Source organism: Schistocerca americana, chromosome 6, assembly GCF_021461395.2.
Source record: "Schistocerca americana isolate TAMUIC-IGC-003095 chromosome 6, iqSchAmer2.1, whole genome shotgun sequence".
NCBI lineage: Eukaryota > Metazoa > Arthropoda > Insecta > Orthoptera > Acrididae > Schistocerca > Schistocerca americana.
In genome coordinates this window covers 335,552,547-335,624,635 of record NC_060124.1, presented here as the reverse complement: position 1 = coordinate 335,624,635, position 72,089 = coordinate 335,552,547, and the positions used below count along the sequence as shown (strand labels likewise).

The 72,089-nt window shown below is 40.2% G+C and overlaps 1 protein-coding gene across 1 annotated transcript; it reads left to right on the top strand.

The window, feature by feature from the left end:
* The first annotated feature begins 12,567 nt into the window (after positions 1-12,567).
* Positions 12,568-44,344, top strand: LOC124619327 (odorant receptor Or2-like). The gene is made up of 5 exons (XM_047145635.1): positions 12,568-12,646; positions 22,881-22,980; positions 25,304-25,408; positions 26,941-27,102; positions 44,261-44,344. The coding sequence occupies exons 2-5, from the start codon at positions 22,915-22,917 to the stop codon at positions 44,315-44,317; spliced, it is 390 nt and encodes a 129-aa protein (XP_047001591.1). The 5' UTR covers positions 12,568-12,646; positions 22,881-22,914; the 3' UTR covers positions 44,318-44,344.
* The last annotated feature ends 27,745 nt before the right edge of the window (positions 44,345-72,089 follow it).

Here is a 72,089-nt window from a genome sequence, read left to right as displayed (position 1 = left end):
AATGGAATTCGTTATAGCACACTGAACCGCTAAACAAACTGATATAGGCACGCATATTCAAATACAGAAATATGTAAAGAAAAGCAGAATACCGCGCTGTGGTCGGCAACGCCTGCACAAGACAACAAGTGTCTGGCGCAGTTGTTACTATTGCTACAATGGCGGGTTAGCAAGATTTCAGGGAGTATGCACGTGTTGTTATAGTCGGCCTACGAACCACGGAACACAGCATCGCCGAGGTAGCGATGATATCGGGATCTTCCTGTAAGATCATTTCACGAGTCTAGCTTGAAAATCAGGATCCCGGTAAAACATCAAATCTCCGACATTTCTGCCGCTGGAAACTGATTCTGCAAGAACGGAACCAACGAAGAGAATCGTTCAATGTGCCAGAAGTGCAACCCTTCCGCAAACTGCTGCACACTTCAATGCTGCGCCATCAACAAGTCTCAGAGTGCGAACCATTCAATGAAACATCATTGATAAGGTCTTTCAGAGCCAAAGTCCCACTTGTGTACCCTTGATGACTGCATGACATAAAGCTTTAGGCCTCGTCTAGGCCCACCAACACTGACATTGGGTTGTTGATGACTAGAAACATGGTGTCTGGCAGGACGAGTCTCGTTTGAAATTGTATCGAGCGAAAGGACGTGTACGGGTATGGAGACAACCTCATGAGTCCATGGACCCTGCATGTCAGCAGGGACTGTTCAAGCTGTGAAGGCTCTGTAATGGTGTAGGGCGTGTGCAGTTGGAGTGGTATGGGAACCCTGATACGTCTATATACGACTCTGATAGGTGACACGTACGTAGGCATCCTTTCTGATCACCTGAATCCAGTCATGTCCAATGTTCATTCCCATGGACTTGGGCAATGTCAGCAGGATAATGCGACACCTCACACTCAAGAATTGCCACACAGTGTCTCCAGAAACAGTCTTCTTACTTTAAATACTTCCGCTGGCCACCAGATTGAACAGACATGAACCTTACTGTGCGTATCTGGGATGCCTTGTAACGTGCTGTTCAGAAGAGATCTCCACCCCCACCTACTCTTCAGGATGTATGGTCAGCCTTGCAGGATTCATGGTGTCAATTCACTCCAGCACTACTTCAGACATTAGCCGAGTCTATGCCACATCGTGTTGCGGCACTTCTGCGTTCTTGAGAGGGTCCTACACTATATTACGCAGGTCTACCAGTTTGTTTGGCTCTTATGACTGTTACGATGTTAGGTCAGAAAGTGAATAATTTTAAAGACTTTAGGGATGAATTTCTGCCATCATATTCGATTGCAAACCAACGTCGACAGCAACAGTCCAGATATACGTACCGATGTAGCAAGCATAAATCGAAGAGATGATCATAAGATGGTAACGAAAGTGTAATTCAGTAGGTAAGGAGAGATGATAGTCTCGTAATCAAAGAAAATAAGAATAAAGTTGTAGGGGAACGAGCGGAAAGAAGGTTTACTTTAGAGTGAGGTATTGGTAATAGGAACGACAGGAGAAAGACTAATTGAGTTCCGTAATAAATTTCAGCCAGAAATTTTGTTCAAGAATCACAAGGGGAGGAGGTATAGGTGCAACAGACGTGAAGGTATTCACAGTTGCGAGTATGGAAAACTATCAGCTGCAGAATAGAATGACGACAACTAAAATTTGTGCCGGATTAGGACTCGAAACCAGATTTCTCGCTTGTCTCGAGCGATTGCCTTACCAATAGGCTAACTGTGCACGTTTCATTGTCAGATCCAAACTTCCATATGTCGTCAGTCAGGTATCTACAGTTTATACTATTATATCCATTATGAAGAGGGGAGAAAGTCTTAATTGAAACTCGCTTGTACAGTATCAGCTGATACATACCCGTGTTGTAACGAAGTACGATGCAATATACCTTCAGAGGTGCACGTATGTTCAAAGGAACATTACATTCTACTTGTGAACAACACGGACACAGCGATATCGTACTCAAGATGACAGCATGAATAACCGAGACTAGTTAACAAATTTTAAGGTTGTGCAGACAATTTTATAAGTTTTTCAATTTATAGATGATCCGATAGCTGACGTCGGAAGCCCCATGAGTCTGTTCGTCGATGATGCTGTTGTTTATAGGGAAGAAGAAACTCGGAGAATTGAAAGTAAATGCTGGAAGGTTTGCCGATATTTGGTGCAGTGATTGGTTGTTGATTGTAAGCTCAAATGTAATGTGCTGCGCATAGATAAGTAGATAGACCCGTTATTGTATGATTACACGATTTGCTAACGGTCGCTGAAACCAATCAAATGCATGAAATACCTGGGAAGTGGGGTATGGACCGACTTAAAGCTGAGAAACCATATGAAACCAATTATTGGCAAAACAGACGACAACAGTGAATTATTGGAACAATAATCAGAAAATGTAGTCCGATTAAGAAGCAATTGTCTTGCGAAATATTCGTTAAATTGACAACTGAGCATGTCTCGTCTGATTGGGACCCTTACTAGACAGGACTGAGAGAGAAGATCCAAAAAAGAGCAGTGCGTTTAGCTACAGATTCGTTTAGTAAGTGCGAAAGAGATGCTCACCCAGCTCCAGTAGCACACGCTAGAAGTGAGGTATTGTACTTCACTATGAGGTTTACTGTTAAAATTCCAAATGCGCACATTCGTAGAAGAGTCAAGCAGTACATTGTTTCCTCCCACGTACAATTCGTGGAAAGTCCAGGTTCGACCTCACACAGGTGACTTACCAACAATCGTTCCTCCACGAGACGTTTCCCTACTCAAAGAGGAGGGGAAATACACCTTAATGTGGCTTGCGTTGAGCTGATGTAGACGAGACGTGCTTATGTCCGTCTCGTTTAAACACGCGCCCTAGTTACGCCTTGGCTTCCCGCCGGCGCTTTTCCGTGTGGCGTCGTCGTCTGTTCTCCTCGTCTCAAGCCCCGCCCTCTAGGTCGGTGGAGTGGAGTGACTGAGTCGTGAAGCGTGGCAGTACGCCATCGACTCCGGTAGTGCTTTTTTGTATTACTTGCGGTGGTTTGTGTGGTGTCGGCCGGCTCATTCCACCGTGAAGATCTATGGCATAGCGTGCCTGACTTGGAGATGCCTTTAGCTCCGATTATTCATGTTCTTGTCGGAAGAGAATTGAAATAAGGAGCTGTGATGTTGCTGTTCCGGAGAATAGTGGGAGTCGCCGAGGACGATTGCTCCGGGAATGTTTTGAGCACTGAGGGCGGCAGGTTTCCCTCCGGGACCGAAGTTGAGTATATGCCGCTATTGCCGTTGTGCTTTTGACTTGCTATTGCCTTGTATTATGGTGGGGTTTGCGACTTCCTTTATGTTGCTGCCGCCGACATTGTGTGTTTTCCGTCCACCGGTTTAGCCCGCCGGTTCTGAACCTATGAAGGAAAAGGTTGAATTTTAGTTCTTCACTGCGTTTGCGGAGTTTGACTTTCAGCGTGTAGGTTGTTCTTGTACTGCTGGGGTGGTTCCTCTGTTAGGCGTCGACGTGAGCGTGAATTGTTTGGTTAAAATTTGCAGTAGGCACTCCGGGCATGGTCGATGCTGTACAACCAGGATAGTAGAACATGTTGAGTCAAAGGGTGTGAATGTGAACTGTTGCTCTGTCATGTCACACTAGGAGACTGTCTAATTAGGTAATGATGCATCGGTGGCTATCTATTGATTCTTGTGACCAATATGGTTGTCAGTTCCGAGCCTACGTGTTCTATTTATGTGAGAGAAAGAAAAGAAATTTGTCAAGTACGTGGCTGTGCACACATTAAAAGTTGTTGGTGCATGTGTTTATCTTAAAGATTGTTTTAATACCGTATCTTATTATCAGCCTCCTTTTAGACCGAAAATTTTACAGGATTAGAGAATTTAATTTGTATGTTTGCCTATACGAACCACGTCGATTGAGCTGGTGGCTTTTACGCCAGTTTGTGAAATGTGGCAGCTTTACGCTGCGGTCTAATGATTTGTAATTGAAGGACATCATTTAATTCCTCTTTGGGGCTCGCCTTGTATTTGTCCTGTTTCGTACCACCTCAAGATTGTAAATTATGATATTGGGGCACGATGACTGATTGGTAGCCTTGCAGCTGCTTGTATTTCATACTCAGCAACTGTGGTTAAACTTTTGTAATTTGATGGCCATGTTGGTGTGCGATTGTTTGCATTTTTATGTTTAGATTTTACGCAAGTATATGCATGTATTATGGTTCCTTTGATTTAAGCTGGATAGTATCAATTGATTTATTTAAGATTGCTAAGTTTTAGGGAATTGGTTCGCTGTATGATAGTTCTTAATGCTTAATGTGGATTCTAAATGTACTGTGGCCCTTAAGGCTCAACTACTGATAAATTTGTTGATTTGTGTTCTATTTTTGAGAAATTGCCTAACCGTAACCATCAGCCAGCCCTCCACGCTGAGCTGTTTATTAAGTACCTTCATGAATTGGCCCTTCAGGCCCCCCTTATGGAAGCTCTACAGCCCTTAAGGCTTTGAAATCCGGTTTTAATACTTAACCTCCCTTGTTATTGTACTGGGGCACTTAAGGCCGGCTTACTGATAAATTCCTGGCCATTACTTACTTATTGCAGAATTTGACTAATTTCATTTATTACCTTGCCCTTAAGGTCGAGTTGTTAATAAGCACTTATTTTCCAGTTGATATTTTTAAGATTTTATTTTCTTGTTAATTCTGCCCTTCAGGCCCCTTACTTGGAAGTTGCACAGCCCTTCGGGCCGAACACGTTATATGTATTCTTGCTAAATTGGCCCTTCAGGCTTTCTTTGCGATTGCAGCCCTTAAGGCATACGCAGTACTATGTTGCGTGGTACACTGTTATATTGTTGATGAACTAGTTTCTTAAGGTTTGATTCTCCCTTTATTCATTATCTTGGCAGATTGTATATTGTATTTCAGCTAGTTTTAATAAATGCATTAGAAGTAAGGTGTTGTTACTTCTACCAGCACTTGGCCCTGCTTCCTCCCCGATCCTGGTGGCTTCTTATTTCCTTAATTGTTAGAATTTTTACCCGTTAGCCACTATTATCAGTTTCAGTAGATATAGATTAAATTCACAACTGATGTAACACGCTGCTTATGAAATTTAATGATGGCACTTTCGGGATATGGTTCAAATGGCTCTGAGCACTATGGGACTTAACATCTGAGGTCATCAGTCCCCTAGAACTTAGAACTACTGAAACCTAACTAACCTAAGGACATCACACACACACACACACACACCCATGCCCGAGGCAGGATTCGAAACTGCGACCGTAGCAGTCGCGCGGTTCCGGACTGAGCGCCTAGAACCGCTACACTAGCGCCGCCGGATTTTGGATTATGATTTATAATTGTCTCCAAATCATGTAGACCATGTAAGGAAACCAAAGCCTTTTTCTGCAGTGCCATTGTTGTAAACAACGTCACCTGATTCACACTGGGGGATTAGAAAAAATTAAAACTTCGAACACTAGGAAACATACGATATATTATTGTTATCAGAGCGTTGAACTATTATAATGTTCTCGAGTTTCCAGATGGATGAGTTCGTCAAAACATCGCTGCATTTCGAAGAACTCAGCCAACTGGAACCATGTGAAGTTCATATACAGTAGAACCCCTCTAATCCGACCTTGGGTGGTCCGTCACTCCGGTTAGTCCGACCATGCTGAGGCTCACGACCCTGTGCCGACTTGTCACTGACTGGACGCCTGTCGGGCCATTGTTGAGGTGTCTATCACTGTGCATATTGTTATACTGTACGTTATTGTGCAGTTTTATCCTTTGTTGGGATTTAAAAACGTCGTTGTTTGCTTTATTCCGTGTTCTCTACAGTACTTATTACTGTAGATTCATTGTGTGTACAGTTGTCTGTTTTTCAACATGTCTGGATTCAAACGTAAACACGTAACTCTTTCACTAAATGAAAGTTAGCAGTGCTACAAAGACTGGACGAAGGAGAATCGCTCCAAAAAAATTGCAAAGGAAATGAATGTAGTTGTTACGACAATGAAGGATTGGAAGAAGAATCGGAAAGACATTGAATCCTATACAGTTACAATTGGTAATGAAAACACTCTGAAGAGTTGCAAATCATTAAAAAAGCCTAAACTTGATAACTCATTGTGGATGTGGTTTTGTCAGGACAGAAGGAAAGGAACTCCAATACCCGGGCCAATTCTCAAAGAAATAGCGGAAGTTTTGCACAAAAAACTGGAAGCCGAAAGTAAATTTGCTGCCAGGGAAGACTCGATTGATCGTTGGAAAACTCCTCATGGTGTCCGATTTGTTTCTATTTCCGGTGAAAAACTATCTGCCGATGCCGCAGCCGCTAAGGGGTTTTCTGTTAAGTTTCAAGAAATTGTTGAAGAAAGTGAACTGTTACTCTGCCAAGTGTATAACATCGACGAGACAGGGCTGAACTTTAAAATGTTCCAACAAAAACGCTCGCAGCTTCAAATGAATCCGTGGTAGGAACGAAACTTATAAAAGATAGAATAACAGTCATTCCTTGTAGCAAGCACTCCTTGTTCGTCACTGGCAAATCTAAGAAGCCAACGGCATTCAAAAATATAAACTTGTATTCCTTACCGGTTTCTTACCGCAATCAAAAATCCGCTTGGATGGACTGCAACAGTTTTAAATCCTGGTTTTTCGACGAGTTTGTGCCATTGGTCGAAAAAAGAGTTGAAGCAAAAAAATCTGCCTGTTCGTGCCCTACTGCTGTTGGATAACGCACCATCACATCCATCTGAGGAAGATTTGGTGAAAAGGGACATAAAAGCTCTCTTTTTGCCTCCTGATGTATCAGTTCAATCTTGGAAAAATCTGAAGGAGGCCATAACCTGTTTGAGGCCATGAAATCCCTTATCATCAAAGATGCTATCTACACAATCGCTGCAGCATGGGATTAACTGAAACCTGACACACAGCGGTAATCGTGGCGTAAGCTTTGGCCACAAGTTATGGCTGCAAATGAGCATACCGAAGATGAGCAAAACAACGACGCACTTGAAATCGTTAAAGATCTACAAACTCTGGAGCCGAACGTCCCTTCCAATGAAGTTGAAGAGTGGATCAACGAATGTGACAAAGACTGTGCCACTTTTGAAGAGCTCAATGACGACCAGATTGTTCCCGCTGTTGGCCAGGAAACTGTGAATTCGAGGAATCGGACGGCGAAGACGAACCCCCCATCCGGATTTCACACAACAATGCAAAAAACGCTTTTGACATCGCCCTTCAACACATCGAGCAGAATCCAACTTCAACTCCAATGGACGTTTTGTGGATGAAAAAAGGAGGGACACTGTAGCTAAATCTAGAATAACATCTGCTAAACAAAAATGTATCACTGACTTCTTTTCAAGTAATTTCTTTTCGTTTTTACTGTAAAAACAATGCATACAGTACAATCATTTCTTAGTTTATGCATACAGTAGTTTATTTCTACGTAAAAAATTTATTTTTTATATACAGTACTATAAATGTTTTTTAGTTTACAGTATACATCGTTCATACGTTGTACAGCACACTACTGTAATTTGTTTGTCGTTTTTCCTTTTAAATCCAATACATATTATAGTGTGTGCAGAAGTTTTTTAGTTGATATATTGTTTAACACTGCCTAAAAAACATCTTTTCATATTACTGTAGACGTCTTTTAGTTCTTAAATCGTTTAATTTTTAGTACTAAATGTCTTTTTATATTTTTTGCAATAAATATTAGATATTTCGGATAATCCGATCTTTTTCTCGTTCCGACCATGGTCCCAGTCCCGAAGGTGACGGATTAGAGGGTTTCTACTGTACCTTGGAACACCTAAATCACTACGTCTGATGCACAGAGTGAAAACACTGACGTCGTGATGCTGCTGACTTCATCGTGGAAGCCGTTAGCCGCAGCTGCAGACGAGGTCAGCGGCCTGGACTACCTGCTTAAGATTCTGCACTGGTCGGGCACAATGCGCCACCCGCACGCTGGTCCCTGGGCCCGCCGCGTCCACTACACGATCAACGCGTTCTCGACGGTGGCGCTGCTGCTCTTCGTTTGCTCGCAGGCTGTTCTCCTTTGGCGCGACGGAGCGACAGACATCGAGCGGTTCACCCTCTCACTGAGCGTCCTGAATACGGCGAGCGTCGTAATGATCCGCCTCAGGCACATAGCAGCACGGGAGGCAGATTTCCACAGGCTTGCTATGCAGGTAAGTAGCTTCGGTAGGGCGTATTTGTCAACTGCTCTTCAGTCTTCCCGATACATAGAAATACATCCAGAAAGACTGCGGTTTACAATATTCCTACGCAGTTTTTCGCCGTGAAATTCTTGAATCAGCGTTTCACTGAACGCTTGCCATTTCAGATTTGTATGCAGTCTCAACAATTCAACGACTTCCTCCAACGTCGTTGTCAGGAATTATCTGCTGGTCATGGGGTATCTTATTCAGTTGGCTGAAGTAGACAATGGAAACCTCAAGAAGGCACCTAATTTCCATATGCTACAAAAGTCGATATAGATCTCTGTAATGGAAGAACAAAGTTATCGAAGTTAACTTTAAACGTTAACATTTTAGGTTAGGCTTTACCGTGACTGTTATTGACATTTTGTTTACATAATATGACAGTAGACATGTGATGTGTTACGACAGTGAAAGGAACCTGTGACCACTGGAGACAGTGCGACAAGTTCCTGCAAAACATCGTAACAAAACACACACACAAATGTCATATTAACAAATGTAAATCTACCTGATGATGGAGGTTTAAACCCTTGAAACGCGTCGTGGAGATAAATAAACAGTGACTGATAACAGTGAAATTGTTGCTTCATTTAATTAGCGACGTTGCTTTCGACAGAAGGCGGATGATTCACTTTACGCTTCTGTTGCCTTTCAGAGCTAAGCTTCCGTTGGGGTTCTGTGATAACACAATCATAGAAGGTAGATGCATGGCCAATGAGCCAAAACATTATTGCCAATTGCTTAATAGTATATTTGCCCGTCTTTGGAATGAAATACATCACTGGTTCTGCGTATCAGGTTCAAATTCAAACGGCTCTAAGCACTGTGGGACTTAACATCTGAGGTCATCAGTCCCCTGACTTAGAACTATTTAACCCTAACTAACTTAAGGACATCACACAAATCCATGACCGAAAGAGGTTTCGAACCTGTGACCGTGGCAGCAGCGAGGTTCCGGACTGAAGCGCCTAGAATCGGTCGGTCACAGCGGCCGGCTGTGCATCAGGGACCCCACAGTTTCTTGGTGAGGTTGTGGAGGTATGCGGCATTAGATATCTTTCCATATATCGTGTAATTCGCGTAAATAGCCGGCCGCTGATCAGGGTACGCGCTGATAGTACTAAATATGGGTTCCATAGGATTTACATAAGAAGAGTTTGGCCGCCGAAACATCAACGTGAGTTCAATAAAATGATCTTCAAACCCAATGGCACGGTTCTGCCTATGAGACACAGACAGCTATACTACTGAAAGATGACATCGCTGTTGGGGATGACATTTAGTTATGATGGGATGCAGTTGGTTCGCGGCTATCAGCGTGCTGCAGCTTTCTAGCGCCGTTTAACTCACTGACGGCGGTTGTGGAGACGACCAGCGACCTAGTTTAGCGCAAAATTGATTCAGCCGAAGAGCCGACACGTGTCCTTTGACTGACTGTCCAATCCTCATGATCCCCTACCCACAGCAATCGTAACTGACGATGTCGTTGGTATGCTGTGGAGCTCCATGTTCAACATTGTACGATGAACGGTGTGCACCAAAACACTTGTGCGTGCACCAACGTTGTGCTCTTTCTGCAGATATGCAACACATCACCATTCATCCTACTTTATAGAGCAGAGCACCACAGAAACCGCTCTCGCTGTGAAGAGTCGCGGACTTATAACCATTTACCGCCTAGTGCTAGTTTCATTGTCCGTCTACCTCTTTCGGTAGATGCTCACTACAGTATCACATGAACATTCGACCAGTTTCCCCGTTTTCGAGACACTCGTTCACAGTCTCTGTATAATAACAATCAGCCCTCTGTCAAAGTCGCTTACCACGATGGACTTCCCCATTTGTAGCACATATCTTCTCTAGGGTGATCCCCCATCCTTGTCTGCTGAGGTTATGTACTTTCTTTTTGCCGCACCACGTGCCCTCAACGCCACCAGGTCACAGTGGGTGGTAGTCATAATGTTTGGTTGATCAGTGTATAACTGTTCGATGAAAGACGTAGTGAACCAAATATTACATTAGCCAGCTCTAAGAAACAAAAAAACAGAGATGTTCAATCATCAGACGATTTTCAGCAAAGAGCGTTTTTTTCTTTCTCGGAATTGCAAGAATTGATATAGACAATCATGGTCAGAAACAATACTGAAAACATTTTCCGATCATCCAAGAGAATTGAAGATATGGTGTGTCAAGCAGAAGACAGCCTAGGTCTCAGTGTTCATGAAATTTGTAAATTTCCTTGTGACTGTGAAAGAGGCTACATTGGTCACTCCACTAAATCTATTTCGGAGCGCCTACATCTAATATCGAGAGCACACTGAAAACCAAGCCGTTATGGAACACGGTCTCAGAAATAAAGATACAATTATGTTTGATGAAGAGGACATATTACGTCGTGCATTAACGAACTGGATTTCTCTGGCATCAAAGAAGCCGTTGAGATCAGGACATATAGCAACAACTTTAACCAGTCTCAGTAGAATATCGAAGTGGTAGCTTGACGTTCAAAGGGAACAGAGAAATAACCTGAGACATCGAACATCTGAGGAAACCATCATGACTGCCAACGTTCTTCCAGCATTGATAATGATATAATCTTTGGCCCATAATGGTAGTTACGTGACTTCTTGAAGTCTCCGTGATACTTTTCAGCCAATAAATTATGTAACATAGCGACAGTGAAGGCATTGAAGTGAAGTGATCAAATAGGATTGATGCCTGTGAGGCCCTACCTGGGGAAGATCCGCCGTCGAGCTGGAAATGACTTTAGTTGATCCACATTCGGCAACTTGAGTGTCGATGATGATGAAAAGATGAGGACAGCACGGCACGCAGTTCCCGAGCGGATAAAGTCTCAAATGCGGCAGGGAGTCGAACTTGGAGACCATTACATGGCAGTCAGATATGCTGACCACTCCTACGGAGGCCGAGATGGAAGGCGTTGAAAGCTAGATATTGCATCTGAATCAGATGCGGCCAGAACAGCGAGAAGCATTTATTCAACATTGCTACATTCTTAAAGTAAGTAATGAAAAGTTATTTCCCCACACTAGAGGGATTAGTGTAATTGATACGAATGAAAGTGAGTCACTGAAGTATGATGAAACTGTTAGCCGACCGATGTCAGAAATGAAAGAAATGATAATGACACAATATACTAAAAATAAATAACCTTCGTAACATATCATACCACTAATGATACCAGGGTTTCAAATGAGCCTCCATCTGTCGGAAAATTAAATTAACTCCTCATTGCCACATCTCAAGACTTTTGACGCTGAGGTCATTGGTCCCAAGGCTTACATACTACTTAATATGGCTTATACTAAAGATTATACCAACTTACGCTAAGGACAACATACACCACCCATGCCAAGCCGCCCAAGACCGCCCATCTTCCCAGCGCGGCTCAAGGCTACATTGTTTTGCATATTTCATGAAGTAAGCACCATGATATCCTATGTTAGCTTCATAGCTAGCAAAACTGTGGATGAAAATCGGATCGCTATCCATTTCCCCCATAGTAGACATAGTAGACCTACGGCAGGAAGAATACAGTTCCAGATCCGATATGGTTTTTGAGCACAGCCGAACTTCTTGCGATTCCAAGCGCAGCCTATCGCTGTCTACCATCAACAGGCTAGGCGCGGCCATAGACTGAGGTGAAGGACACACAACAGGGTTTTATTCACAGTAATGTATCTCTCATTGTTGGCTGAACGTAGAAACGGTGCTCTGCTGTATTAGCGTAAACACTCAGCTGTAACTAAGACGACATGGTGCAGTGAACAAACTGAAATAAATTGTGACTGTTATTGTAAGCTGTTGTTTCAATTTACACTGAGCAGGTTTCATTAACCAGTACTGTAGCACCTCGCCCATAGCGTGTACGTGTGCAGAGGGTATGTGGTTGTTTGCAGGAGCGTCGCGACTTCGGCGAGTTCCTCAGCGCCGACGACTTTCGGCTGCTTCACCTCAGACGCCGCTCCATACGGCGGGTCGTTTCCGCCTACCTGTTGTCGGGTGTCTTGATAGCCATCGTGTACACCGCTACACCCATCAGCGCTGAAGGGCTGCCGTATATCCTGGCGCTGCCGTACGATGCGACGCAGCCTCTCGCCTTCGCGGCCACGTGGCTCTACTGCGCCTACATTGTCTTCAGCGTGTGTACCGCGACCATGGCTGCCGACTCCTTCAACATCAGCCTGATGGTTCAGCTGCGCAACCAACTCGATTTGCTGAGCAGAAACCTTCGGAGCCTAAGCGACAGTGTCTCACACACGAAATCTTCTTCGTTCAAAACACACTCTCTCCAAAATATACACACTTCAGAAGATTTAAGCCACGACATACACTATCGGTTGCGAAAGAGCGTCCTTCATCATCAAGCTATCATAAGGTATGTATATATAAATATTTAACACAGCAAACCACAAGGTGTGTTGAGAACACATACAGATTATGGGTTTAGTTTTTGACAAATAGTTTTTATTCTGCAATTTCGGCGTATCGTCATTACTACCATGACTGTTCGATGTTTTGTTACGGCATACAGGGTGAATCACCTAAATCTTGCATCGCAAATATTGCAGAAATTGAAAGTGATATTGATGTGCGGTTTTCACAGAATGGATTGGTAGCTAACCAACAGATTGTAAGCCGGCCTCGGTGGCCGAGCGGTTCTAGGAGCTACAGTCTGGAACCGCCAGACAGCTACGGTCTCAGTTTCGAATCCTGCCTCGGGCATGGATGTTTGTGATGTCCTTAGGTTAGTTAGGTTTAAGTAGTTCTATGTTCTAGAGGACTGATGACCTCAGAAGTTATGTCCCATAGTGCTCAGAGCCATTTGAACCATTTTTGAACAGATTGTAACAAACGTAGAAAGATTTTTGTGCAAACATACACAGTTTTAAGTGTAACAACGCTTATTGGCATTAACGAACTAACAGTAGGATAAATTAGAATCCGGTGGTGCTTGTTGAAGGATTCTGGTGCTAGTCTTTTACAAACATTTGCTACACCTACACTTGTACAGTACCAGTGGTAGCACACAATACGGAACAACACAGGTGCATACAGTAGTTATATGGATTCTGCCCAGTAACGAGACAATTTACCATCACAGGGTGTGTTCAAAATGACCACCGGCAGCGGCAGTCCACGCATCCAGTCTGGTATGGAACGACTGCCGCACAGGTGTTAGCATTTCAGCGGAGATTTCGGGACAGGCTGCTGTAATACGCCATTGCATATCATAGAGTGTAGTTGGCATGTCCTTGTAGACAGTGGCTTTCAGCTTTCCCTGCGGAAAAAAAGCCTACAGGCGTCAAATCTGGGGAACATCCTGGCCAAGGTTCACGAACTCTGCGCCCAATCCAGAGATTTGGAAACAATTCGTGAAGACATGCCTTACAGCCACTATGATGGTACCACAGGTTCCTCCAAGTCTGCAGAGAAACGTCTTCTAGCACCTGTAGAAGAGGATCTGTTAGAAAGCTGCGATACTTGGGCACATACGGTGTTCCGTCTATTAAAAACGGGAATATGAGCCGATAAATCACTATCTCATACCACGAGTTTGCACTCCATGGACGCTGACATTCCACTTGCCGATGGCAAGGGGCATTGCCAGCAGACCAATAGTGCATGTTTTGGCGGTTTACCTGCCCATGACTGGTGAATGAGGCCTCATCACTGAACAACATACCTCATATATCTCGATTATTCTGTCTTAATGGCCACGTATATAAGTTAACACGAGTCTCATAATAGTTTCCATGCAGCTCTTAAAAGAGATGTATAGGGAGGTACCCTATGTCAATGAAGAATGCTTAGGACCCTTGCTTGATTCATACCACTTCCTCGTACGATTGCTCGGGATTTAACGTGTGGATCAACTGTGGCAGAAGCAAGAACATTATTAGAATTATTATAGGCTGTGGCTAAGCCATGTCTCCGCAATATCCTTCCTTCGAGGAGTGCTAGTTCTGCAACGTTCTCAGGAGAGCTTCTGTGAAGTTTGGAAGGTAGGAGACGAAGTACTAGCGGAATTAAAGCTGTGAGGACGGGGCGTGAGTAATGCTTAGGTAGCTCAGTTTGTAGAGCACTTCCCCGCGAAAGGCAAAGGTCCCGAGTTCGAGTCTCGGTCAGGCACACAGTTTTAATCTACCAGGAAGTTTCAAGAACATTATTATTTCTCCCTGTCCCCTTGTCACTTCTTTTTTCTGTTATGTTGTCTAGGTGCTACACTACCACTTTAACTTCACTGGACGAAGAGGCTGATAAATAAGTGCAGACAATGTTGATGTCTATTGGGATACCTTGCTGCATATACCGTACAAGAACGCACTGCATTCTTTCTACATTCGCCATACACAATCAGCATGTCGGTTTTCTCAACACTGGAAAATAAATAGCATCATCCACTCACGACCTACTGCTTGGACTGTCACACACACTAACTAATTAGCAGTCGCTGTGCTATCTGTAAGCAAGCATAACAATTTAGTACCTAGGAACTACACAGGATGAGTGGCACAATAAAGTGTTGGTGTCGAAACTTTTCACATTGCGATATCTTGTAAACGACTTGCACTAGAATCCTGCATCAAACAACAATGACATTCTAATTTACCCTACTTTTAGTTTGTCAGAGTCAGCAGACATTGAGGCACTTAAATTTGGATGTTTGCACAAAAAATACACGTAATTTTTATTATTACAATCTCTTTATTGGAGGGAGTAGGAGCCTCTAATTACTAATTCATTCAGTGAAACCGCATATGAAGAGCACTTTCCATTTCCGCAAGAGGACAAGAATCGAGACTGAAGAAGTTGTTCTGACTACGACACATTTCAATCCACACGGTAGCATGAGAAGTTCCGCCAAGGAATGTGTGATCACACAGATAAGTGTCTTGCGCATCTTGCGTCGACATAAATTCCAAATTTACATCTGCCCCACCACTCGGATGACGTGATTCTCAACGTCAAATAGAGTTCCGTCTGTTTGTCACTTAGCGCCTGGGAGACCAAACTGTTTCTTGAACGTCTGTTCTTAACGTACGAAGCACCGTTGACGAACTACGCTAGTGTAAATTTATGTAACGGTCAGTACTTTGCATGCGCCAAGTCGTCAGTATATCCGAGTTAAGGGTTTAGTATATTTAAAATGTATTGCGTCTAAAAATTTCGACTAGCACCCATTGATACATTTGTTCGACAGCAGGTTCTTTACCTTTAAGAAGCATTCAGGTGCTGTTGTTATTGTGGTCCTCACTCCTGAGAATGGTTTGATGCAGCCCTCCATGCTACCCTAACATGCGCAAGCATCTTCATCTCCAAGTAACTACTACAACCTACATCCTTCTGAATCTGCTTAGTTTATTCATCTCTTTCGTCTCCCTCTACGATTTTTACCCTCCACGCTGCCCTCCTCCCCCCCCCCCCCCCCTCCAACACAAAATTGGAGATCCCTTGATACCTCTGAACATGTCCTACCAACCGATCCCTTCTTCTAGTCAAGTTGTACCAGAAATTCCTCTTATCCCCAGTTCTATCAGTACCTCCTCATTAGTTACGTGATCCTCCCATCTAATCTTCAGCATTGTTCAGTAGAACCACATTTTAAAATCTTCTATTCTCTTCTTCTATAAACTAGTTATCGTCCATATTTCACTTCCGTACATGGCTTCACTCCATACAGAAACTTTCAAAAACGACTTTCTGACACTTAAATATATACTTGATGTTTCTCTTCTTCAGAAAAGCTTTCCTCTCCGTTGGCAGTGTACATTTTATATCCCTTCTACTTCGGCCATCACAAGTTATTTTGCTCCCCAAATAGCAAAACTCATCTACTTCTTTAAGTGTCTCATTTCCTAATTTAATTCCCTCCTTCACGTATCTGAAGACAAAAACAGGTTGGATACTATTTCGTTTTTCAAATCTACTCGAAGTCTGTACGAGTTTGTTGAAGGGATACCTCATGAGTATTTTAGTACAAGCGACCCACTGTCTTATAGCAGTGTAGTAATGTAATTTTTTTTACCTCAGTCGCCTTGGTTTCTTTGAAAATGAGATCACATAAGTAAAAAAGTGTGTAATATGCAGTAACCAATATGTATACCACACACCGCATAACACAGAGTAACGCAGCAACCTTCAGACGAAACTTTGCACTGCGATGAAGTTGGCGTCGCTGCGTGGACAGATAAGAATAGCGTTTTTATGTCGCTCTTCCACTGCATTCACACACCAAAATACTCTGAAGGTATCCCTGAACAACCCCCGAAAATTTGTCTGTGGATACGGGGTCCATCCTTTATGTTACGTCTTGAACAATATCGCTATTGGTTGTTGTCCCAATTTATAACAATAGAAGCAGCAACTGTGGTCGCAGGCACAATTTCAGGCATTTCGTTAGTGATCACATTCGCTGCTTTCACTGAATAATATTACCATGATGAAACACTAAGCTACACGAGCAAGAAACAATAAACTTCCTCTCTGTTTACGTGATTTCGGAGTTTGACGTATAACAGCTGACAAGAGGGAGTCCACAGGGAGGGGTCGACTTTTTTGCGACCTCTTTTGCGAGTAATCGACGAATAAGCATTGCGCATGGTGCTCTAGACCGAAAATGTCAAATTCACAGCTCGCGGGCCGCATGCGGCTCTTAAAGGTCACCTCTGTGGCTCGCCCCGGGAATATAACGATATTCTCTGAATTAGACTGTTAATATATATATGTATAACGTGTCACCTTACGTGCACGTGCTTAATACACTACTAGCCGTGAATATTTTGGCAGACGATTGTTACGTGGCATAGTACGAGTGTAAAATGAGACACCATTCAACTATTTTACTGACTTCTTGTGATATCGTTACACAAGGCGTACGAAATGTACCCCTCGCATACTAAATTGTGGGTTTCTGAACATAACACCTTCCATCAAAAATGCATTGCCCTGTGTAAAATGACAGTAGAGTTATTTGCCAAAACAAAGTCGCCATACTCTACATACAGACGATAATTCAACGAAATAAATTTCCATCTTCACTGCAAATTAAATCATTAATACTGCTTTCGTAATACAAACATCTGCTTGGGTGGTGACCTTATTACAAATTCTGTTATTAATAGAACTCGTAAGGCCATGTCCGCTATGGCAATAACTCACAAAACATAGTTATACGAGCTGTTCGGAAAATCCCGTTGCAAAGAGGGTTGTGAGTGCATAATATTTTGAATAGGAACTCATGCCCGGAAACATACTGTATCCGTTCTACGAGGGTTTAAATCATGATGTGTAACGCATTCGCATGTACTGAAGGAAAGAGTTGCTTGTCCTGGAGTGCCATAACGCACACAAGATGACGTTTTTAACAACGTTGGTGGTCGCTATGACCAATGCGCTGGTTTGTTTTGTTTGTTTTGTAATAAGTAAACACATAATGGATATTTCGATACATTTCTTTTCGAATTGTTACCTAATAACTGCACTGTGTCACACCTGATTCAATTCCTCAAGCAGAAGTGGATCAGTTGAAAATCTGATTTTAAACCTCCATCGGATGGGAACAGTACTTCTCTCGACATGGTTTCTTACTGAAAATAATATTTAATCACTCCCCTCCACAAGTCGCAGATGTTTGTTTGGGAATTTACACACACACTCTATATCATAAAATTGCAAGGTGGCTTCAGTTAACACTGTGATAAAAATTGTTTTCTCTAACAAGAATGTAAGCACAACTTACTTTTCATTTTTAATTTTTGGTCATCAGTCTTCTGACTGATTTGGTACGACCCGCCACGAATTCGTCTCCTGTGCTAACATCTCAGAGTAGCACTTGCAATCTACGTCCTCAATTATTTGCTGAATGGAGTCTCTGTCTTGCTCTACAGTTTTCGCCCTTTACAGCTCCCTCTAGTACCACGGAAATCATTCCCTCATGTCTTAACAGATGTCCTATAATCCTGTTCCTTCTCCTTATTAGTGTTTTCCACATGTTCCTGTCTTCTCCGATTCCGCGCAGAACCTCCCCATTCCTTACTTTATCAGTCCACCTAATTTTCATTATCCGTCTGTAGCACCACATATCAAATGCTTCAGTTCTCTTCTGTTCCGGTTTTCCCACAGCTCATGTTTCACTACCATACAATGCTGTACTCCAAACGTACATTCTCTGAATTTTCTTCCTCAAATTATTTTTTTATATTAGTAAATTTCTCTTGGCCAGGAATGCCCTTCTTGCCATTGCTAGTCTGCTTTTGATGTCCTCCTTGCTTCGTCCGTCATTGGTTATTTTGCTGCCTAGGTAGTAGAATTCCTCAGATTCATCTACTTTGTGACCATCAATCCTGATGTTAAGTTTATCGCTATTCTCATTTCTACTACTTCTCATTACCTTCGTCTTTCTTCGATTTACTCTCAGTCCATACTCTGTACTCATTAGACTGTTAATTCTGGTCAGCAGATCATGTAATTCTCCTTCACGTTCGCTCAAGATAGCAATCAATGATACCCTTTCACCTTGAATTTTATTTCAATTCCTGAACCTTTCTTTTGTTTCCATCATTAAGTCCTCGATGTACAGATTGAAGAGTAAGGGCAAAAGACTATATCCTTGTCTTACACCCATTTTAATACGAGCACTTCGTTCTTGGTCGTCCGCTCTTATTATTCCCTCTTGGCTGTAGTCCATATTATATATGACCCGTCTCTCCCTATAGCTTACCCCTACTTTTTTTCAGAATGTCAAATATCTTGCACCATTTTACATTTCCGAAAGCTTTTTCAAGATCGACAAATCCTATGAACATGTCTTCATTTATCATTAGTCTTGCTTGCATTATTAACCGCAACGTCAGAATTGTCTCTCTCGTGCCTTTACCTTTCCTAAAGCTACACTGATCATCATCTAGCGCAGCCTCATTTTTCTTTTCCATTGTTGTGTATATTATTCTTGTGAGCAACTTGGATGCATGAGATGTTAAGCTGATTGTACGATAATTCTCACACTTTTTAGCTCTTGCAGTCTTCGAAATTGTGTGGACGATGCTTTTCCGAAAGTTAGATGGTATGTCGCCAGACTTATACATCCTACACAGCAACTTGAACAGTTGTTTCGTTGCCACTTTCCCCAATTGTTTTAGAAATACTGATGGAATGTTATCTATCCCTTCTGCCTCATTTGATCTTAATCACAGAAAATTCCTCCCCCCGTGTTTTCACGGATGTGTAGAGACGTGCTCTGACTCGTTTTACGGGCGGGATCCCTTTACAGCTGTGGATTGAGTGCCATCTCCGGCTGAAACACATGAAGTCTCGCACACGGCCGCCCTCACGCCGCCGCTGTGTTGGAGCCGCTCCCGCCGATCTACTGTAGATCTGCCGACCACACAACTTCCACGTGCCGCTAATCCGTCGCTGCACGTGTAGGGACCCGTAAGTTGTCCGATGCAGAAGCCGCCCCCACACGTCACGCTTCACGGCACATGCCATCACTAGATCGACAGCTTGGCAACTTGATTCAGCTCATGGTTCATAAAGTCTCTCAATCTTTCATCGATATGGTGCGAGCACATATACTTTCTACAGACATAACACTTTGTTTCTTCCAATATTTTCTTTGAATTGTATCCTTACTAACCGTCGCTCCAATCTCAAAAAATTATCTCAACCTTTCCTTCGCAAATATAGCTTATAATCATTTTCATGAAATCGGTTTGAGAACTACAGTTCAAATGTAATTTTCCCTCATAATATTCGCTGTTAGTTGCAAATAACAATAACAGTAGTCGCGTCGGAATCTTTATAATCAGTATCAATATACAGCAGTGCACAACAAAATACAAAATTCACAGATATATCCAATCATGCATTGTTCGATTTAGTCTAACACAATGAATCGATTTAAATGGCTCAGAGACCTGTAAAAGATTCCTCCCACCTTAAATAATCACTGTCTAATAACTATCTTTCAGAATTTACCGGTAATTTCCCTTACGCAATGTTCATTTCCAGAACATTTCCTGCTATACTGATTACACGCAGATTACTGGCAGTTTCCCCAATTAGGGGCGCAAAATGTAATGTTCTTATCCAAGGGATGCGAAAAGTAAACCTCGTGTAATACACAGTGGTTTTCTAAATGTAAAACTATCCACCAAAAAGAGATTCCATATTCAAAATACACACTGTATTCTCAGTGTAATATGCATGCCTAGTTCTGGCATGCCTGGACGCAATTTGACTACCTGTTGTAAAGATGACGCGTTGTCTTTGTTCCGAATGGTTCCTTCCGCTCTTTCTCCGCAGACTCTAACGTTCATCCAATAAACAGTGCACAACGAAATGGCTAATGGGGAAGTCTCAAGGTTACTAAAATCAGAATCGCAGAATAATAGTAAGTCGCCTGATTTTCTTGGATTCATATAATCCCAAACGAGCAAATCGATATCTAGAGCCAGTCTAACAATGTTCATAGCAAAGTTCTCGACTATTAATGAACATTTTTCGATTACCCTTAAAAGTCACAGAAAATGCTTCACACGATCTTAAAGTTAACGTATGATCGCACTTGTACGTTTTACAAGGCTACTTTCAATAATGTGTTTCCTTCTTATGCGAAATTACACATCACACACGGATTCACGCTTTATCGCTTCGGAAACCAATGGTAGACGCCTTGTGAGTTCTCTTAAGTGATTGGCGCCTGCCCGCTCACGTCTTACTTCTCATTGGTTGATTCTGTCCACCAGTGATATCAATATCAACTGAAATTTACCATTGCTTTCTGATTCTGAATTTACCATTCTCGAAATTATTGTTAAACTTGTCAGTGCAGCAACGTTAGCTGCATATTTGCGGACGCTTATTATTGTTTACACAGCAAACCTAAATAACGAACGATACGCCTCTGAGCGCCAACCTTTGTAACTGAGTCACCAATGTCTCTGTAGGTTTCAGCACGACACGGCTTCCACTACCCCATCGTCCGCATGCTCTGAGACCACTTTTGGCGTCGTGGGATGGGCAGTTCTTGTCAGAAGCATATGACTGTGAAGTACACTGTATCTCCCTACAAAATTTCAGATATTTTATCAGATACTCTTGTTTGTCGCTAATTATCAGCTGATCTAACTAAAAGAATATAGTATCATTTTAAGCAAGCCAAGGAATGTAGTAAACGAAAAAGTTTCATCTGAACTGCTAATGTGCTCTACAGGTGTATCTCAGGGGTGAATTTGCTTCCTCTCTTGTTCTTAGCATATAGATAGATAATCGACCATCGCAGAGCCAAGAGGAAAATGGAAGTGTTGAATTCAAGCTCACTTCATCTTGAAACTGGTTTATGTAAATGATGTTTCCTTGAAAATTATTAAAAGTTTTTGCAAGTGAACAAACTCACACAGTCTATGCATATCTTTACGGCACAAAGTCTGAGCAAACGATTAGAAATAACGCAGGAGAGAACTAGAATGAATGAAACAAAATATAAATTCTTTCTTGTTGGCTTCAATAAGGAACTGAAATGCATGTTAAACGTCATACGTGGTCTTACACTTTCTAGTTCTGTAACTGTTGTATTACGGAAAATATCAGAATTTGGAGATTAAAACATGAAGAAGTTGCACTTAAACAGCGCACAATTCAGCCTCAACATGGCACAGAAATACACAATGCAATAAATCATAAAAGCCGTTGACTCAGAGATGTGAGGAATCTAATGGACGATGAAGTTCAAATAGAAACCAAAACTATACCTACTTGGTAATCCCTTCTGCTGCATTGAGCAATTTCTGAATATATGGTCCTTCAATTACCATGTATGTACGAGAGAGCGAGAATGCGTGATACAGAGGGAAGTAGAAGGAGAGAGGGAGATGGAGAGAGAAAGAGAGTGTGTAGAGAAACATGAAACGCATGTTAAAAAAATAGTTTAGTTTTTATTTAAAAAGTACTCACGAAAGCTAACTGATTTGTTCCGCATCGTATCAAGAGAAAGCAATTAACTATCTAGCACACACACACACACACACACACACACTGTTTTACAGAACTTATGTACTACTGCAACACTTGCTGATTCCGTAGTAGGTGCTTGACTTTCCCCTGGTTATCAATATCTGGTCCTTTGTTTGAGATACTTATTACTAGATGCCTGTCGCCGTATATCGCATTCGTCTGTAAGCAGCGATTTTCATACACTGGAGACACGCTACGACGTAGGAAAAAAATTTTGAACTTTCATCGGCCTGACGTTCTATGTGAGATCCATCAGCTTAATAGTCTTGTTACAAGTAGTCCCATCTGTCTTTTTAGTGTAAAAGCATATGCCGGAGACAGGCGTCTTTATTCGCGAGGTTTTTGAACAATTTATTTATTTTCGGTGTTCTCGTGTGGTGATTTCGAGCTATGATTTTGTACTCTCAATGGAAGAAATGTATTTTATCCTGAATATCAGTTTCATTAGAACATGTTTATTCACTGTCAATGCCTACACGACGTATGGTCTCTTAATCATTTTCTGTTAAAGATTAAGTTTGTGTTGATGTCTTGTACAGTCTTTATTAATAAGAATATGCCTGTAGGATGAATCGTTGTTCTTCACATGTTGGCAGGAACTTTGAGCTGCTGGAGCAGTGTTTAGGCGGGATGCTACTGGGACAAAGCCTCTCCGTCGGGGTGTGCTTCTGCTTTCAGCTTTTTCAGACTGCCAAGGTAAATTATGAACCTAACAGTTCAGTTGATAGAGAATTCCATCGTCTGGAGTCATCCATTTTCCGTTAACGCCTTTTATGTACTTTGACAATATCGTTATCGAGGGATCAGCAAGCCTAAGCTTCCTTTTCGCAACCGAGAACTGCTGTCCTTTATCAAATGTTGTATTCACCTGGTCGAATGGGGCCGAAGAAACAGAGTTTCTTCTTGGATTGAATCGGGGCTGTATGCAGGTGTATTTGCATCACATACTGTGACTTCACATGCCATCATCTTTGGCGAACTAGATCCTCATATGATATTTGTAGACTTTGTGGCTGCTTTTGTATACAATGATACCTAACCGCTCATAATAACCCAACCACCTGGATAACGAGAAATGTTATGACATATCCAGACTATCAATGTTGAGAGTGTAGAAGCGTCCCAGCACGTACTGCATAAGCATTGTCGGGAAGGAGTTTCAAATTTAAATACACTATCTTACACATTTTTAGAAGGTTAGCGGGCATATTATATAGAAACTACTAGATTTTTAAGGAAATTAAGAGTCTGAATGCAGAGTGAAATAGAAAAAATGGATGGAAGGTACCATGTGAGCGTATTCTTTCGCTCTCCTGTACTATGATTTCAGGAGATCCGTATTGAATTCGTGCTGACCTATTCTGTCTTTAGCCCTATCTTGTGTATCTAGCCCAGTCTTGGTGTTATCACTGCTACATCTGCATACCAAATATGGGAAGAAAATTCGTGAATGTCTTTGTCAGCAAATTGCGTATAATTTGCTATGTATATTTTTGTAACCTAATTGTTTGTGTGCTGTATTTTGAATTAAATTTTTGTGGGTTAATTATTTGTTTGTTGCATTTCTGAAGACACAATTGGGCGGTTGATGGCATTTTAAATATGGCCTTGTGAAATGGTCAGAAAAAAAGACTCAGGACAGGTAGAACAAGGCACGAAAGGATCCTACACCCTCCATGTACCTATTCTGCCTCCTTGGAAAAGGGAATGGAAGGCGGGAAACAGAGAAAAACTGATTTATTTATATAACCAGAGTCCGTGTAAGTCCATTTGAAAGAAATATTTGATTCGCCATTGTACATTTTGGACCAAAATTACATCACCCAAGGTTCAGTTGATTATCGAAAGCCTTACATTATGATGTCAAAATCATTGAAAAATTGTTTGTAGGAGGTTGTAGCACATTGCTGATTGTAATTTGAGAAATTTGCAGGAGAATATTTGCAAATTTAATTAAAACTTAAAATGAACGTGAGAACTTTTCTACTTTATTTTGTACCGTAATGATGTAAGTACCATATGTTGTTTCCGCTAGTAGGCTATATGAACATACATAGTTTTCAGAGATGACACTGCTAGTGTCAAGGAAACGGGCGAGGTGGTAGATATACATCTTTAACTGCGTATGTGATATTCCTCTTCCTCTTTTTACTTGGGGAAACCTGTACAACTGAACATAAGCTAACCTGCTTTACTGCTTCCTGCTGCTACCACTGAGCCCGAATTTCACTTTTCTGCATAGGCCAGTGTAAATGACATCTGCTGGGGTTTGGGATTTTTTCATGGATTTATACATTGCGAATTTCTTCTTTATATATTTACTCCGAGATATGTAGGCTTTTCGCTAGGTTACTCCTGCTTACTGCACAAACACTTTTAGTACGAACTGTGACTTGTGCCAGACATAAATTGTTGTTTCCCGGCAAAATTTTATATGTCTAAAAGAAATTCACTAATTTTTTCCTCAGAGTGTCCATTATTTCCAATACACCAACTCCAACAGATGCTGTACAGTTTTCTCCTAAATATATATTTTTAATCTCACATACTTACATTTTAAGTAATCACCATAAAATAACACTGAGGTAAAACAGTGACCGGAAACACAACTCTGTTACATTTAAACTCGTTGAGCTCAACTGTTCATGATTCAATTAATTAAGATAGCACAACCTGCGCTGTAACAGTAAACGATTTTTCATTAATAACAACTCATTAGAAGAGTATTTGTTGACGTTTGCTCTTTACAAGAATAAAAGTGACGAAGCTTTAGGTCTCATTTTCATCTCGTCGTACGACATTAATATCTGACATTGTTGTTGATTCCGTACTCAAGAGACGGACATTGGGATATTGCTGCAGAGATCGTACACTAAAAAATGTTCCGAGCTGTACCAAAGTAACAAGTAAGTACGTGTCATACGGTTGACTGATTAATGCCTGTGGAGAGTGGGGTTGTGTTTGTGTTGTTGTAGATGAAGAGAATCGAGCGGTTAGTGATGAGCTTTATTTCTTTCAGAGGTCTAATGGTGTGCAAGAAGTCGGTAAGAGCAGCAGCTACCTGGTCTTCGAACTCTCAGTACTCTTCGTATACTGCTGGTACGGGGACGATCTCATTTCGGAGGTATGTACAAGTTATGATCAATGATAAAGACGGAAGCGGATTAATGAAGCAGAAATACTTTCTGTTTAGTATTACACATTACTTTTGTTTTTGATCATAATCTGGCATAATTCCTTCAGCCACTTTTTGATGATTGGGCCAGATGTGTGGCGATATAGACTAGTACTTGTCTAGCGAAAAGGGATAAATTGATTCCTTTTATCGTCATATGATCCATTTTCGAGGAACGCCACCAAGTGGGGCAATCGGCTTAATGTTTCTACTGACAAACACATTTCTGTTAAGCACCTTCTCAACAGGAATCAAAGAAAACGATGGTGAGGCTTATTAGCTGCCAGGAACTCCTACATTACACTGGTAACTGGGGATCCTGAAAAATAATCTCAGTGCTGTTTAAAAAAAAAAAAAAAAAAAAAAAAAAAGCTGTTTACCGGTTTCATCTAAGTCGCGAAATAGGCTAGTGAGCCAAAAACATGCAGTTTGCTGCAACTTTGACTCGTGAGAATCTGTTGCCGACTTTCGAAGTCCATATTTTCCAATCCTAGTTGACACATTTAAGACTATTAGCATTCCTTGTCTGTGTAATTATGACTCCCAATTTGGAAAATTGATCCTAAATTGGATTTTTATTTTCTGGGACGATGCATCAATTGTTTGACAACTATCGATAATGATTCCTTTACCTGTACACAGGTTGAAGAATTATATAACATCATAGGAATTAACATATACAATGCCAAAAAATACTTAGTACACCTTTTTACGGAATATGAATTGACACAAGATTTATTGACACAGTAGTGCATTTGGAACGTATGAAATGATTACATTTACAGTTCAACGGCACAAGGTACGAGAAGTAATTTAGGAAAGTGTAGACTGTCTGTAAAGCAAACTACACGCAGGCAACAGCCTAAAGTACTGCACCAAAATTGAAACACTAATGAAGTAGCAAATAGAACAGATTTCGAACGAATAAACAGACCCAATGGTAGGATTCATGGATGACTGTAGTCTATCCTAAAGTATTACACAGACATTAAGGAACTTCAATGGAAATATCTGATAAATGGAAGGTGACTTTGTTCTTCTGATATCCTGTTTAGTAAACCTAGTAAACATGTGTTCGAGGATGACGACGTGGCAACTTTATAAACATTATAGTATGTTGGGTTATAGACAGTTAGAATTTACGGTTCATACCAAGGGACACATTCCATCTTCGCTTCCTTTGTGAATGTAATAGGACGGAATGCTTATTTTGTTGAGAAGTTGTTTCAGGATTCCACCATGCTAAAACAAGTGCTGTTCTGAAACGGAGCAATATGTTATCTTTTGGTACACGGTAACATTAAACTGTCGTCAGTGAACTTTTCATCGTTCATCTATAATTTCACCTGTCGTTTAATACAGAAGCAGCATTTTGTTTAAAACAGTAATTTCATAGCCATTAGTAGCAGGCAAAAAAGTTATAGTGTCGGAAAAAAGGTGTTGTCTGTTGATCTACTGGTGTTACTTTTCATTTCTTTCAGAGCGAAAAAGTGGCATTCTCGGCTTACGACGCGGTGACTTCACTGCAGGAATGCCCGACGTCAACCAAACGGTCGCTGTTGCTTCTGATGCTCAGAGCTCAACGGCCGCTACGAATCACTGCTGGTGGCTTCTTCTCTCTCTCCAGAGAGTCCTTCATATCAGTAAGTATTTCCTCAGGTTCAGCCATTAGATCTTACATGAATAAAGATGATATCTGTTCTTTCGGACTTGTCCGAAAGGACAGAAATCATCTTCATATAGGTAAGGCTTAACGGCCAATCATCTTCTTCAGTGCGGAGGCACTCACATTGGTAAAACTCTTACGGGAATCGGTAGATTGAGTGAAGAGCACAGTGGGCAGGGGCACTACAATTGTAGTTTGTAGACAGTAAGTTGGAAGTGTGGGTCTCACGGGGAGCGTGCCAGAGATAAGTCCCTACAGTCGCAATGTCCTCAGTGTCCTCGATGGCTCAGTCGGACAGAGCGTCTGCAATGTAAACAGGAGATACCAGGTTCGAGTCCCGGTCGGGGAACACATTTTCAACTGCTCGCGTTGATGTATATCAACGCATATAAGCCTCTAATCGTCTGGATTTCATTGTAATTTCATAAGGTCTTATAGTCGTCATTGAAGGTGTTAGCTGAATGGCCAGAAGTGAGCAACGGTCCAACTGTGCACTGATGTTGCAAATGCAGGGCTGGCTGGTTCCTCCGCTGACACCGATTCCGTCAATAATAAACATGATACAGGGAGAAAAGACTTCATGATGGCAATACGTCTTGGGTCCATCCTTCGCTGCTATTGCAGCTATCAAACTTCTGATGTGCTAGGATTCCCTTAGTTTATCCCCTTCACTTTGTCTTGTTTATGTTAAATGGTTGAGGTACCACCACCACGAAAAGCAAAATTATCCCGTAACTGTTTAATGCAGATTTCTTGAAATAAAACTGTCTAGTGACGAACTCTAAATCGATGGATTGAATGGAATTATAATTTAACTAGTAACTGTAGCTTATAATCCTATAAAACATGAGCTTCATATTTCGTCGCACAGATGATGAGAGAAGATGGCTCTGAACGTTCCAATCTATTTCTTCCCTTAGCGTTTCTAATTTATTCATTTTGTACACAAGACATGAAATCAGTGTTCAGAATATTAAGAGACAGGTTAATATATCTGTAGCATCTTGTTGAAGAACACACTTCTTTTGAAACAACTGTTGAGTGTTCATATGAGATTTGAAGCTGTTTTCTGCACTGAAATGCACACCCAGACCCTCAACATGGCCAGTTAATAACGCATTCTCACTATCTTTTGGAGGCCCAAAATCTCGGCTGGAGTCGGATTGTCTTTTATTAGTCGGTATTTGACGCGTCACCTAGCACGACTGCGTGATCTGAGAAAGCCGCCGTCTTTCAAGCACTGGATGTAGTGAGATGACAAGTATTGCCTTTAGACTTCGGTGTTCCATAGCCTAAAAATTGTGGACTATGGGTAACTTTCGAAAAGCTACCCTGAGCTATGCGCACAGTTGAATGATCTGTTTCTTTTAAGAAGAAACTGAAACACTACCCTTTGTCACCCTCATAACGGTCCCCAAAAAATAACGCGTGAGGCCAGTTTTCCCAGTTTTTATACTGTAGGCGCTATAGCACATGTTCCTGCATTCTCGCAGTTATGCTTAATGCTTTCTTCATTTCCCAACCAGGCACGTCACTTTCTTTTTTTCTTTCTTCTTAATATTTTGTTTTATCCTCTTTCTCTCCCTTCCATCGATTCTCTCACGTCCATTACTGCTGGCCATCTTATTTTAAAACTACCTCCCTGTAACTTGTCTCTGTTGGTTCAGTCAGGTACGACTGTAGTAAAGTGTACTTAAATTTCATTTCTCTGCGCTACAGCTACTAGGAAACGTTTTATAATGCTGCATTCTTGACGTAACTTACCCTTATCATCATTAATATAAATCAAAATATGTATAGTGCCTGGATAAATGTGAGGAAGAGCCTGATGGCCCTAATCTTGCGCGGTTAAGTATATCAGCAGATTAGTCGAATAAATAAATATTTACTGTGCATCACCTTTACTCGTTGAGCGTGGTCAGCACCTACCTCATGTAAGGTTACCGCTGAAAATTGAGATGGTTAAATGTCCTATGGCAGGGACACGTGCATTAGTCTCAGCCATTAAGGAAATTTCAGGGAAAATGCATCCGAGGAATCCATTACTGTTCTTTAACAACCATACAAGAAATACTTAGAAAGGGCAGAGAAAATGCATAAATGTTCCAGGCTATACTGGAGGTACAGTTGCTATCAGTTCAAACAGTGGGGAGACGAGACGCGAGAAGTTAAACTCCTACATCGGAGACATTTTCGAGAAACCATGGGGTTTTATTGGCTAGGATATCTGATGTCCATCTCCTCCAATGATGGTGAGGACGGTTGGCCACTCCCACGAGACAGACTTGCTGAAGTATCGCTGAAGTACGTAAAGTGTGGTCGTCTCTGTTCCTGTGTCGTCGCGAGCGAGGCTTCTCTGCCTTCTCTGGTGTAAATAACAGTAGCAGTTGTTGCCTTCACGTAGTTGGCTGGGGTTGGGGTGAGCGTTGCTGCTTCTGAATTGCTGGAGCTGGGGTGCCCCTAGGCTCAACGGCCCTCCTTCGGTATAATCATGCATAGGATACATGCTGAGCTAAGAATCTGCACGAGGTTGAATTAGCAACAACGTGGTTAAAACAGGCCTGATAGGAATGTTACGATATACCTAAAGGTGACCATCAGAGGTGCCCCACGTAGGGTAACTGCAGTCTACAGTGGTGCTGGCGGGATGAAAAACACAGTCAGTTCTAAGGAGGAAATTGTACCCTGTGGCTGCATATACCCAGCGTCAACTACTGCTTCTTATTTCGCCCCTTAGTTTCTCCTGCGTTAACACAGGGAGTTCCTGTAGGTCACATTTCCCACTTGGGGAGAAAGAAGTATATATATTTTTGGTTGTTTCATAAAACATTGTTTTATAATAATGTTCATTATCAAAGTTTTTGTGGTGAAAGGGTACAACTCGTCATTCATTGTTACAAGAGTGACAAAACTGGCATTCTGTACTTGCCAGCCGGCCGAAGTGGCCGTGCGGTTCTAGGCGCTGCAGTCTGGAACCGCGAGACCGCTACGGTCGCAGGTTCGAATCCTGTCTCGGGCATGGATGTGTGTGATGTCCTTAGGTTAGTTAGGTTTAACTAGTTCTAAGTTCTAGGGGACTAATGACCTGAGAAGTTGAGTCCCATAGTGCTCAGAGCCATTTGAGCCATTTTTTTTTTTGTAGTTGCCAAAAATACATTTACTACTTATACTTCAGGTAAAAGCCTTTTATTGTTCGTTACACCTATTTTTCTTTGTCTCCTATTCCTCTTCCTCTTTACTTTCATCGATTTCAAGATCACTTTATTAAATGACAATGTTAAAGTGTCTGAGTATGTGTAGAGACTATAATAACAGTTAATTAAGCACTCAATTTAAATTGGTACGTATTAATCAAAAATAGACGCACACAAACTCCTAATGCATATATATGTGGAGTCCAGATTACTGTATTTTCTCCATCTATCTCTTATTGTTAAAGGGAGTCCTTAATTATAGGTTTACTTCAATTTTTATTGCATTTTTTCTTCTCTCTCTTTTAGTGGCAGACTTTAGTTCCAGACCACTTTCCCCTCTACAAGCACGTACAGCATCACTCGTATCTGATTATTTGATTTTGAGGGGGATGGGGTGCCTCGCTCTCATGTGATTTTGTACATGAGATCACCTATACTGAATACATGTCCTCTCGTAGTTTCTGCATTTTTCACTATAGTGGTCCCAATACAAACACTGGTGTCCAAAATTAAAGCAACGAACCGCCATTTTACCGTCTTGTGTCTAATTAACCGTATATTCATACAAACTGTCAACGGATTTCCGTACAATCGTGAGCTCTCCGATCAGCGGGTAACCACATAATCTACATCTACATCTACATCTATACTCCGCGAGCCGCCTTACGGTGTGTGGCGGAGGGTACTTATTGTACCACTATCTGATCCCCCCTTCCCTGTTCCATTCACGAATTGTGCGTGGGAAGAACGACTGCTTGTAAGTCTCCGTATTTGCTCTAATTTCTCGGATCTTTTCGTTGTGATCATTACGCGAGATATATGTGGGCGGTAGTAATATGTTGCCCATCTCTTCCCGGAATGTGCTCTCTCGTAATTTCGATAATAAACCTCTCCGTATTGCGTAACGCCTTTCTTGAAGTGTCCGCCACTGGAGCTTGTTCAGCATCTCCGTAACGCTCTCGCGCTGACTAAATGTCCCCATGACGAATCGCGCTGCTTTTCGCTGGATCATGTCTATCTCTTCTATTAATCCAACCTGGTAAGGGTCCCATACTGATGAGCAATACTCAAGAATCGGACGAACAAGCGTTTTGTAAGCTACTTCTTTCGTCGATGAGTCACATTTTCTTAGAATTCTTCCTATGAATCTCAACCTGGCGCCTGCTTTTCCCACTATTTGTTTTATGTGATCATTCCACTTCAGATCGCTCCGGATAGTAACTCCTAAGTATTTTACGGTCGTTACCGCTTCCAATGATTTGCCACCTATGGCATAATCCTACTGGAATGGATTTCTGCCCCTATGTATGCGCATTATATTACATTTATCTACGTTTAGGGAAAGCTGCCAGCTGTCGCACCATGCATTAATCCTCTGCAGGTCCTTCTGGAGTACGTACGAGTCTTCTGATGTTGCTACTTTCTTGTAGACAACCGTGTCATCTGCAAATAGCCTCACGGAGCTACCGATGTTGTCAACTAAGTCATTTATGTATATTGTAAACAATAAAGGTCCTATCACGCTTCCCTGCGGTACTCCAGAAATTACCTCTACATCTGCAGATTTTGAACCGTTAAGAATGACATGTTGTGTTCTTTCTTCTAGGAATTCCTGAATCCAATCACAAACCTGGGCCGATATTCCGTAAGCTCGTATTTTTTTCACTAAACGTAAGTGCGGAACCTTATCAAATGCCTTCCTGAAGTCCAGGAATACGGCATCAATCTGCTCGCCAGTGTCTACGGCACTGTGAATTTCTTGGGCAAATAGGGCGAGCTGAGTTTCACATGATCTCTGTTTGCGGAATCCATGCTGGTTATGATGAAGGAGATTTGTATTATCTAAGAACGTCATAATACGAGAACACAAAACATGTTCCATTATTCTACAACAGATTGACGTAAGCGAAATAGGCCTATAATTATTCGCATCTGATTTATGACCCTTCTTGAAAATGGGAACGACCTGCGCTTTCTTCCAGTCGCTAGGTACTTTACGTTCTTCCAGCGATCTACGATAAATTGCTGATAGAAAGGGGGCAAGTTCTTTAGCATAATCACTGTAGAATCTTAAGGGTATCTCGTCTGGTCCGGATGCTTTTCCGCTACTAAGTGATAGCAGTTGTTTTTCAATTCCGATATCGTTTATTTCAATATTTTCCATTTTGGCGTCCGTGCGACGGCTGAAGTCAGGGACCGTGTTACGATTTTCCGCAGTGAAACAGTTTCGGAACACTGAATTCAGTATTTCTGCCTTTCTTCGGTCGTCCTCTGTTTCGGTGCCATCGTGGTCAACGAGTGACTGAATAGGGGATTTAGATCCGCTTACCGATTTTACATATGACCAAAACTTTTTAGGGTTCTTGTTTAGATTATTTGCCAATGTTTTATGTTCGAATTCGTTGAATGCTTCTCTCATTGCTCTCTTTACGCTCTTTTTCGCTTCGTTCAGCTTTTCCTTATCAGCTATGATTCGACTACTCTTAAACCTATGATGAAGCTTTCTTTGTTTCCGTAGTACCTTTCGTACATGATTGTTATACCACGGTGGATCTTTCCCCTCGCTTTGGACCTTAGTCGGTACGAACTTATCTAAGGTGTACTGGACGATGTTTCTGAATTTTTTCCATTTTTGTTCCACATCCTCTTCCTCAGAAATGAACGTTTGATGGTGGTCACTCAGATATTCTGCGATTTGTGCCCTATCACTCTTGTTAAGCAAATATATTTTCCTTCCTTTCTTGGCATTTCTTATTACACTTGTAGTCATTGATGCAACCACTGACTTATGATCACTGATACCCTTTTCTACATTCACGGAGTCGAAAAGTTCCGGTCTATTTGTTGCTATGAGGTCTAAAACGTTAGCTTCACGAGTTGGTTCTCTAACTATCTGCTCGAAGTAATTCTCGGACAAGGCAGTCAGGATAATGTCACAAGAGTCTCTGTCCCTGGCTCCAGTTCTGATTGTGTGACTATCCCATTCTATACCTGGTAGATTGAAGTCTCCCCCTATTACAATAGTATGATCACGAAACTTCTTCACGACGTTCTGCAGGTTCTCTCTGAGGCGCTCAACTACTACGGTTGCTGATGCAGGTGGTCTATAGAAGCATCCGACTATCATATCTGACCCACCTTTGATACTTAACTTAACCCAGATTATTTCACATTCGCATTCGCTAATAACTTCACTGGATATTATTGAATTCTTTACTGCTATAAATACTCCTCCACCATAATGATGACGTCTGGGCATCTATCAAATGGGATAGTTTTTGCCGGGTAGTTTCACATGCACAATCGCAGTGTATACAGTCATCGAACGCGCAGTATGGAACAAAGAAGACACAGACCAGACTCTCTGAGGTGGAGGGCGATAATAAGAATGGAAGCAGGACAACCGCAAACTGATGAGGCCTGATGGCTTAACGTGAATCGTTCTATTGTTTCTCGCATGTGGCAACAATTTATAGAGACGGAAGCAATACCCCAAAGACCATGGCATGACCGACCATGTGTGATACCGGAGAGAGAAGACCGTTATTCGGATGTAAGGGCAAGACAGCACCGCCTTAGTACTGCACGGCATTAGGCATCTGATCTCGCAGCATCCACTGGACTTGCTGCATTGTGACAATCGGTGTACAGAAGGCTTCGGCAGAGTGACCTGCTGGGTGTGTATTTCTGATGTCTTCGCAGAAGGAACATACCACCTGGGTGGTCGAACAGTGAGCCGACTCTTATTTCTCATATGAATGCCAGTTTCGTCTCGATAGTGATTCTCGACGTATTTGGATCTGGAGGGAACGTGGAATATGATTTCGGAACCTAAACTTTATGGAAAGAGACCTGTATCGAGGAGAATCCCTTATGTTGTTGGCAAGGACGATGTTGACCACATGAACTGTTCCTCATGGAACTGTATGGGAGAATCTGCAAGGTTTAACTACTATGAGGTATCGTGACAAGGTCTTGGGACCTCATGTGCGAGATGGTGCGGGCCCAGACTTCGTATGATAATGTTCAACCTCAGAGCGAGAGCGATTGATGTTTTCACGGAAACGGAAGATATTACACGCATGGCGTCGCCTGATTGCTCTCCCGCTTTGAATCCCATAGAGCACGTCTGGGGCACACTTGGGAGACAGGTTGGATCATCTCAGCATTCACCAAGCACTCTCCAAGACCTGCGAGCAACTCTCCAGCAATAAAGGGCGTTGTTGTCTCAACATGAGACTGGCGATATCATCCACAGTGTGACTCATCACTGTCAGGGCTGAATTGCTGCCACAGGTAGCCACACTCCACACTGAGCACGCTAACCAGTTGTAGGAATGTGTATGCAAATCTGTTAAGAACATTTTTGTCTGCCGTGAAGCATATTGCAGATGTATTCTTTACACTGTTTCTACTTTACTATCACCTGTTTATACCCTTTTATGGCAGAGCAAACACAACATTGCAGAATTTACGTCACTTTTATTTTTTACACCAGTGTGTTTATGTCACAATAGTTGTCTGCCATGTGCCTCAAAAGAAATCTAAAACAGCCTAAATAGCACAATATTTACATAAACAGAACACAAAAAATGCAAGAAATAAAACTCCAATGCAGACAGCAAAAGAATAGGGTAAGAAGGGAAAGTCTGTAGTGCTATTCCCTCATCAATTTCACTAAGTATATGTCGTATTACCTTCACATCATCTCTATTGCAATAGGCTCTATTGGAAAAGGCACTTTAAGCTTGCAAATATGTTCTCCTTCTTGTGTATGTCCACATTTAAGTCAGGCATATCTTCACTCGTTTGTTTCAACTTAGTTATTTCTTCTGATTGAATGAAAATCTGGGTTACATAGCTGTTGATTTTTTTTTTTTTTTTAAACTTCAGTTAACCTGTACCTTGGATTAATATGCCTCCCCGTTTGCTATCATTGCCTAAAACGCTAAGACCTTTACCAATATGTGCTACAAGTAGCCATTCGTTATTACTTCTCAGAGTTTTATCGCTACACCATTTTAAGTTTAATATGCATTTCTTTATCAGCTGAAAATGCTGCCATGAATTGCTCTCATCCGGTACATTACTCCCCTTACCACTGCATACTATTTCGTTCTCCTGCTTTGCTCCTATCCCGCTATAGTGATATGAGTAAACATATAATTTTAACAGTAGCATGTCGAGAATACTGCCATTACCTAAACTGCGCCTTCCACAAGACACTCTTTGCTACTGCACTATTCGAGGGTGTCATTGCCTTATACGCCCAGCTGTTGTGCGATGAAAGGCAGCCATGTCGTTTAACAAAGACCTTATTCCGCCACCATTTTCCGACATGCTCAATGATAACCATATCTGGTTGACTGACTCTCTGTAATTCTTCTACGTAAAAGGTACCTGCTGTTTCACTGCCACCACGCTAAAACAATTCATGCTAATGGACTATCTGATTGTGATCCAAAATTAATTGAAATTTGGCAACCCAGAGGCAGGTTTCTACCAAGCAGTGAGGCCTATTAATGCAATATTATGTTCTTTTCATGCAGCGTCCAGTACACTGCTACCCTTATTGCTACGTTCTGTGTCTTAAGATTAAACTAAAATGTGTGATGTGGGACGACATATATGTAAAAGGGCATGCTAGTATCTAATTAAATTCGTTCCTTAGTAAATTTGTGTTATTATTTCAGAGTTGCTTTCCTAAACAGTTATCTAAATGATCCAGTAAAAAGACAAGTCAGTCACGGATAACTAATTGAATTAAAATCTCATGTAGGAGGAACACGGAAATTTATGTAAGGGCCATAGTAAGTGAAGACCGGTCATTACTTGCAAACTATAACATATACTGTAGTATCTTAAGTAAAGCCATTATACAGTCCAGAGGTATGCATGGACTAACTGAAATAAATAATGGAGATAATAAGATTAAAACCGTATCACACATTGTCAAATGGGAAATAGGGCAGGAGACTGTACAAGTTTCCACAACAATTAAACTTTATGACCATGTTGTGATTGATAGATCACAAGTTGAAAATGCTTTTAACAACACTTTCCAAATGAAGCAGCATGCACAGGAATAGATGGCTCAGTTGAAGAAGCAAGAAAATATATTATGACCTTATTCCACAAAAACTTGAAGCAAATAGAGGTAGCATCAACATCCTTCACACAATGCGCTTACAAAAAGTGTAAGAAACAAAAGCTCTTGTTGGGGTTGATGCAACTGCAGGCAGAATTTTGAAAAGTATTCCAAGTTAACAACCAATGTCCTTAGTTATATAATCAATGCTTTACTGGCACAGGGAATTTTTCCAGACAAGTTAAAATGTGCAATCCTTAAACCACTTCATAAGGAAGGTGACAATACAGACTTAAACAATTACCATCCCATTGCATGACTGACATTTTTTCCCAAAATGTTTGAAAAGGTAATGTACACGACAGTAGTCACACACTTACGTGTAAATAAAGTACTTAGCATATCACAGAAAGAATCCCTGAAATGTTTCTCAACTGAGAGTGCTATTAATCCATTCACCCTTCGAATAGTGCTAGTCTTAAATAATAATCTATCTCCACCTGTTAAGCCTTATGATCTGTCTAAGGCCTTCAATTGGATATATTATGACACTCTCTTAGAGAAAGTCAAGTTTCGTCATATTGATGGCTTTTTAAATAGTTGGTTTGAATCATACTTGAGAAAGAGAATGGAAAAGTTTGTCTTGAATGATTTAGACAATATTTTAAAAGAAGAACATTTTAATGGCTGGGGTGAAATCATGAAATCATAAATCAGTGTTCAATTTTGGGGTCCACTGTTACTTCTTATATACATTTTGCAGATGATATTAGTGTTATAATAAATCCCATTAGAGAGGAAACAAGGGAAGACTTTGTAAATTATATTTTTCTGATAATTATTGAGTGGTTCTCTGAAAATAGATTCTCCCTAAATTTTGAATAGATACACTACATTCAAAGGTATACAAAAAATAGAATAATAGGAACAATTGATCTAGCATGTGAGCAGTATCAGTTAGTAGGTGGGACTACTTCAACGTCTCAGGTGTACATAGTGATGAAAATTTCAAGTGGAAGAAGTATATGACTGAGCTTCGCAAAGAATGAAGTTCTTCTACTTTTGCTCTTTGTATAAACGTTTCAATGTGCTGAAACTTTTTGCATTTTTCTACTTAATAATATCTTACAGAATAACTTTCTTGGGTACCTCACAACTTCGAAACAAAGTACTGAGTGCATAAAAGCGAACACTAAGTATAATACGTGGTGTTCACCCATGGAGGTTATGTGGGTAGCTCCTCAAGGAGCCATGCAATCTAACTACATTGTTTTAGATATTGCTAATACAGCAAGTTTTAAATCTAATTTAAAATTATTTCTCCTGGACAGTTTCTTGTATTCCACTGGCGAATTTCTGCTTAACAACTGAGGCAGTAAAAGGAAAAAGTGTTCTTCAATGTTAACACTAATCATGTATACAACCTTTAAACAGCTTCGTTTCACATCATTTCGATGTAAGAGTCTCTCGAATGATCTATGGAATATGTAACTAAGTAACTAACCTTCATCCTACATGATGTAAATTGTAGACTTTCTTCATTGTACTTTGAAACTGAATCTCAGGTCATAATCTGACTACAGGCTGATTGCTTCCGAGAGTTAAAAAAGATCTATTGGCCTATCACAGATGCTGTAAACATCCCAACAGCAGAACGACCCCATACCCAGCACAAGTTTTCGCCATTACTTTATTGTGACTGAGTTGCCAGTGCGTCACGCTTAGGCGTTGCAAGTAGTCATCACCATCTCCTGTAGAATTAAGGGTGAAAAATAAGTTTGCTAAGTGCCCTATGGTCGTGACACTTCTATGGACTCGCCCATTGAAAGAATTTTCAGCACTAAGCCAACACAGAATTTACAGGATATGTACAGTGGTCTGATAAGCTTTAGGATCAGAGGAAATTTTGCATATGTCATCACCAAGTTACATAGCTCGATGAAACTTGGACAAATCGTCGAAACATCTGCTACAAAAGGTAACTGAAACAAATACGCAGTGAGACGAACAGAAATGACACCTTTTTCTCAAAAACAGTAATTGCACTGAAATTACCACCATTCATGATGGCACCCTGGACAGCAAAAATTATGGGAGATGGTTTTTAATGGGTTGTGTGATCAAGACGGAAAGCAAAACATGTTGTGCGACAAACTCCTATGCTGAACAGGAGGTTCGAAAGTGTTCTTATGGTAGGGCGTCCCATCTCTTCACTAGCGTTGTTTACAACTGCAGTGTGATAGTTGGTGTAAGTGGACGTTCTGAAATACGTCTCCCCAAAACATCAAACTCGAGCCCGATGGGATTTATCTAGGGGCTATCGGCAGGTCAGTCTATTCGCCGAATATCTCGGTTCAAGATCTCCTCAACCGGCGCTGTTCAATGAGGTCAGATATTTTCATCCATCAAAGAGAATTCAGAGCCATGTACAGCCCTAAGAAACAGACGTGAGGAAGGAGCATTCTGTCACAATAACATTGGCCAACGTGTGTACTGTGTTCTAGCATTTGATCAGTAAAGCCATGGAACGTGATATATCCCCACGCAATATTACCTGGATCACCAAACTGACCATGTTCAACAATGCTCCTGTGTGCATCAACTCTCGCCGTATGAGGGCTCCCACCACTGTCAAAATCTTAGGTATTATGGTATAACCGGGAGCTGGCACTGTATGTGCAGCTACTAGGTCTAAAATAGTATTCCAACACCAGGAAGGGACACACACACACATGTAGATTAGGCATCAGCAAGCCTGAACACGCTGATAAAACATTCTCAGGCGACAACGTTTCTAGAACCTCTAGATTTATTGAAATATGAAATTTCTGTGCAGAAAAGAGATAACTTCTTTTTTTAAGTATCATTTTGTGTGGGAAGAGCTCACATGCGTTTTCATATAGTCAGTGACATATGAGAGGTTGCAAAAATATTAACTTGGAGACTAAGTACTATTGCAAGCCACAAATATTCAGAATTGTTAAAATAATGAAATGTTAAATTGTATCACTACACACGCAAAGACGTCAACAATTATTGACTAAGCTGGTAGGGACTATAAAGGCAAGAGCTATTAATCTTGCTGAATTATTTGTTTCTGAACCATCATAGTCGTCACTTCAACGCTTTCATTTTCTTGCAACACATGGGCATCTCACCACAAAATTTATGTCTAACATGAACCCTCATTAAACCCAGAAAGAGCAACAGGATGGTACGTTATTACCGTCTTTTGTAAATATTGTAACTTGGCACTGTATTTTATACTGGAAAATGTTGAAGACCGTATTTATTGTTCACAATGAAGTCTTCTACCAGATCTTTTAACTGTTTTAATTTTTCAGTTACATTTAATCCGAAACTTGAAGTTTAATTAATGCCTAACATTAGATGTAACTTTTTGACAAGGAATGACATTTTCAATACTTTCAGGTTCTCAATCCTACTTAGACATCAGCATCCATCCAAGAAGTATGTTGATAACGAAAGTTAAGAAAACACAACAAAATCTGCATTTTTAGTTTATTAGTGATGGCCACACATTCCCTCCCTCCCCCCTCCCTCTCTACCCATTGGTAGCAGACGTTGTTGAAAATGTGTTGGTGTTGCTAAGGCAATACTAAAAGATATTTTAAATCTCTGCCACTACTTACACACCAGTAGTTCTTTAAAAATATGTTGTTAACAAAACTGAAAAACAATTAATTTTGTATCATTTATCATTTTAGTAGTGGGCATGGAACTAGTAGCATAAGTTATTTAAAAGCCGTTGGTGCTGCTGGGGTTAATAGTTTCACATTTTTCACCTACTAAGTCGGTTATTTTTGGTCTTTGCCATTCTCCTGTAATATATTACAAAAGCTGGAATGGAATTTGCTGATGATTAGATAAAACAGTATTTGACATAAACGGGGAGACGTGGAATGTACTGATGATGGTGAATGCAAAGAGTTTAGTCAATATCAATACTTCTCCAATACTTTGGGGAATGATGCAAGTATAAAAAAACGTGTGTGTGTGTGTGTGTGTGTGTGTGTGTGTGTGTGTGTGTGTGTGTGTATCTGTGTGTGTGTGTGTGTGTGTGTGTAAGTGCACGCACGTGCAACATAATTGGTAGAAAAAGTAATTTTGAATTTTGAATTTACTGCACAGTGCCACAGGTAGTTTCTAAATTTCCCACTATACACCACTTTAAACTTTATACATTTCTCTAGTCCACTATCTTAGAAATGTCCTGAACTCAGGGTGAAGATCAAGATCAGGGTCATTCAACGATGACATGTTGTTGCGCCAGTCTCTGAATGTAGGCAACCAAAAGGTCAGAGATGTAATTTCGGGGAATCCTCATTGCATAAATACATTAATGGCTGGTGTGGGTCATTATTCGAAAATCCCGCTTTACATTTGCCTGTAAGGTTAGGGAGTAAAGTTATTGAATTAAATAAAAATGACATACCGATTTTTCAGATTTCTCTTGCCACATTCTCAACCATACTGTGATAGAACACTAACGAAGATGAAAGTCTTTCGCGAGAAGAGAATGTGAAAATCCTCTCTCTACACTGATAGCCAGATAGTGATAGAGGATGAACAGTATTAAGAACATTTCGATATTTAACATCTCAGTTCTGGACACTCACTATGCACGTGCATTTTCCTTTCGATTATATATTTTTGTGCCTATATTTTGTACACATCATGCATTTTAGTGCTACGCGTCTGGCGTTTCTCATTGTTTAGATATTTCGTGATGGACCGAGTTCCTTTCCAGGGGAAGAGCACTGGTTGTATCAGGCGTTTCAGTGACAATGATCAACTTTTCAGGAATGACAGAGAAAGCCAAAGGTATCAATTTCAGATAAGGCCCATGCTCCAGAAAGCCATGATTCTAAAACTATGAAGACAAATACGTAGTGCAGTTTCCGTTGTGGGATACAAAAACCTATGAAACGTTGTATGTAAGAAGTTAGAAACACCTCTTTTTTGTGAAGAATTGTGTAGAATTCGGAAAATTGATCAAGACGGGGGATGGATACAGGTACTTCACTTAATGATACATCACTGCATGACATCTAGTTTGGTCATGGGCGAATATGTGACACATGTCAAGATTGATGAGCTTTCACAGTCAAAAATCTTCGCTGTCTGTGACACTCTTCGAACAATACCTACCAGTTTTGATCGAAACTGTTACAAATAACTGTTTGCCACGATTTCAGCTGTGCGCAGAGGCTTCTGGACGCCATTTTAACTGATAATCAATTTTATAAATGCCGTCAACTTGCACTTTCTCTAAGTTGAGCAGATAAATAATATTATTGCAAGATTTTGTTCACCTTCCTTTTATAAACTTCGCCAGCCAAGTATTACATTTACATTTTAGTTTTAATCGCATGCATTCTTTGATCAACGTAGTGAATTCCACACTAGGGTGGCCAGTGTCAATTTAGTATACCAGTCCTTTTCCGTGATGCTTAAACGTGTGTCAGTAGCGCGGAGATATCCGGCAGATTCTGTTGTATACGTTCTCGAATTTCTTCTTAGAAAACTTCATTCCAGTTCACAAATTGCCGCCAAAACACGTTAATATTTATGTTTATTACTCTCAGTGTCCACCCACCCACCTTTCTAGTCGGTATAAGCATGCATAGGATGTCATAGTTTGGGACCATTGTCAGCTCTTCAGCGTAGCGAGTAAATATCGTTTTGATGTTTCTGAAATTATTTGTCATTCCTACAAGTTAAATTAATGTCTCCCAGTCTTTTTTAATGTGTACACCAGTCTGAATAATAAAAAAACAATGGCTGATCAGAAGAGATCAGCTGCCGTGTTGTCTGTTTTCATTCCAGTTCGATGATTAGACTCCCATCGGAAGTTACAGAAAATACTATTCCATTTTACCTAGCGAGTTTCGGAATTTGCACTCTTTTGTGTGGTGATATTGATAATCTGAAGATAACTACTAACATAAACACAAAGGAGTCGGAGGAAAGGGATAAGCTTACCCTCGCTCATGCCTAAACCAGCAGAGACAAGTTACTCGGAGGTACTTTTAAGCTGTGAGCAATAGCAGCAATGGATATCAATATGAGAGAATGAGAAAAGGCATGGAAGAGACAGATATAGGAAATTGGTAAATCAAAATATTATGAAGAAAGAGAAAAAGAAAGTGACGTTACTGATTGAGAAACGGAAAGAGCAAGAAGCATGAGTTAAAGGTGATGGGAAAATTTGTTGTAGCGTTTGAGAGCCTGAAATCTGACCGCGCACGTTAATGTTGAGAAACTCTTATTGGGAGACAGGGGAAAGTGCTTCTTCATAAAAGCTGCTGGGCACATAATTATGCACAGAACGCTGGTTAGCTTGCTCCAGAGATGGAGTATGCGCAATAAAGTAGGTGACTTCCACCACAAACCCTACGTACCAACGTTCCGAGAGCGGACCAGTCACTCTTTGTTTATTTTATTTCATTTTATTTTATTTTATTTTGTATTCCCTGCTCCAAGGAGGAGAGCTAGTAGTTTGAGATCCAGTCCATTGAAGATTGGTTGGCTTTTCCATTGAAATGTCCCATCATTCTGGGCATGGTGCACACAGAATGCCAGTCTGGGGATGTTTTTGCAGTGAACTTCCAGCTGCGGTTTTCTCCTCATGACCAAGGGAGACCTCCCGAAAACTTCTTAGAGACCGGTTGACTTGGAATATTTTCAGTTACTTCTTGGACAATGTTATCCAGACAAAAACTGGAATTTAGTGTATGTAATACGTCCCACTTCTGTTTGGACTGTGGCTATGACAAATAAAAATCATGGATTATGATCACCATATCACCGTATTTCTTCAAAATAGTCTCACCCTGAATCAATACGCAGCTGAAATAGTTGTAAAAATATTCTGTAACAGTCGCTGTAGCCCTTTTTTGATATTGCACTTAATACTGCAGTACAGTTTTTCTAGTTGTCCTTCACTGCCTCGTAATGGTGTTCTCTCACTGCCAACTTCAATTTGGCGAAAAACCAGAAGTCGGCTGGGCCCAAATACGGAGGGAGATCCAGGACTGTGAGCTATCTGTTGGCGCTAAACTTCAGCATGATATTTGGCTTCTCGGCTAGAGTGTCGTTGAGGGGCTACCAGGAACCTACCTCTCGGCATTATAGTGAAATTCGAGAAATGATTTCTTGAGAACAGTATCACTTTTGGGTGGCCGTGCCTGTCCTTTGCCGTCTTGGACCCTGCCGTGTTCTTCATTACCTAAATGTGCGTGCGGTACAATCAGCACACAGGCTTTTCTTTTGCCCATGTCCTTTGCAATGTAGTTCTCGGTATTCCTGGCAGCTCCTCGAATGTCGTGAAAAAATACGTCTACCTGGTGCAATGCTTTTGCTACATGCCAACTCAAGCGTGTAGCTACTAACATGGTCTTTTCTTCTAATGGACTGATGACCATAGCTGTTAAGTTCCATAGTTCTCACAGCCATTTTTCTTCTAATGTATATTATTTACTGATGTGATAAGCACTTGATTCTAGGGTTCTTAATTTTTACATATGGACATACAGACCGTTGCCGATAAATGTAATGTGGAAGCAGCTTGCACTGAGAGAAGAGTTAATGTGAAGTTGTGTGTCCTTCTGGAGAAGACGAGATTAGATCTGTCGAAATCGCAGTCAAGCTTATTTGAAATCTACCACTTTGTGCAACTTGCTGGCTGTCCGGTATTCCTGATTTTACACCCAACAGTGTTTAATTGCGTAACATTTGACGTCTACATACACAGTTAAGTAGATAAGCTTTTTGTAATTAATTTACATTACAAAATACATTGTTTCTAACACGTTCTTGTTTTCTTACAGGTTTTGAATGTGTCGTATTCATTCTTCACTGTTCTTCGTAATTTCCGTGATGAATAGAAATACCTGACTTCAGTTTGCTTCGCTAATTCCGACCTTCTTTGCCTACAATGATCAATAAATTGGTACTGGAAATGCTTCATAATATTAGATTAAGTTCATCATTCCCCGTAGATTAACAGGCGTTCACCCAAACAAGCGCGCGCACACACACACACACACACACACACACACACACTCACACACACACACACACACACACACATCACATCACATCGAAATAAACGAAATACTTTCTTAAAAATAAACACGTAAGGCCAAAATATAATCTCTAATATTATAAGGCCCAGGTGGAAAGGATATCTAATAAATATTTGAAAATGTACAAACGGTAGCTTTCTATCCGGAACTATGTATTGAATCAGAGGTAGAGGAACAGTGCTTTACGACACAGGTGTAGCATTTGTCAAATGGATTACAAAAATAGCGTTGACAGCACCAAAATTACTGATCAGCCCCGACGGCACTCGGTAGCAGTTCTAGGAAACTGTTCAAGGAGGAGGCTTTCGTAGGAATGAATCTCGATAGGTTCCTTCACATAGTTCGTATGATGAAGCTCAGACGGTAGGCGATCTATCCAAGGAGAAGTCATCAAGAAAGCTAAGCACAGTCTGGGATTGGCCAGAGATTACCGAAGTACTGAAATACAATCTGCGAATGGTATTTGTTGCAGTGTCTTACTAAACATCCGAATATTCTTTGGAATGTTGTAGTCTAAGAAACGCACGTGCAGAATCTATCAATCACTGAGGGCGCACCTAAACACTCCCGATATGAGTTATTACCTGTAGCACAGACTGTTTCCCGCGGGGAACAAGTTTCTGTGCTGTCATTTTGACTAACTCACACCTTCACCTTATGGACTAACACTAGATTGATACGATATTAGTCCACATTTCGGAGGAAGGAAGAATGAAACTTTGGCGTTTAACGTCTCGTGGAGTACAAATTATTCTGAGACAGGGCACAATCTAAGCTTATGCAGTGGTGAATGCGGAACTCAGCCTTGTCATTATCAGTGCAATCAACGAGCTACAGGACTTAGGGAAACATTAAATCTAGATGTGGGTGGTCGAAAGTGGATTTGAAACCAGTGCTCTAGAACTTGAATCCCGTGCCGTAACTGGAGTGCTACATGTACCTGTGACGAAGCGTTACTCAAGAGGAATGAAAGAAAACACGAGAAAACGAGCATAGCGTACCATCGCTATCAACATTGCATTATTGTTTTATAGGAGCCAATAATCAGGACAGAGGTTTCACTAAATACAACACTTGTTACGTCTGTGAAGCTAAACTGAGTTATTCAGGTAGGAAAACTTTGTTTGGTGAATGTTTTTTACTAAGAAAGTAGACTGATGCAAAAAAACGGTGTCTGAACTTTTTATATAAGTGAGAAACACGTCAAGGTAGCACATTTTGTCACTGCACGCGTCTCCAGATTTCTTAGCGAAGTTGATAAATCTGCACGTATGTTGGCTGGCGTTTTCAGTTTGCTTGTCATTGCAACTGTAGTGGAAAATTTAAAAGCAAGATATTCAAGTTCGATGAGTAATTTAACCTCAAGAAAGGTTAGCATCTACACTCTGAATCATACTAACTACGTAGATAAAGGTACGTTAATCATTTCCGTATTAAGGCAGTTGCTATATGTCAAGTATCTCCTGACATCTGAAATATGCGAAGCACTCTACGAGTTTTCTGAATTGCTTATAAGGAAGAGAAAATGTCAAAAAAGTAATGTAATTGTAAGCTTAATTACGTTTAAGACCTAGCACATGAGGTACATGATACAATCTTGTATCCAGTTAGTTGGGGGAGAGAGAGCAAGATCCCGGCAAGAACGACTTTTATTTATTCCGCTGTTGCGTCAAAACCTTGAGTGCTATTCACGATAATCAACAGGTCATTTATGTATTTTAAATTTATTGTAATTAATGAAACATATTCACATTTATCATTATACATATGTCAGCTTCGTGTCCCTCAAATGATATGTTATCGTTTCTGACTTGTTACTAAATTCTCATGAAATGATTTGCTTGAATAGTAAAACGCCAGGAAACCAAAATAACTTAAATCCCTCAAGAGTCACGCGGAAGCAGGTTTTGGAGGATTCGTCTTGGAGTGGACAGTCGGAGCACTGCCGTGTCAGCTGACTCCAGGCGAGGTCTCTGACTGACCATCGTGTTGTTGCCGCCGCCAGTGGCGTCTGCGACGGCAGTCGGTAGACATCGAGGCCCTCGAGAAATACGGACTCTACAACGAGCTTCTGACATCACACTCGCCTTACTTCGTGAAATATCGCCTCCACGCAAGGTACTCGCTAACGGTCTTAACTTTTTCATGCGCTGCCGAGAGCTTGCATGCATTTAAAGGCACAGTTATGAATTATTAAACTCGTATGAAATAGTTACCCAATCCCTGCCGGAGTCAGCTTCTGGCACTTATTAAGACTATAGTGTCACACGCTGTGAGGTACACACTGTGGCCTGTCATTCTCGTGGCTTCTGTAGACAACCAGGGCTTTGACCTTGTGCCTAAATCTATCACTGAAAGTATAAAGACATGTGCAGTTAACTAGATTATGGCTGTCAGTATCGATCACCTGTCTGTCTTTCATGGCCCCACACCTTACCACTGCATACCATGAACAAAAGCTCTTGAAATACACAGCTCTACATACTTGAATATGTGGCCTTGTAACACATTAATTATACAGTACTGGAGATGTGCACACATTCAAAACATAGCTGTACTGTCACTGTTGGAACTGAAGACTACAGTTAACTATGTAACAGCATAAACTTGTTAACATTTAAATGACAAACATAGGACAAAAAATATACACAATATAAAACAAGCTATTAGATGAAATTTATTTGGGGGAAAAAGAAGTAAAGCTAAATGTACACTAGAGCACTTGAACCAGAATACATGACACCCACCAGTCTGCGAGCAGCAAACTGGTTGCTAGAGGTCACAAGTGTACACTAAGCAGACATAATGAAACAATTGTTAAATCGAACTGCTGTTACACAAGTGCGAAACAGCAGACTAAGGAATTCACAACAAACGAAAACGAAACTCATGGTAAAAATACGTCACAACAGACCATAAAATACTTCTAAAAACAATCTACTATGGCAATCATATAGTTAACATCTGCATAGAGCGACGGCAGTTCTGAGTTGTGAAGTTGTTACAACAGAATTGAATGATTAATTAATTTTATCATTTTCGAATGTTTGGTCTATCTACAACAACTGTCTATTAACGTTTGTGGCCCTACAAATGCCATTTTTACTTTTTATTTGCCCAATAGTTTTATTTTTAGATGATCTACTGTAACTAGAAAAGTAAAAATAGTGAAATAATAAACATGCAATATATGCGACAGTTTCTCCACTTGTTCCATTATTTGACTTGTAATACTCGCGTTTTTCTTGTATCCTCGACAGCATATCCTAAATTTTAATATTTCAGTTTTGCCCTCACACTTCCACGACATCCACACACAACTTTGTCCTCCCACTGCTACAACTCACAATAAGGCGGCATCCATTCAGCTAGGTGCCTCTACCTGCGGTCTCGTGATCACACGAGCGGCACGTAGGGTTTTCCAGCAAGAAAAAAAGGTGTGCTTTTCACGTAATCGGTAGAGAAGAGAACTTTAATAACCAAAAACTACATCAAAGAGGGCCTGATTTCAGCGCAAAATTTAAATATTCATTTGCATATTAAGAATTGTACTCATCAACATATTAATAAAATATGCGGTAATATCTGTGTTTACTTGTGTTACAGGTTATCTATTATTCAAATACTTTGCTTGATCAACATGATATGCTTACCAATAGCTGAGAGAGAGAGAGACTAATTTGAACGAGGGGTCATGGCTATGTGAAACATAACTAGCTGTAGGCCCATGTATCTGACTACAGAGGAATACAGCGTATAGTTGCAATTTAAATAAATCATCGACGCCAAAAATTACAGCATATGTAATATGATCAATAGGACCAGTAAGAAACATAAGTGAAATACCTGTGGATAGCGCATTTTACACAAAGACCAAGTAGCTATCCCACCCAGATATATACAGCTGCATGACAAAGTGGAAAACCAGTATTCGTTCAGTACCAAAACCTACGCCAGAACAGTGTCCCTTCAGGCAGACTGTTGTCACTTTAACTGAAATTCTTGCTAAAACTTCCGACTATCGCTCACAAGATAAACTTGGGACTCCAAGAGGGACGGCGTGAGCAGCGACACGGAGTAATGCAGAATCCAGCCTACAGTGCAGCCTGGTGAAAATATGATGCTTCGGAAAAAAAATTACAGAAGAGTTGTGAGTATAGCAAATAGCTGACTTTTTCATAACATCTTCTGTTGTCTTAAACCAACTGTACGGAATGTTTTCTGTCTTTACATGATGGATGACATTCCAGCAGTATGTTGTAAGCCCACACACAGAAAAACATGTTTTATGTAAATAGTAATCTAAGGTCCTGGCAAACAAACAAAACTCAAATCAGTTTCAGGTATCCTCTTTCTAAGAAAAGAAACGTAGGCATGAAGTGTTACAACGTAGGGCCTACAAAGAAGATGAGGGGAGCAACCTGCTTCTGTCAGCTCTTGTAAACCTAAATAATAAGAAAAATAATTGTATAAAAAAACACTTTTATCTCGGAAGGTGACAAACTGGACCCACTTGCACCTCTCAATGCTTCTAACATAAATCAATATTACATACAAATAGCAGATAATAACTATTTGCACTGTACCGAAATCTTTTGCTCACAAACAGAGACGGAAGACACTTGTAATTTCTGCTGCATGCATTTTTTCAGTCTTAAACTCATCCGCAGGCACACACACACACTCACACACAAACACACACACAGACACACAACAACAACAACAAGGAGGAAACTGGATGTGCGATAGGCAGTTGAGAGACTTGTTCACGAATACAGGTAGGTCACCGGAAGAGATCATGCTGGGCTGAAACTCCAAAGCAGCGTCCAACCGTAAGCAGGGTGTCAGATACGACGGGGCTCGTGACGGAGGGGTTGTTGCCCTCATTCGACGATCTGCAATGGCAGTGCTCGCCTGTCGATCAGGAGAAAATCATCATCCCACTCCAACCAGTGGAAGCCAGTTTCCACAAATCTGTCCTCCCAGGCAACTGACGCCGGTACTCACGTGAGCTAGTGCGCCACTCACTGTAGATTAGTTGTTCCACCGTCGTTTGAAGATGTCTTGCAGTTCTACCAGGTTACGTCGTAATAGCATAGTTTTATGGTAGACCAGTGGTGTGTTGCCCCGACAGCAGCCAGTTTTTGTGGTGCTATTCTTTGTGTATAGATGAACTTTGGTAAGGAGTGGCTGCACTTCCCCATATCCGTCCTTCCGTGGTCGACATACTGTTTAGTGACATTTATCTCTCCGTTTCTTGAGTTGCCCTTCTTCATTCTCAACCATATGCAAATCAGAGAAAATCTAAAGAAATAAATGAAATACCTTGCATGTGAAACAGTCCTTCATCGTACAAGAAGTTAATAGACTACAGATGCATTACGGCAACATGTAACAGCAAACTGTTACAGACACTTTTCAGCAGGCCTTCTTGAAATTACAATACAAATTTCTAACATAAGACCGATTTAAAAAAAAGGAAAAGAGAAGAAAACTGAGCCTTACCTTAGGATACATTTTGAGGATACCATCTTACCTTAAGGCCATACAGTAGGCACCACTCACAGTACCTTTACTCTTCTCTAGCTACACATACTAGGTATTTCTGGAGCACCATATACAATTGTTTGTTTATGGAAATCACTTTCTTGGCGTGGGTGGTCCTGTCATGACATACGATCATTACATATAATTAACACGTTTTCTCCACGGTATTCCAACCATAACACACAGGAAGTCTCCTTAAAATAAATGGAAATTATTAGTACTGTGGCCTAAGTATACAAATTCTCATATTTTCGTTTACCTATTTCCACTTCATTAATAGTAAAGTTCAAACAAATGTAATTGTGAGAATACAATCGGACATATTTTACAACCAGATTCGCTAGAAAGCGTAGTACCTTCTGCATCACCAATGTGAGGGAAGAATGCTACGAAAAACAGGAACACATAAAATTAACAGTCAATAATTTTACACAAAGTACAATCCAGAGCGTTTCTGAAGGAGAATACAAAGAAATCATGTACTTCCTCTCGTTAATGTCATACAACATGGCAATCATTCATCAAAACCACACAAGCGCCTCCATCAAATCAGTACGGTATAGTTGCCATCAACACACTCTTAGCCCACTATTTCTTCTCTATATGCTAGTTTAAAACCAGTAATTATCGTTGATCTGTCAGTCGCAAAACTTCAGCGAGGAGGGAATATTTATAGTTCTAGTTTCAGTTGTTTTCTTGTCTTCAAACTAATATTTTAATCGTAATATACTCGGTGCTTATTATTTCCTTCAGCTGCAGCCTCTAATTAATTCTGCTCAAGCACTACAATAATAGTCATGCCTCTAATTTTCTGTAAATAAGACCTCTATTAATGATCTTGTTTTCAGATGGTCATATAAAATGAGAATATCATCACGTACAGCAGGAAACAGTGTATTTGTTTATCTGTAAACGGTTGACAGTGCCTTCCTACTTCAATAGCGAATTAGCTACAGCTTCCCCACACCAGTAAATCAGAAAAACTCAGATACTGGCATGCAGCTTGCGTCATTAAATTCGGGATATTTCATCACAGTTAGAAATGCAAAAATTTCAGTACTTTTATCGTATATCTATTGGTAAACATGTTGGTAAACATGGGAAAGGCTCTGAGCACCACGGGAATTAACTTCTGAGGTCATCAGTCTCCTAGAACTTAGAACTACTTAAACCTAACTAATCTAAGGACATCACACATATCCATGCCCGAGGCAGGATTCGGAACTGCGACCATAGCGGTCGCGCGGTTCCAGACTGTAGCGCCTAGAACCGCTCAGCCGCTCCTATCGGCGAATATGGGAAAGGTTATGCTTTTAAACAGTAGTCAGGTGCGTATTTTGAAACGTCATATAATGTTATGTGTTGGTGGAAACTTTTTTGCAATGCATTATTTGTCTTAACACAACATCAAGGTCAGCATGGAGCCAACGACACTATGGATCGCTCAAGGGTCCCCTCAAAATCTTGTAAGATTACAGTGTTCAGTAAAAGCATCAAATAATGATAGACTTTAGTATTATTGGAAAAACATTTTCACATCACATCAAAATTTTTTTGAAAATCAACTCAAACATGATGTATCTATTGGGAGTGTAACATATGTTCCTCATCAAATGCCACAGTTGAAGTCAGTTGCGAGAATAGAGTCTGGAAAAGTGTTAATAAGTAATTATATAGAGACCTGTACCAATCTTTTTACAGATTTCACACTCATAACCCCATCACACAGCAACTGCTTATGATGTAAGATTCTGCAATGAAGAAACTCAACTTGTAAATTATCAAAGAAGGTGGTACTTATGTACCTAGGATGTTTAGGTTTTTATGTTGGTGACGCCACGTAGTTCTCTGTACTAAAATCACTGACTGCACTTTGGTGGTGAGCCGCCAGCAGTGGTGGATGTGGGGGAGAGATACCAGAGTTTTGAGATGTTAATGTGAGCGGACGATCTGGACGTGTGTCCGTCAGAGAAAGAAAATTGGCCAAAATAGATGTCAAGAATTTATATGTATGTTATGACTTTTGAACAATATTAAGGTGAATACATTGTTTGTTCTATTTCAAAATCTTTCATTTGCTAGCTATGTGTCTATCAGTAGTTAGTGCCTTCAGTGTTAGAATTTAGCTGGAAGTGTTGGCGCTCGCTGTATTGCAGTAGCTCGAGTGCCGAATTTTTTTGTGAGGTAAGTGATTCATGAAGGGTATAGGTTATTGCTAGTCTGGGCTATTCTTTTGTAGGGATTACTGAAAGTCAGACTGTGTTGCGCTAAAATATTGCGTATCAGTTTAGAGATGATCAGAATAAGTAAAGAGAAAACTGTCTGAGTACGTTTAGTTTTACTCAGCCGTTTCAGTATCAAATAACGTAGAAGTTTACCAGCACAGTCTTTCTTTACATTCAAAGCGGAAGTTTCACTTATTAATAAGAATTAACATTATTTTCGTTTGGACTCTGATCCAGCAATGAAATTTATTGTAGAATGCTTTCATTAAGACTTATTTTCTCAAGACAAAATATTATTTCACTATGTTATGGACTTAAAATAAGGAATAGTGACTTGAATTGCATATCAAAGTATATGCTTCATTTTTAAAGTGAGTTGTGAGTTATCGAGAAGTGATACATCTTATTACTAAGGTAAAGTAGTGACTTCAGTTAGTATTAATAATTTGCTACTGAAAAGCTGATACTTGCTGCTATTAATGATTCCTTATGTTACTGTTCTACAGGTGGAAGTTGGAAGTTTATCAAATAATGGCAACAGATCTGCTGTACATGTTTCACATATTGGTTGTGCTTTGAATATGTTACATATTAGATGAATAAACAATTCGATGATTTTTATTTCAGTCAAAGGAAGTATATACTACAGAGAAAGAAACATTATTATTCTACACTTAAGTCCACTATTGGAAGGATAACATTAATAACATGTAGTATATGTCAGGAAGTGGGAATAGTAAGTACTGTTGTATGCAATATGTTATATTTAATAATATCAGTAGCCTTTTGGGCTGTTGTGAGAGCTAATCACGCTGAGGTACTGCTTAGTAGCAATATACCACTTTGGTCCACTACCTTGTGACTGGTGGAACGCAGGCCTCTCAGTAGCATGCATTTATGTGATGTGCACACAAATGTAGAAAAGACTTATCACATGATGTGGCTCACAAATACTGACAACCAATATTAATGACTGTGGTCTAGAAATACTGATAATAAAAGTAATAAAGTATGACATTTACTATCGGATGTTTGTTAAGTTAGTATGTGATAAGTTCCATAAATAATGTGAGTTTCATGTTCAGCTTTCGATTATGGAGGTGGACAAAGAGAACAGTTATCCCAATTTGGCAACCAAAAATAATACACCTAACTTTCTCGCATTCCATGGCTGGGGCTGAACGGTCATACATGGAATTATGTATGCAATTCAGTGTCTTGAGAGCAAAATACAAGAAACGGTGCTAAAGTTTGAGATGCATGAAAGTCACAAGTCGGTAGGAAAACGAACTTTGTGGGTCGACTTTATTTACGATAAACACTTTTCTGTCAACGCCATATAACGCACTGTATAACAGAGACTAATGAGTGTGTTGGTGTGATGTTACAACTACTAGCTATTGAAGGCAGATGTAGGTATTCTCTGATGACAGTGGTCAAAACAGAAGTGTCCCTCTTATCCAACACAACTCACTATTACGGTGACGCCTCGAACGTCTCAGTGGGCGTGGCTATTTCCTCTTTCAGATTGGTGCCCTGTAATGGTGTGACGATATGTAGCATCATGCAATGGCCGACAACTGGACTGCCAATGTCGATGGTCAATGAAACTGAAGGGAGTACTGAAATATCTCCAGATCCTTCAAAATATATGTGGAGGGATATAATCGGTTTTATATAACTTTAAATTGAGGTTAGCTTAAGTTACTGTAAATAGATATAATAATTTACTCTCCTGACTTAACTAAAACATTTAATATCAAGTTATAAATGTGACTGAGTAATGAGTCTTCTTCAGAGTTTAATCTGGTTCTTAGTAGAAGCACTTTTCCTTGCTACTCTCTCTTTTTAATCTTTCTGTAGTAGGGTGTTTGAATTAGCATTTCGGGTCTGTGGTGGTGAAGTTGATAATGTGCTTTCTGAAGGATTGGCGAAGGTCCCTATCCTGTAACACACTAGTAACTTTAAATTGAGGTTAGCTTAAGTTACTGTAAATAGATATAATAATTTACTCTCCTGACTTAACTAAAACATTTAATATCAAGTTATAAATGTGACTGAGTAATGAGTCTTCTTCAGAGTTTAATCTGGTTCTTAGTAGAAGCACTTTTCCTTGCTACTCTCTCTTTTTAATCTTTCTGTAGTAGGGTGTTTGAATTAGCATTTCGGGTCTGTGGTGGTGAAGTTGATAATGTGCTTTCTGAAGGATTGGCGAAGGTCCCTATCCTGTAACACACTAGTAAAACTTTCCACCCCCCCGCCCCCCCCACATACAGACACTCACACGCACCTGGTTGGCAGTAGGTGTTTATTTGTCTTTCAGGTCTGCCTTCTTCTTCCATCCCTATGTTCTTATATCTTTTATTTTATCTTATATTCCTATTCTTTACTTTCCTTTCTTAATTCCCTATGTGCCACACCATTCCATCCTCACTTTTTCCGTACAGAATAGTCCAACTGTACAAACATTTCATTCGTCCGCAAACGTAAAATTTTGTTTCAGACTGCTTCCCAAGTTATATGAATACTGAAAAACATTCTGGACCGAGTACTCTATAGCTTAGCACCAAAACGGAAGCTAACATTTTTCTGGGTATTATTCTGAAACGAACAATGAATGTAGCAATGTACATAAAATGGACTACATACATACTTATGCTACTGACACTGAAAAACCGATAGAAACTATAATGTAATAATAAAAGCTTCTAGAATCATTGTTATACTTCAAACATCAGAGATAAAGCCAGGATAATAATAAATAAGTGTATAAAAGTATTGTGACACTAATATGACTCATACAACTGTTTTACAAAATGATTTTACCATAATCCGTTTGATTATTGCACTCAGGGAAATAAAAGTGATAGTAACAACAATACATGAAAATGTTTATACCTACACGAGGCTTTCTAAGGCACAGCACAGTTCTACTAATTAATGACAGTGTGAGACAAATATGAAATACATCCAGTGTCTTTTATCGTGTGATTTTACGACATGGGCATCCACAGCTTAGCTGGTACACGTTAAAACATTTCTTTCAAAATTTCTTATTAATATTAACTTACAGAAATCGCTTTAGCTGTTGATGATACTTAATTGCAAGGTTATTCATGGGTGGTTTCTTAATACTATAACGGCATCATCAGGTGAAATGTGTACAAAAGCAATTAACAATATGAAAGCTAATTTAGTACTAGACTTTGGCACTTGTCATTAACAATGCCAGTTGAAATGGATGCTGAGTGATCGCGGAAAAGAAACCCAAGAATTAACTGTACCCGGAAGTCTCGCTTTGTTAACCTAAAGCAGGGTGACACCCGGCAACTAAGCATGGGATGGCTTAAGGGGAAAAAGTCGAAGGTGGGCCCACACATTTGTCATTTGTTGTTTTTGTATACACTTTATTACTTAATGACAATATTAACATCGCAATTTAAAAACTTATTAAAGGCAACAGAAATATGTGTAAATCTTTAAAAAAATAGTTTTAACAATTATACCATTAAAACCAGGACAGAGTTCATGAAAACAAAAACGTTATATAAACTAAGCGTGGCTGCAAGAGGGTTTAACACACAATTTTGCAACAAAATAAATTACAATAATAGCTGTTAAATCTACTAACAAAATTTCAAGCCTACTTGACCGTTACACAGACAAACAGCATTCATCCAAATCCCGGTTTCTTCATAAGACACGCCACTGGTTGAAGCTGTTGGAAGGCCCTTAGCAATGCATAACCCTTAGTAAAAAATCCCCTAAACAATAAACTGCACAGTCCCTCAAACAGAACAACTAGAATGACATAAAATTTAAACATAAATGGCCGCACATATATACCTACCATACTTTAAGAGCAAGGCTTAATAAATATACAATTTACCACATATGAAGAGAAGTTGAAGTACATGCAATGTACTTGGACTTGGAACAGACCAGCAGTAACTTTGACGCAATCCTTAATAACCAAACATTAGCCCAAAATTCAAAGTAACCAGAGAGCTACAGCAGACAGTTATGACAGCAAACAAGGAACGAGCAGCCATATTTCTCTAATGTCTGTGGATCAAGGTAAGGCTGGCCAGTTTATCTTGATAAGTAACAGATCTTAAACTGCACACGCAGAGAAGTAGTGATAAGGGCGCCAACTTTAAAGAACACTCACGGAGAAAAAGTGAGGAAAAAACTGAGGCTTGGCAAAGACACTTTAACCTCCTGAGCTCTTAAAATTCACCAAACAGCTCTCACTACTGGTCCCCGCACGAACGGGGCCACACCGCCATGGTACGCATGAAAGGATCAACTTTACTTAACCTGAGCCACTCTGACTGCGGCTCGTCGGGGCTGTCGACTGCCGGTCAACCCAGACGCCGTGCGACGATCGGAGTGCCATCACGCCAACAAAGAAACACGCCTCTGCTACGGTTCCATTAAACAGGAACGCGCCGTTTGCCGCTAAAGCTGCCCTGCCAACACAGATCAAAAGTTAACAGTAATCTTTGGGAATAAAACTTCACACAAGAATGACCGGGCAGTAAAAAGGAAACATATAGATTAATGGCAAGCGGGTACCAACAGGTTAAAGTTAACAGTCCTTCAAACTACTAATATTTACTACCAATCATGTGAGCACGCACTGATACAACAAGACAAGCATACGCACATACAATCTTGCCTGCCACACAGATCGTGTCACAAACAATTTCCTTCACGAAACCTGTCACTACTCTTACATTTGCACGAAATATGGCCTAGAACAGAATCTGCAATTAGTAACGCTGGCCGAGGGTCATGCATTTAGACACTGGTAGTTGCGTTACCAGATCCCATTTGATAGAACAAACGGATGCCCTTACAATATCAGGTGGTTAAAACTAGAAAATAACACTTATCTCAGTTTAGATGAGAAGGAGCCACAACTTGCAGCATTCTCCAGCCAGGGCGTAATTGCTTCCAACCCACAAAGACGAACTGCGGGATGGCGTAAACCTTAAGTTTGCAGAATAGGCCAGGAACTTGCCGACCAGGTTGCGTGCTACGACCATCTCTCCTCGCAGAGCCGCCGCTACCAGCTCTTAAGCGAGCCGGCCAGTCTTGCCCGCGACGGATTTAAAGTTACGCCATTCCTAGAGATCCGCGCCGGACAGCCGGAGTCTCCGAAAAGCCACAACCTGCCTGCCACGTGCCCCTCAGCCAACTGACCTCCGCAGGCCTCAATAAAGCCAGCAAATCAAACACCTCGACCAAAGACTTTCGCTGATGACACATGATGGTCTCTACATTGGCAAGCTAATCAGCTAATGGTGCCAGTGGAAAGCCAACCCCACACGATGGACTCCACATTGGCAAGCTAAGCAGTTAATGGTGCCAGTGGAAAGCCAACCCACCAATATTAGAGACGCCACGGAATAGGGGACATGGCGTACAAAACGCGAAAAACTATGGGAAAACTAACTTAAGCTAAAGTAAAGAACTGGTGCCACACTAGTTCAGTGAAACCGTTCTAAGCAGAGAAAAGCTACACCTAGTGGTAGCAGATAGTGGCAGCAGATAGGTCGTGTCACTGAATAAAAGTTAGGGCATGACCAAGTGTCGGAGAAAAGTAATGTTGGGCTGTGTGCCGAGGAAAGGCAACTGACAAGTGGTGGAGCACGTCGACAGAGTGCGTGAAAGTGCCGAGGAAGTAAGACTGTAGCATTTTTAACAGCACAGTTTTGGAGCCATTACGTAAACATTAAAGTGTACGTAGAGAAATAGAGCACAGATAATATAGCAACAAAACCATTGTGTATAAAATGAAGATATTACGGTAATACTGTAGTAACTGCTAAGCTAAAGATATTTAAAAATAATTTTAATGAGATGCTAAATAACGTCTACACTAAAAAAAGACTTAAAATAATTTTGGTTACAGTTATCAAAAAATCACTATAGTTATTAGAAATTATTTAAAATTCTGGTCAGCATTATAAGGGAAAGATATTGAAAAGGGACAAACAAATGGTCCAACGGTATAAAATAATGTTAGACATAAGAAGTACACATATGTAGAAATACTGACTGCCGAAAGGGAACAAAATTGCTAGAGTCGATATGCTATGAAAAAAGAAAGCGAATAAACAAGAAATCTACAAGTTACAAAACCCGTGGTGAAAGAAACTGTAATGAGAACGTCGGTAGAGATGGGGCGGGGAGTATGCAAAACGATGGTATGGTGCCTAATTTTCAACTGACAGTTCAGCCTGTGGTCACTAAACTGTTTTAAGTAGTGCAAGATCTGTTCTTCCTCCAAATGTTACGGATATTTGCTCTTGTTACCCATTTGCGTGATACTGGAGTCTCTGTTTCCCACCCAACAACAACTTTAAAGATTTCATGCAATGGCAACAGCAATATCTCATCATTTCGCAGAAAGTCCAGATCTTGCACTCCTTAAAAAAAAATTCCTGACAACACCGAAAACAGTCTATTGGAATTTAGGCATTGTGTCATTTCCTCCAATTTTGATTACCAATGCCCCGCCCCCTACCGGTTTTCCCAACATAATATCTTCCATCACCAGTGTTTTCAAATTCTAGGTTCCTTGGTTCTATTCTTCTGTTCGCTTCCTTACTGCATACTTGACCTTGCAGTTAGATCCTCTTTGTCAGCCAATGTTTTATGTATTTGTGCTTTTTATGTATAATTACAATTTCATAATTTCATAGTACTGGAGCATTTATTTGTTGTCTTTAAGTATATTTCCCTTATAATGCTGACCAGCATGTATGGTTCAGATGGTTCAAGTGGCTCTGAGCACTACGGGACTTAACATCTTAGGTCATCAGTCCCCTAGACTTAGAACTACTTAAACCTAACTAACCTAAGGACATCACACACATCCATGCCCGAGGCAGGATTCGAACCTGCGACCGTAGCAGTCCCGCGGTTCCGGACTGCAGCGCCTAGAACCGCACGGCCACCGCGGCCGGCACCAGCATGTATCACACGCAATCTCAAGAGGGAACAACCTACAGACTCAGTGCTCATGATCCGAAAATATCATCCACAGGAAGAAATCACAGATACCTTCAAATGAAAATTCTTTAATATTCACTGCATGAGTGAAAATTATTCTGTGCTATTCCAGCTAGTACTCACTTGACTCTGTCCAGGACCTACATCTGAGGCAAAGTGGGATGGCAGAGGAGAATGTTTCTCAGAAACTTATCAAGGGCGCCATAAGTTCAATCTACATATCAAGGCAATATTGTTGACACTCAGAGCCACTTTACGTTACACTGTTGGAATAGAAAATGCTGAGTCAGTCCACATAAGATAAGGAACAGAAAATACAGAAATTGATTCCAAACATCCTGGTACATAGTTCACCTCAAAACGACAAAAATCAATTAATCATACAGCATTCGGAAGAAACAAAAACTAGATCCTCAATGAACTACGTCGCGTAATAGGGGTAAATATACCACACAATAGTGTTTGAGAATTCCTACAAAAACGAGCAAATGCAGGAGAGAATGTCAGCCCACATCACTTCCACCAGTTATCTGACACATGTCCAGTAACCGAGATCACACCAGGAACACACTACAGCGACGGAACTATATAATGGGCAGTAGGTATGTAATTACTTAACTGATAAAGCGTAATTCTGAAATCTAGGAAAGAAGATCCATCCATTATTGATAATTGAAATTGCTCTAGTAGTGGCGAAGGACAAACATGACCATCAGCTGGTACTGCAAACATATAGCTCTTACGTTGCAGAGCAATTTTGTGACAAACAACTACGGATTTCAGCAATGATCGATTATGCGTGAGATGAGCAATTTCTGTTTATCAACTCTTTTTCCAACTGAAAAACATAGAAGTACAACAATTTTATTCATTTGCAAGAGAAAATACCTGATAACACTGAACAATATAATTTTTTATTCCAACGTCGTTATTTCCAAGGGTGTTACACGTTGACTATATTAGAAATAAACTTATAACCATCAAGGACGTCCCGTATGTGACATGATTTATGTATTCCTTGGTGTATTTATTCATCATAACAGATTATGAATGTTCTTAAATTACAAAATTAAATCGTTTCTAAGAATAAAACGAAAGTATATCCTTTCGACAAAATTATCACTACAGTTTTGTTTGTATGAAACTGGTTCTACTGCATTTCATAGGTGTCAAAAGCTCGTCTTATAGCTGTCAACAAAGATCTACTTCTTTGCACACCACTAATTGCGACATAGCAACCGCAACGCTTATACTGTTTTCAGTTAGCAGAGTTATGTTATACAGTGCATAGCACAGAATAAATACGTCCCTAGTATGGAAGCCTATTGAACATTGATATTACAGTACCGAAACTGATTATTAGTTAATTCCCAAATGTCAGCGTGTAAAAGAATCTTTAGATTCCTAATTCCAAGACAAGATTGAATATAATTGTATGCATTACATACAATAAGATTGTTATATGTTCGGCTATAATATACCATAGTCTACATAAAAGTCTTCTTAAGTAATAGAAAATTCTAATAATACTTCATAGTCTACGTAACCAAACGCCTTATCCGAATCATACAAAATGTCATTCCAGGAAGGAACATTTGGTCAGACCAAAATAAAAAAAACTGCCTTTCCAGAAACCAAATTGCGGATCTCCCAATTTACTAAAGCGTAACATAAACTAATTTCCACGGTGGAGAATCCAGAATAGCGAAAATGTGTACACATAGAGCTTATTAGCAGTAATATTTGAATTCCGAACAAACAGATTATAATGCGCAGTCACAGTACTATGAAATGATCAGTGTTACGCGTTTCAACTAATGGTGTAGGTTAGAGAACTGTAACCCGTCAGAGACTGTTACTACCTCTTAATTCTTGGTGGTCAATGAGTAAGATTGTAATCAGATACTACTTAGATAATTGTACTCAGATTAATTGTAATCAGATATCAGTGTTATTGTTCGTTGTTTTGTCTAAAATGTTTGAAAACAGTGATACTTGTGAACACCACATATTTGCTCTTTATTACTCAGAAGTCTCAACATTCACTTAAAAGAAAGTGATTCACTAGTAATTAAATAGAGTTCTCAAATAAAATGTAAGGAATTTCAGAACAATTTCCATCTTGTAAGAACTGATTTTAAACTTATGTGACTATACGTCGCATGTGGCTATTGACATTATTTTTACCACCTAAACTGCGTAAACAAAAGGCACCAAACTGTTTGTCGTCACCACATTGTATAGTATATCTGTAAATATACTTACGAAAATCACACTGAAGACAGTAGCCTCGATATAAGAATAACCTGCGACGTGAGGCACAGAGACCATGTACGTCTCATTTATTGATCACCAGCTTTATACCGGAAATAAAGCACAATTTTTTTCTGATCGGCGTGCTGAGAAGATGTTTTAGGATTTCAAGTTGTAGTTCACAACTAAGATAGAAAAGAGAGAATGTATCTTCAGTAACAAACTTGGAATATACCTGTTTAATTTGGAAACGGCTACGACTTTGTAGTACTTCCGATGACGAACGAAATAAAACGAACACTGAACCTTGTTATTCTTAGCTTTCAACAGAGACCGTGTGCCGATTTTTTTTTTTTTTTGCTGGAAAATACGATTCAACGTCGGGCGACGTTATCAAATTCATCAAAGGCACACGAACAGAAGCAATGCAACAATAATTCTGTCGCCTATAGGAAGTTTACTATGCCAGTAGGCATGAGAACATGCAGAGGCTGTTGATCCCTAATGTAACTGTATGTAAGGTATCCATACAATTATATAAATGGATGTATGTATGTGTTTAAGTGTGTATTTTTCAGATCTCCTCCTACGCCATTGGACCGATTTCAGCCAAACTAGGTACACGTACCCTTTATTGCCAGGCAACATCGCTGAGGTGGTAAGAAATACCTACTTGTCATAGTTACGAAGATATAACGTCGTAAACAATGAGATACGTAAAAAACGCCTCGTAACGCATCACGTTCAAACTTATTACTTCTCTACTGCTGACTCCATTAGTAACAAATTTCGCAAATAGTATTCACTTACGCCACTAAATACACCTACAAAATTATATCGTGATACCACACACTGTTCATAGGATACGACGTCATAAACACTGAGAAGCTTGGAAAACTGCTGCATTGGACACGACATTTAAGTTTATTACTTCTTTGCTATTATCTGTATTCGTAATACATTTTGCATAAAGTATCGAAAAGTGCCGCTGAAAGTTCCTACAAAATTTAATCGTTTTATGTCTCATAGATTAGCACATATGACAGCACAAATACTGAAATGCGTGAAAAATTGCCACATCATGCATGACATTTATATTTATTTCTTCTTTGTTTCCAGCTCTATTCACAACATTTTTCGGAGACGGTACCCATATGTGCCGCTGAATGTACCTACAACAATATGTCTTTCTACAGTACGTATTTTAAGAGATATGACGTCACAAACACCGAGATACCTGACAAATTGCCACATTATGGTGGTGGTGGGTAGTGTTTAACGTCCCGTCGACAACGAGTTCATTAGAGACGGAGCGCAAGCTTGGGTTAGGGAAGGATTGGGAAGGAAATCAGCCGTGCCCTTTCAAAGGAACCATTCCGGCATTTGCCTGAAACGATTTAGGGAAATCACGGAAAACCTAAATCAGGATGGCCGGAGACGGGATTGAGCCGTCGTCCTCCCGAATGCGAGTCCAGTGTGCTAACCACTGCGCCACCTCGTTCGGTGCCACATTATGCATGAAGCTATAATGCATTTGCTCTTTTCTACTAAGACACCCCTACAGTCGACTTAAGGAAGTCTCTGAGACCTGACAGCGATTTCAACAAATTTCATTTGCAAATCGTTAACAGCTTTAGTCGGAAACAATACCTGTATATAGAGCTATGAAGGGGCGTTGCCACACAGACATTTATAATTGCGCCCACAGAAACTGTTTCATAATTTCAAAAGCTTTTTCACGAAAACATAGAAATGAAATTTTTTCAATATTATGGTACAAACACAGTTTATTTTTTCGTTTATAAAAGAAAACTGGCAAAATGAATAATTGGGCAATGCCTGGTTTATAAGCTAGTTACACATAAATAGGCGAAGAGATCCGGTACTGTTGGAATACCCTATTTTGGGGCAAAACATTGAACATGGAAACGGCTGTAAAATAACAAGGAGTATCCGTCGAGAATGACCTAAGGCTCAGATTCAACAGGGGAATCTTCAGAAAACATAATTCATGTCGAACGAAGTGGCTTCCGATACACGTGTTCATCAGTTTGTGACCCTTACCATCGTTGATTTGAAAGAGATAGAGAAGATCAAAAGCAGTACCGCACATTTCTGACGAGATCGCATAATTTGTTCTCGGGACTTACTTAAGATGCTAGAGAGACAGATCTACAAGAGAGGTAAAATTCCATCACTGAGAGATTTGTTATTGAAATACCGTGAGCGTATGTTTTAAGAAGACTGTGGCAGCATGTTACTTCCTACCACATACATCTCGACAGTCTTTTTGACATTCGTGAATGGAGCAGTGAAGAGGGGAAGATTTTGTGGTACCAAACGTAACCTCCGTCGTACATACCGTAAGATAGCTGTCAGATTACTACAAATAACTCTAGTTACAAATAAATTAGAATCCCATGCAAGTGCAGAGCAACCACCCCCTAGTACTATTAAATAGAAGAAGCTCTTAAAAATAGTCACATATACCAAAAGAATATAAAAACTGATCTTCATATAACAATAAACCTTAGACGTCAATCGTTAAAATACCCCAGAATCAGCATTCAGTAGAAAATAAAACCTAAAATTAATTACAGAAAAATATAAAATGTAGATTAATTACAAAAATAGAGCTGTACAAGAACCAGGCTAAAAAATTTTCTACTTCAAGTGCAGTAAACCATATTCACGAAGCAAATATAAAAAAATAGTTTCTGCTCTCTCCTAACAGGGGGTGAAATGAACAATGGTGATGTGTATATCGTACTGAGAGTTTTACAACATTCAAACTGTTTACTACTATTTTTCCTACGTATCCACCGTTCTGGCTATTCCCAGAGCATATACCGAACCTCACTATAACACAATATACTGCTGTGAGCATCTTTTGGGCTTCAGTTGAGTTAAAGGCAACAGAGAGGCAGTGCTGACATCGCCCTTGATAATTAGAGAAATATTTAAGAAAACTCAAGACACCTATATATTGTTAAGGTAGAAAAAGCGTTCGACTGTGTAAAATGGTGCGAAATTCTGCAACGAAACTTGGGTGGCATACAATATACATATGAGCCAACAGGGGAAAAGAACAAATGTCAGACCAAGGACAAACTGATAAGATTGAATAGGCCCTTTCACCCCTGTACATAGCAGAATGAATGACGGATGTGATAGAAAGGTTCAGGAGCGGAATTCAAACTCAGCGTTGAAGGATATGAAGAACAGGATTTGTTGATGACAATGCTATTCTTACTGAAAGTGACGAGTAACTGCAGTACTTGTGGAATGGAATGAAAAGTCTAATGACTGCACCCTGTGGAATGAGGGTGAAATGAAGAGAAACCAATGTGGTGAGCAGTAACGGCAAAGGGATTATCAGTAAATTTATAAAAACTGCGGACCACGAACAGCAGATGACTTAGGAAACAAGGAAGACTTAAGAAGCAACACAGCTCAGGCAGCGTGACCATTAGATTTTGTTCCATTTAATCCCATCTACAATCACAAAATTTTTTGTGCTCAGACTATATATTTCGGTCAAATGTGTAGAAAAATGGAAAAAGACGTACAACTAATTGGGAGTCTATATCTCCTAAATAAACTACGACACAATGAAAATTATTACTTTCATCCATAAGAGTACAAAGTACTATTTGTTGAACCATATCTGCTTAACACATCCCGCAATACAACAGAGCAAAACAATCCAAATCAGCTGTGTAACAGCCAAAGCGACTAAAAATAAGTGCCGGCAGAGTAATCATGAGAAGCGTCTACTGTTGATGTCAGACTGGAGTACAGGTGCCGCAAAAAATAATCTCGTGTTGCAGTCTCGTTAGGTGTATCTGTAACGTCTAAATGTGTGTGTCTGTGACGAATCGTACTCCAGAATATTTACGTTGTACAATATTATATTCGTTAGGTTTATTCATTTTTAAAAAGGAACAACTTTTATGTGGAATTTGGCGACCGCTGAAAAAAGCAGCGTAGGTATACTACAACTTCAAAACGTCAGACGCATGTGGAAATCCTGTTTAAGAGATTTGATTTGATGAGCAGTAGAACACGACCATGAGCGTTTTATACTCAACCAAAACTTGGAAATCATGTTTATGGCCGGAGTGGCCCTGTGTCGTCATCTGGTGATGATGCACTCGCGTGAAAAAACATCTCCTAAGTAAACTATCTTAGCAGAGGCTATAGCAGATGTATTTCAGTCCACCAATGGGTCCACAGATAACAGCAAAAATTGCCCTCGAGGAGTTAATCGTAATCGTAATAGGTTGACTATCTGAAAGTTGGCAAATACACTGAAAATTTTCATTAAACTTTCCATACATTGGAAAAAGACATGTAGTTGTTCTTCAAAGTATTTTGCAGAACAGATTCCAAGCTGATCAGTAAAACCGTCTTATCAACCTAAGCACTGCTTTTCATTCACAAAGTAGAACAAGAACTGACATATTTGCAGTTTCATCAGATGTTCAAACAAACATATGACCTCGAGAAGGCAAAACTTTTACGTACGCTATTTCTTTCGAATGCTTGGAACAGAACAATGACCTGTCATGGTCTGAATGTAGACACAAGTACAAAACATCCACATGAACTATCGTATTAGAAATGTTGACTACATTTTAAATAATGAATTTAGACTGTCACTTATGTCGAATATGTTACCTTAAGGTAGTCTGCATGTTGCTTTATTAATATAAAATGTATGTAGAACATTAGGCTGAAAATAATGCAAGAATTACTCTCAATATTCACGCAGGAATGCAATTCATACCTAGAACAGGTCTTAATTAAATATAAATAAAGTTGTGCAAAAACTGTTAAATTGAAAATAGTCATACAAGTAAGACGTATATAAGTTAATTAATTGAAAAGTGCAGACCATAATCTAAAATACCCCAATAACATGGTCGTGATGTCACAAACTAATGTGAATTTCCTCAAATTGTATGAATAAGTCACGCAGTACTATGTAGCATGCAAGATGTACACAACAAATACCACAAACAAGGCCAGCACACAGGCACAACGTCTCTACTGGTGCCTCTCAGTTCAGTGCAATAGCCAACAGCAGCCACCAAATGGCACTCCCAAAAGCAGAGCCCTTCCTGCTTCCTCAGCACATCCTTCAACGAATCGAACAAGTCTGGGCAGCTGCCATATGAAGCACTGCCAACCATGGGCTGCTGCCTTCTTCTGGCAAACATGCAAACCATTACACCGAGAGGCACCAAAACATGATACTCAGCAGACTCTCACACATCTATAGACTCTCCGTTCACTTCACTGCCTGTAGTCAACTCAGACAGTACTACCTTCCACCTTAGCAGTCGCTATTAACAGAGAAATGCGATCATTAACAGTATATCTGCTGTATTACATTCAGCTATAATGACAATATGACAAACTGCCAACAGGCAGGAAAACGATATTAGATATCTTTCTACTGGGTAGAGGACAACAAGACAGAAGAAGTTGTACCAAAGTTTAGCACTATTTTGTAACGTACTCGTAATAAATACCATTTATTTTTTCTTATCGTGTTACCACAATATCTGTTACAGTAAGCCCTGTGAGACACGGTTTTAATAATCATATTTGGAAATGAATACCTTCAAGAAACTACAGCAGTCAAACTCTTTCCTGCTACTGGTGTTGTCTGCGCTGATTTAATAGTAGTATTCAAAACATATGCAAATTCTCAAAGCGAAAATATAGAAAACTAAGTCAAAGTTAGTGCTTCCCATGCCTGCAATGTCACAAGTGGTTGCGTACATGCTCAAAGACCGAGAATAGTTTACGTAAAAAGTAAACTACAGGGAACAAATTCAAAGTAGGGCCTCTCTGTGGCCATAATTTTGCCAGAGAGTGTGAATATCCACAACATGTAGAGTAATATACACAGAAACTGTTAAAATGGAAACGTACGAAATAAATTCAAGGTATGGGCTCCGTGTGGCCATGATTTCTGCACTGAGAGTGAACATCCTCAAAGTACATAAATAATCTACATAAAATCAGTAAAATGAAAATGTAGAAAAATGTAGAAAGTATGGTTATTCTGTGGTACCACCATTGTGGACATTGTAGCATGAAGACGATAAAAAACTGACTGAAACCGGTAACCACAAAAACAAAGATTTCTTGTGGTCGAAACTGTTTGTGCTCGTTTTAAAGTACTAAATACTGCTGTTCTCGACGAGAAATGATCTAAAAGTTATATTATAGAAACTAGAGAATTCATGACGTGAGGAGCCAAATGGAGATTGAAGAAAATCATCATCAAATTAACCAAGAAGGTTACGATATCAGTGGCATTGCCACTGTAATTTGGGAAAACAATGACCACAGAATACCTCCTAATTTTTTCTAAAAATACAAAAGATTGTTTCAGTTGATTTGCTCGAAAGCTTGAATAAGTGAATAGTTAAGCATGTGGTGATAGACTATTCATAGACAATATGTGTGAGAGATAAAAGTTTACATGAGATATTGATAAGTAATTACGACCGAGTATAACAAAAAATTAGCTCACTGTCTACTCAATGATGGGATGTAAATTTTGATTTTCATGTTCTCTATAAAGTTTCATTATAGTTCTGTAACGAGCACAACCCCCCCCCCCCCCCTCCATGAACCATGGACCTTGCCGTTGGTAAGGAGGCTTGCGTGCCTCAGCGATACAAATAGCCATACCGTAGGTGCAACCACAACGGAGGGGTATCTGTTGAGAGGCCAGAAAAACGAGTGGTTCCTGAACAGGGGCAGCAGCCATTTCAGTAGTTACAGGGGCAACAGTCTGGCTGATTGACTTATCTGGCCCTGTAGCACTAACCATAAACGCCTTGCTGTGCTGGTACTGCGAACGGTTGAAAGCAAGGGGAAACTACAGCCGTAATTTTTCCCGAGGGCATGCAGCTTTACTGTATGGTTAATTATGATGGCGTACTCTTGGGTGAAATGTTCCGGAGGTAAAATAGTTCCCCATTCGCATCTCCGGGCGGGGACTACTCAAGAGGACGTCGTTATCAGGAGAAAGAAAACTGGCGTTATACAGATTGGAGCGTGGAATGTCAGATCCCTTAATCGGGCAGGTCGGATAGAAAATTTAAAAAGGGAAATGGATAGGTTAAAGTTAGATTAGTGTGAATTAGTGAAGTTCGGTGACAGGAGGAACAAGACTTTTGGTCAGGGGAATACAAGGTTATAAATACAAAGCGAAATAGCGGTAATGCAGGAGTAGGTTTAATAATGAATAAAAAAATAGAAGTGCGGGTAAACTAATACAAACAGCATAGTGAACGCATTATTGTGGCCAAGATAGACACGAAGCCCACGCCTACTACAGTAGTACAAGTTTATATGCCAACTAGCTCTGCAGATTATGAAGAAATTGATGAAATGTATGATAAAATAAAAGAAATTATTCGACAGTAGGAAAAGGAAGAGAAGGAAACATAGTAGGTGAATATGGATTGGGGCTAAGAAATGAAAGAGGAAGACGCCTGGTAGAATTTTGCATAGAGCATAACTTAATCATAGTTGAAACTTGGTTCAAGAATCATGAAAGAAGGTTGTATACATGGAAGAAGCCTGGAGATACTGACAGGTTTCAGATAGATTATATAATGGTAAGGCAGAGATTTAGGAACCAGGTTTTAAATTGTAAGACATTTGCAGGGGCAGATGTGGACTCTGACCACAATCTATTTGTTATCAACTGTAGATTAAAACTGAAGAAACTGCAAAACGGTGAGAATTTAAGGAGATGGGACCTGGATAAAATGAAAGAACGAGAGGTTGTACAGAGTTTCAGGGAGAGCATAAGGGAACAATTGACAGGAATGGGTGAAAGAAATACAGTACAAGAAGATTGGGTAGCTTTGAGGAATGAAATAGTGAAGGCAGCAGAGGTTCAAGTAGGTACAAAGACGAGGGCTAGTAGAAATCCTTGGGTAACGGAAGAGATACTGAATTTATTTGATGAAAGGAGAAAATACAGAAATGCAGTAACTGAAGCAGGCAAAATGGAATACAAACCTCTCAAAAATGAGATCGACGGGAAGTGCAAAATGGGTAAGCAGGGATGGCTAGAGGAGAAATGTAAGGATGTAGAGGCTTATCTCACAATGCGTAAGATAGATACTGCCTACAGGAAAATTAAAGATACCTTTGGAGATAAGAGAACCCCTTGCATGAATACCAAGATCTCAGATGGAAACCCAGTTCTAAGCACAGATGGGAAAGCAGAAAGGTGGATGGAGTACATATCGGGTCTATACAGGGGTGATATTCTTGAGGACAATATTATAGAAATGGAAGAGTATGTAGATGATGATGAAATGGGAGCATTGATACTGCGTGAAGGGTTTGACAGAGCAATGAAAGACCTAAGTCGAAACAAGGTCCTGGGAGTAGACAACATTCCATTAGAACTACTGACAGCCTTGGGAGAGCTAGTCCTGAAAAAACTCTACCATCTGGTGAGCAAGATGTATGAGACAGGCGAAGTACCCTCACACTTCAAGAAAAATATAATAATTACAATCCCAAAGAAAGCAGGTGTTGACAGATGTGAAAATTACCGAACTATCAGTTTAATAAGTCACAGCTGCAAAATACTAACGCGTATTCTTTACAGACGAATGGAAAAACTGGTAGAAGCCGTCCTCGGGGAAGATCAGTTTCGATTCCGTAGAAATGTTGGAACACGTGAGGCAATACTGACCTTAAGACTTATCTTAGAAGAAAGATTAAGGAAAGGCAAACCTTCGTATCTAGCATTTGTAGACTTAGAGAAAGCTTTTGACAATGTTGACTGGAATACTCTCTTTCAAATTCTGAAGGTGGCAGGGGTAAAATACTCGGAACGAAACGCTATTTACAATTTGTACAGAAACCAGATGGCAGTTATAAGAGTCGAGGGACATGAAATGGAAGCACTGGTTGTGAAGGGAGCGAGACAGGTTTGTAGCCTCTCCCCGAAGCTGTTCAATCTGTATATTGAGCAAGCAGTAAAGGGAACGAAAGAAAAGTTCGGAGTAAGTATTAAAATCCATGGAGAAGAAATACAACCTTTGAGGTTCCCCGATGACATTGTAATCCTGTCAGAGACAGCAAAGGACTTGTAAGACCAATTGAACGGAATGGACAGTGACTTGGAGGGAGGACATAAGATGAACATCAACAAAAGCAAAACGAGGATAATGGAATGTAGTCGAATTAAGTCGGGTGATGCTGAGGGGATTAGATTCGGAAATGAGACACTTATAGTAGTGAAGGAGTTTTGCTATTTGGGAAGCAAAATAACTGATGATGGACGAAGTAGAGATGATAAAAATGACTGTCAATAGCAAGGAAAGCGTTTCTGAAGAAGAGAAATTTGTTAACATCGAGTATTGATTTAAGTGTCAGGAAGTCGTTTCTCCAAGTATTTGTATGGAGTGTAGGCAAGTATGCAAGTGAAACATGGATGACAAGAAGAGAACAGAAGCTTTTGAAATGTGGCGCTACATAATAATGCTGAAGATGAGATGGGTAGATCACATAACTAATGAGGAGGTATTGAATAGAATTGGGGAGCAGAGGGGTTTGTGGCACAACTTGACTAGAAGAAGGGATCGGTTGGTAGGACATTTTCTGAGGCACCAAGGTATCACCAATTTAGTACTGGAGTGCAACGTGGAGTGTAAAAATCGTAGAGGGAGATCCAGAGATGAATACACTAAGCAGATTCAGAAGGATGTAGGCTGCAATAGGTACTGGGAGATGAAGAAGCTTGCACAGGATAGAGTAACATGGAGAGCTGCATCAAACCAATCTCAGGACTGATAACCACAACAACAACAACCACCTTAGGTGAAAGTTGTCGCATCCTGATGACAAACAGTGAATCAATGGGGAAGGGATTCGCACCCTGCCTTAAAAACACAATTAATTGGAATGATGAATTGTGTGGATGTATATTTATTTGGAGTAACAACAAAATGAGGAATAGGATTGAATGCTGCTCACCACAAAGATGACTCACTGAGTTTCAGACAAGCATAATGAAAAGACTTACACATGCAGCCATCGGCCTTCCTCATTACAGAAAACGTGCACTGAAAACCGGGTAATTTTACTTGTTATTAAGGAAAGCCTGGCCGTTTTCTATGTGGTAATGTTACTTAACTGAAGTTGTTATTACAGAAGGCCTGCCAGTGTTCTATTTTGGTAATTTTACTTAAATGAAGCTTATATGAAAGAAGGCCTATTTTCCATTTTGCTGACTTTACTTAAGTGAAACTGTTGTTAAAGAAGACCTACCAATGTTCTATTTTGGTAATTGTACTTATCTGGAAAAAAATGGCTTTGAGAACTATGAAACTTAACTTCTGAGGTCATCAGTCCCCTAGAACTTTGAACTCCTCAAACCTAACTAACCTAAGAACATCACACACATCCATGATCGAGACAGGATTCGAACGTACGACCGCAGCGGTCGCGGGACTCCAGATAGTAGCGCC

Excerpts from the sequence above, each read along its gene's own strand:
- LOC124619327 (XM_047145635.1), top strand. The coding sequence starts at position 22,915 with ATGCTACTGGGACAAAGCCTCTCCGTCGGGGTGTGCTTCTGCTTTCAG. Across the intron at positions 22,981-25,303 it reads AGCTTTTTCAGACTGCCAAG|AGGTCTAATGGTGTGCAAGA; the intron begins GTAAATTATGAA and ends TATTTCTTTCAG. Across the intron at positions 27,103-44,260 it reads CCAGAGAGTCCTTCATATCA|GTTTTGAATGTGTCGTATTC; the intron begins GTAAGTATTTCC and ends GTTTTCTTACAG.